We start from the raw sequence: 72,089 nt of genomic DNA on the forward strand, positions 1-72,089 counted from the left end.
AAGGAAGATTTTATCCGAAACCTATTTCCATCGGGTATTTCTTCAAAGGGTTCATCTTCCTTGGGAATTTCTTCCTCAACGCAATCTTCATCGATGACTACTTTCAACAATTCGTCAAGTTCAAGCTCTACATCAAATTCATTACTTTCACTCATTGGGGTGAAGTTCGAGTTGTCTACATTTAGTAATTCTTGCAATTCTTTTTCAACACAACAATCAACAATGTCTACCTTATAACATTCGTCATCGGAGGAGATAGGTTGTTTCATAGCTTTATCTATGTTTAAGGTAACTCTATCTTCCTCTACACCTAGACTAAGTTTTTTATCTTTAACACGCACAATTGCGTCGGTGGTATTTAGAAAAGTTCGCCCTAGAATTAGGGGAACCTTGCTATCTTCTTCCATTTCAAGGACAACGAAATCGGCAGGGAAGATTAAATGATTAACTTTAACCGGTAGGTTTTCGGCAATACCAATAGGATAGTTAAAAGTTCTATCGGCTAGGCGTATACACATCCTAATTGGTTTTAGATCACCTAGGTTTAGTTTTAAGTATAAGGAGTGTGGCATAAGATTGATACTTGCGCCTAAGTCAGCTAATGCATTGTACATTACTGAATCTCCCATCAGACACGGAATAATGAAACTACCAGGATCTCCAAGTTTCGGTGGCATCTTTTTCTTTTGCAAAATTGCTGAGCATTCCTCATTGAGGAATGTGGTTGAAACTTCTTCATATTTACCTTTATCGGCTATGAGATCCTTGATAAACCTTCCATAATTTGGCATACCCACAAGAACATCTACAAGTGGTACGTTGATACAAATTTGCTTAATCATTTCGGCAAATTTGTTGTACTGTGCTTGTAATTTATCTTTCTTCAAACGTTGTGGATATGGAATTGGATGTTTGTATTCTTTTAATGGCGGTTGAGTTTTAGGTGCACTTGTGGTTGGCACTTTACCCTCTTCCACGGAAGAATATTTTCATTTGGAATTGGAATAGAAATAGGAATATGAGGCTTTGGAACATCGAGGTTAACGGTTAACCCACTTCTCGTAGTTATGGAGTTTACTTGCTCATTCCTTGTTTGACTGTTGTTGGGATTCACTTGAGTATTTGAGGGGGAGAGCGTCTGGTGGTCTCTCTGCTAGTAACTGTGAGATCCTTCCAACATCTCTTTCTAAATTCTGTATCGTAGCTTGTTGATTTCGAATTTGCTGAGTTTGAAGTTCCGCAGTTTGCTCGTGCTTAACCATAAAATCTCTCAAAAGATCTTCTAAAATGGATTTCTTCTCGGGTTGTGGTTGTATAGGTGCTTGTGGTTGTGGTTGATTGTGTTGGAAATTATTTTGGTAATTTCGTTGAGGTTGATTTCGGTTGTTTAGGTGATTGTAACCCGGTGATGCATTTCTTTGATTTTGATTTGAGAAATTCCGGTTATTTTGGTAAACCGGATTTCCTCCTTAGTAATTATTGTTTGAACCTAAAGGTCCTCCTATTTGGTAGCTGTTAATTGGAGGATATTTCCGGTTCATTACTTCAACCGCCGGAAAATCGTTGAAATTCATTTCACCTTTTCGCAAGTAACCTAAGAAATTTGCTTGCTTTTCCATCGTTGTTTGATCATAATCTCTAGTAAGATGGGGACCTTGGCACAGTTCACACCCTACTCTGATAGCATGCATTTCCTTAGTTACCTTCTCAATTTGCCTTGCTTGATTTGCCAATTGAACTTTTAAAGCAGCGATTTCATCGTTGCTTTCGATACTAGCAACAGTTGTTGATCTAGAGAACTCCATCTCTTGATGCCAATTATGAGAATGTGCTGCTATATAGGCAATGATTGTGTGCGCTTCTTCGGGCATTTTTTTCATGATTGATCCTCCTGCTGCAACATCTATATCCTTTCGAGTAGCCACGTTGACTCCTTTATAGAATATTTAGACCTTTTGAAATGTATTCAACCAGTGTTGAGGACATACCCTAAGCATTTTATTGAATCGGGTCCAAGCTTCATAAAGAGTCTCATTAGGCTTTTGCTTGAAATGATTTATATCACTTTGCAACTTTGCTGCTTTTGAAGCAGGGAAGAATTCTGACAAAAACTTGTCCATCATATCATTCCAATCTTCAATATAACCTTCTGGTAATGAGTCTAGCCAATCTCTTGCATCGTCCTTTAGTGACCATGAAAATATTTTTAAACGTGCGACTTCATCGGAGACATCTTTGATCTTGAATAGCTTGCAAATGCTTACAAATTTACGAAGATGCTCATTAGCATCCTCATTTGGAGCTCCACCGAATTGGCATGTATTAGTCACCATGTGAAGAAATTGACCCTTTATTTCAAAGTCGTCAGTCATCATAGGTTGAATAATTGCGTGGCCTTGACGTGTTCTTGTTGCCTTCATTAATGCATCCATCGTTTGATTTGTAGCAGCCATCTCTTCTTCTTCTTTAATAACTGGTTCTATGATTGGTTGAATAACTGGTTCAGAGTTAGTATCCAATGAAAGTGATTCTAAACCCTCAGCGAGAGACTCTACTTCTTGAGCTCTTAAACGTTCGTGAAATTCCCTTTCGGGTTCAGGATATGAAGGAGTTAAATCAGTGTTGGAAGAACGTAAATTCATGCATTAATTTCTATTATGCAATCACAACACCAAAAGCTTTTCTAAGAATTGAATTCCTTCAAAAGGATCGAATAACATAAAAACAATGATAAAACCCTTTAAACAAACAGATTTTCCTTCTGATTTTCCTCACGTTTCGAATAGCCAAAAGATGCAGCAGAGGGGCAGAATTCGTTTGGTCCCAATATAATTGAGTACTGTTTGGCTCCAATAACCCAGTCCACGTACAAATCTAACTACTACTATGAATCAGAAAAATTATCTATTTATTTAACTGCCAACTCCTCGGCAGCGGCGCCAAAAAGTTGATGTGCTGGATCGTAACCTTTATTTTGAACGGATTTGAGTTGTTTTGTTACACGAATTGATTTATTGTATATATGGTGTTTTAATGAATTCGGATTGATTTCACACATATATAGGCAACTAGTCCTATCCGCGTAGTTTAGTTTTATAGGTAAATCTGATTCGTTCCACAGGGAGATGGAGTGTTTAATGGTTTTTAATAGTCTTTGAAGTTAAACTTAATTAAAAGGGGGTTTTAGATTAGGTATTATATAATATAACAATAATTAAAAATAACTTAATTAAACTAACTTACTTGATAAATAAAATTACAAGATTACAGGATTTATAATCATTAAATTAAAAGTGAACTAAATGAAATTATACTATTTATGATAAAACAGTTGTATTACTGAATGGTAAAACGATAACTTGCAATAAAACTGAATGATTAGGAATTTGTTTTAACCAATAAAATAAAATACAAATTATCTAAATTTAACTAATTAATAAGTTTTAATTAAATTATAAATGGATGAAAGAGAATTATAATAATTATACTAATTATAAATTAAATACTTAAAAGTAATAATAAAAGATTTAATTAAAACTTGGATTTTAACAAAATTCGTAACAGTACAGTTATTATACGTACGCGTTTCGCGTATTGATATACGCGTTCCGCGTATATCTGGAAGATACACGTTTCGTGTGATATTATACGCGATCCACGTATGTTATGTTTGATGTGACAAAACAGTAAGTATTAAACTGAAGCATTTGGATTATATTTTTAATTTTTCTGTATAATAATACGTAAATAAATAATAATAATAATAATAATAATTATTTGCAATATATAAATGGGAGTGTTTACTTAAATGTTTCACCTCTAGATCCATGGATTGTTTTGAATTTAAGTTCTATTAAAATGTTTTAGTATAAAACTTTATATTTTTCTTTCGAATATATAAAGTTTTAACTAGCTGAATTAAATCAAATTTTCATTTGATCTTATTTAGGTAGTTTACTATTTCTCAAGTATTTAAATTGAGACCCAATCTAGTTTTGACTTTCGCCAAAACCCAAATCATAACGGTTTCCCTTTTTATAATTTCACTTTTATATAACTAATGATATTACCCAACCACCGAACTTTATTTATAAATTAGTGTTAATAACTTATTCATAAGTTCGTCTAAATCACTTTTAATGTTGAAGCTTAATTTATATAAATAAAAATAACTTTCGTTATTTGAATCTAATAAATTAAGTGACAAGAGTTAAATATCTAGGTACATAATAATGGTTCTTTTAATTAAGAAATACTTAAGTTTTTTTTTTTTTTTTTTTAACGGCAAGATTGCATCAGTCCGGACCGAAGCCTAGTCATCATTTGCACACACACACACACACACACACGTTCGGGCAGGAAACCCGAACCACGATCACAGGGATTCGAACCTTAAATGATAACAATCCATTTCACTAGGGCTCTACATCTAAGCAAACACTATGAAAACTTAGCTACTCATTATACTAGGGTAAACATAAAAATATAAGTATACAAACATAATAATAACGATAAAAATTGATAACGATAATTTTAATAGAATAAACTTACGAAAATCTTCACTTTCATTAGCTTCGAATGGTAGAAAATTACATTAACAACACCCTTTTCACTCGAACAATAATACCCTTAATCACGAATAGTACACCTTTAATATTGAAACTATCCTAAATATTGAATCTTAAAATTAATTGGAACTGACATAAAATTGATACGGAGTACAAAGATAGTAGTAAAAATAAAATGATGATTCTCTCTGCTCTCTCTCTTTCTTGTAAATTGTCTGTTGTCTTCACAATATACTCCTTATTATAGTAGCAATAGTAGTAGGTGTATCTGTATTATTATTCCTTTTGCTGTAACAGTCTGAAAAAGTATCATTATTAAACATAAAGTCACCGTTCCATTTGCAATTTAGATCTGAATTTGGCCTCAACATTACGTGTTTTGCGTAGTAGTTCACATGTTTCGCGTAAGAGCAACAACATTACGCGTTCCGCGTACAGAAGTACGCGATCCGCGTAAGAGTAAACGGGAGTTTTTTTATTTTTATTTCTATTTTTGTTCTTTGTTGATCCCGTGTTGACGTATATTGACTTGGAACTTTCATTTGGACTCTTTTTCTTCGATCATCTTGAACTTGCATTCGGGTAAATGTTATCTCGATATATTTTAGGTTTAAATCCGTCGTTTATCGTCATTCCTTCAAACTTTAAGCTCGTGTTTACTTTTGTCGTTTTTTCTCGTGAATTATGCATTGAATGTCTTCGTAAACGGTAAAAGCCTATGAAATATAAATGATATTGCGTCAAAATATATGTATGTTTAAAGCAATATCACCCCTCCCCGCTGCCCTCACACTAAGCGAAAGGCGACCTGGGTGGATATCTCAGGTCAGAGATAATATTGAGTACAATGTTGCCGCCCAGCGGAGTCGAACTCCTGACCTCTCGCTAAGAGAGGCAGACTACTACTAGTTGAGCTACAACTCAATGTTAGTACGAGTAGTAATTATTTAGGGGTGTTTGAAAACTCATTCTGAAAATTAATTATGTTTTTTAAATAATTAAAATTAAATAATCTCGTTACTTATTAAAAGTGTTTGAATTTAATTATGTACACTACAAGAAAATTGGTAATTTGTCACACTTTTTATATTACTTCTTGACACTTTTAAGCCAAACTAACTTAAACTTTTGACGTTTTCTATGACGTGGAAAATATTGACGTCAGAAAACTCTAGCATTTACTGACACTTTTGACCATCAAAAAACCAATACACTTCTCACGCTCACAATCGTCAAAAATTAATATCTTTTTCACACTAAGCAGCATAAAAAATATAACACCTTTTTTACAGCTGGAAGCGTCAACAGCCACCAACTTTCAGATAGTTAAATGCGTCAAAAGCTGACATAAAGCGTAAAAGATGTACACATTTATGAAATATCAAGTAACTATATTTTTCAGGCGTAAAAAATCTACACATATAGAGAGCTCCCAACCATGACAAGCTTCCTGACCATGACTAGTTGTCACATCAGCATTTCTTCACTAAGACTAACACAAGACTAAACACTCGCAACCATGACATACTTCCTCGAATAAATTTAGATCCACTATATTATTGAATTAAAGAATTTGCAAGCATTAAAGCTAATAGTACAAGCATATTAAACATACCACTTCGTCCTCCATTGTGCGTGAGAAAGAAAGAAACCATGGCGCAAGCCAGGGCGGAAGCAGGGCGGCCGGGACGGCGGGTTGGTTCCATCGGCGCCCTTCAGGGCGGCAGTCAGGGCAGGTATGTAAATATGTATAAAGACGGGTTCTAATCAGATAAACGATCAAGCCGCGTTGTGTCGTGAAGTAAGTTGAGTAGTTTTTATCAATTTTTATAATTGAAGGGTCAGGTATGTAAATATGTATAAAGTCGGGTTTAATTAGATAAGCAAAATCTGGAGAATTCATTTTTGCTATCTTCAAAGTTTAAACTTCCATACATTTATCTCAAATATTGTGTGAAACCCTAGTGTGAAGCATGAAATGTCCCGTTCTTATTGATTAAAAACGTTCCATATTAATTGATTTCGTTGCGAGGTTTTGACCTCTATATGAGACGTTTTTCAAAGACTGCATTCATTTTAAAACAAACCATAACCTTTATTTCATCAATAAAGGTTTAAAAAGCTTTACGTAGATTATCAAATAATGATAATCTAAAATATCCTGTTTACACACGACCATTACATAATGGTTTACAATACAAATATGTTACAACAAAATAAGTTTCTTGAATGCAGTTTTTACACAATATCATACAAGCATGGACTCCAAATCTCGTCCTTATTTAAGTATGCGACAGCGGAAGCTCTTAATAATCACCTGAGAATAAACATGCTTAAAACGTCAACAAAAATGTTGGTGAGTTATAGGTTTAACCTATATATATATATATCAAATCATAATAATAGACCACAAGATTTCATATTTCAATACACATCCCATACATAGAGATAAAAATCATTCATATGGTGAACACCTGGTAACCGACATTAACAAGATGCGTATATAAGAATATCCCCATCATTCCGGGACACCTTTCGGATATGATATAAATTTCGAAGTACTAAAGCATCCGGTACTTTGGATGTGGTTTGTTAGGCCCAATAGATCTATCTTTAGGATTCGCGTCAATTAGGGTGTCTGTTCCCTAATTCTTAGATTACCAGACTTAATAAAAAGGGGTATATTCGATTTCGATAATTCAACCATAGAATGTAGTTTCACGTACTTGTGTCTATTTTGTAAATCATTTATAAAACCTGCATGTATTCTCATCCCAAAAATATTAGATTTTAAAAGTGGGACTATAACTCACTTTCACAGATTTTTACTTCGTCGGGAAGTAAGACTTGGCCACTGGTTGATTCACAAACCTATAATAATATATACATATATATCAAAGTATGTTCAAAATATATTTACAACACTTTTAATATATTTTGATGTTTTAAGTTTATTAAGTCAGCTGTCCTCGTTAGTAACTTACAACTAGTTGTCCACAGTTAGATGTACAGAAATAAATCGATAAATATTATCTTGAATCAATCCACGACCCAGTGTATACGTATCTCAATATTGATCACAACTCAAACTATATATATTTTGGAATCAACCTCAACCCTGTATAGCTAACTCCAACATTCACATATAGAGTGTCTATGGTTGTTCCGAAATATATATAGATGTGTCGACATGATAGGTCGAAACATTGTATACGTGTCTATGGTATCTCAAGATTACATAATATACAATACAAGTTGATTAAGTTATGGTTGGAATAGATTTGTTACCAATTTTCACGTAGCTAAAATGAGAAAAATTATCCAATCTTGTTTTACCCATAACTTCTTCATTTTAAATCCGTTTTGAGTGAATCAAATTGTTATGGTTTCATATTGAACTCTATTTTATGAATCTAAACAGAAAAAGTATAGGTTTATAGTCAGAAAAATAAGTTACAAGTCGTTTTTGTAAAGGTAGTCATTTCAGTCGAAAGAACGACGTCTAGATGACCATTTTAGAAAACATACTTCCACTTTGAGTTTAACCATAATTTTTGGATATAGTTTCATGTTCATAATAAAAATCATTTTCTCAGAATAATAACTTTTAAATCAAAGTTTATCATAGTTTTTAATTAACTAACCCAAAACAGCCCGCGGTGTTACTACGACGGCGTAAATCCGGTTTTACGGTGTTTTTCGTGTTTCCAGGTTTTAAATCATTAAGTTAGCATATCATATAGATATAGAACATGTGTTTAGTTGATTTTAAAAGTCAAGTTAGAAGGATTAACTTTTGTTTGCGAACAAGTTTAGAATTAACTAAACTATGTTCTAGTGATTACAAGTTTAAACCTTCGAATAAGATAGCTTTATATGTATGAATCGAATGATGTTATGAACATCATTACTACCTTAAGTTCCTTGGATAAACCTACTGGAAAAGAGAAAAATGGATCTAGCTTCAACGGATCCTTGGATGGCTCGAAGTTCTTGAAGCAGAATCATGACACGAAAACAAGTTCAAGTAAGATCATCACTTGAAATAAGATTGTTATAGTTATAGAAATTGAACCAAAGTTTGAATATGATTATTACCTTGTATTAGAATGATAACCTACTGTAAGAAACAAAGATTTCTTGAGGTTGGATGATCACCTTACAAGATTGGAAGTGAGCTAGCAAACTTGAAAGTATTCTTGATTTTATGTAACTAGAACTTGTAGAATATATGAAGAACACTTAGAACTTGAAGATAGAACTTGAGAGAGATCAATTAGATGAAGAAAATTGAAGAATGAAAGTGTTTGTAGGTGTTTTTGGTCGTTTGTGTATGGATTAGATATAAAGGATATGTAATTTTGTTTTCATGTAAATAAGTCATGAATGATTACTCATATTTTTGTAATTTTATGAGATATTTCATGCTAGTTGCCAAATGATGGTTCCCACATGTGTTAGGTAACTCACATGGGCTGCTAAGAGCTGATCATTGGAGTGTATATACCAATAGTACATACATCTAAAAGCTGTGTATTGTACGAGTACGAATACGGGTGCATACGAGTAGAATTGTTGATGAAACTGAACGAGGATGTAATTGTAAGCATTTTTGTTAAGTAGAAGTATTTTGATAAGTGTATTGAAGTCTTTCAAAAGTGTATAAATACATATTAAAACACTACATGTATATACATTTTAACTGAGTCGTTAAGTCATCGTTAGTCGTTACATGTAAGTGTTGTTTTGAAACCTTTAGGTTAACGATCGTGTTAAATGTTGTTAACCCAATGTTTATAATATCAAATGAGATTTTAAATTATTATATTATCATGATATTATCATGTATGAATATCTCTTAATATGATATATATACATTAAATGTCTTTACAACGATAATCGTTACATATATGTCTCGTTTAAAAATCATTAAGTTAGTAGTCTTGTTTTTACATATGTAGTTCATTGTTAATATACTTAATGATATGTTTACTTATCATAGTATCATGTTAACTATATATATATATCCATATATATGTCATCATATAGTTTTTACAAGTTTTAACGTTCGTGAATCACCGGTCAACTTGGGTGGTCAATTGTCTATATGAAACCTATTTCAATTAATCAAGTCTTAACAAGTTTGATTGCTTAACATGTTGGAAACATTTAATCATGTAAACATCAATCTCAATTAATATATATAAACATGGAAAAGTTCGGGTCACTACAGTACCTACCCGTTAAATAAATTTCGTCCCGAAATTTTAAGCTGTTGAAGGTGTTGATGAATCTTCTGGAAATAGATGCGGGTATTTCTTCTTCATCTGATCTTCACGCTCCCAGGTGAACTCGGGTCCTCTACGAGCATTCCATCGAACCTTAACAATTGGTATCTTGTTTTGCTTAAGTCTTTTAACCTCACGATCCATTATTTCGACGGGTTCTTCGATGAATTGGAGTTTTTCATTGATTTGGATTTCATCTAACGGAATAGTGAGATCTTCTTTAGCAAAACATTTCTTCAAATTCGAGACGTGGAAAGTGTTATGTACAGCCGCGAGTTGTTGAGGTAACTCAAGTCGGTAAGCTACTGGTCCGACACGATCAATAATCTTGAATGGTCCAATATACCTTGGATTTAATTTCCCTCGTTTACCAAATCGAACAACGCCTTTCCAAGGTGAAACTTTAAGCATACCATCTCTCCAATTTCAAATTCTATATCTTTTCTTTTAATGTCAGCGTAGCTCTTTTGTCGACTTTGGGCGGTTTTCAACCGTTGTTGAATTTGGATGATCTTCTCGGTAGTTTCTTGTATAATCTCCGGACCCGTAATCTGTCTATCCCCCACCTCACTCCAACAAATCGGAGACCTGCACTTTCTACCATAAAGTGCTTCAAACGGCGCCATCTCAATGCTTGAATGGTAGCTGTTGTTGTAGGAAAATTCTGCTAACGGTAGATGTCGATCCCAACTGTTTCCGAAATCAATAACACATGCTCGTAGCATGTCTTCAAGCGTTTGTATCGTCCTTTCGCTCTGCCCATCAGTTTGTGGATGATAGGCAGTACTCATATCTAGACGAGTTCCTAATGCTTGCTGTAATGTCTGCCAGAATCTTGAAATAAATCTGCCATCCCTATCAGAGATAATAGAGATTGGTATTCCATGTCTGGAGACGACTTCCTTCAAATACAGTCGTGCTAACTTCTCCATCTTGTCATCTTCTCTTATTGGCAGGAAGTGTGCTGATTTGGTGAGACGATCAACTATTACCCAAATAGTATCAAAACCACTTGCACTCTTTGGCAATTTAGTGATGAAATCCATGGTAATGTTTTCCCATTTCCATTCCGGGATTTCGGGTTGTTGAAGTAGACCTGATGGTTTCTGATGCTCAGCTTTGACCTTAGAACATGTCAAACATTCTCCAACGTATTTAGCAACATCGGCTTTCATACCCGGCCACCAAAAATGTTTCTTGAGATCCTTGTACATCTTCCCCGTTCCAGGATGTATTGAGTATCTGGTTTTATGAGCTTCTCTAAGTACCATTTCTCTCATATCTCCAAATTTTGGTACCCAAATCCTTTCAGCCCTATACCGGGTTCCGTCTTCCCGAATATTAAGATGCTTCTCCGATCCTTTGGGTATTTCATCCTTTAAATTTCCCTTTTTTAAAACTCCTTGTTGCGCCTCCTTTATTTGAGTAGTAAGGTTATTATGAATCATTATATTCATAGATTTTACTCGAATGGGTTCTCTGTCCTTCCTGCTCAAGGCATCGGCTACCACATTTGCCTTCCCCGGGTGGTAACGAATCTCAAAGTCGTAATCATTCAATAATTCAATCCACCTACGCTGCCTCATATTCAGTTGTTTCTGATTAAATATGTGTTGAAGACTTTTGTGGTCGGTATATATAATACTTTTGACCCCATATAAGTAGTGCCTCCAAGTCTTTAATGCAAAAACAACCGCGCCTAATTCCAAATCATGCGTCGTATAATTTTGTTCGTGAATCTTCAATTGTCTAGACGCATAAGCAATCACCTTCGTTCGTTGCATTAATACACAACCGAGACCTTGCTTTGATGCGTCACAATAAATCACAAAATCATCATTCCCTTCAGGCAATGACAAAATAGGTGCCGTAGTTAGCTTTTTCTTCAATAACTGAAACGCTTTCTCTTGTTCATCATTCCATTCAAATTTCTTCCCTTTATGCGTTAATGCAGTCAAGGGTTTTGCTATTCTGGAAAAGTCTTGGATGAACCTTCTGTAGTAACCAGCTAGTCCTAAAAACTGGCGTATGTGTTTCGGAGTTTTCGGGGTTTCCCACTTTTCAACAGTTTCTATCTTTGCCGGATCCACCTTAATACCTTCTTTGTTCACTATGTGACCGAGGAATTGAACTTCTTCCAACCAAAATGCACACTTTGAAAACTTAGCGTACAATTCTTCCTTCCTCAATACTTCTAACACCTTTCTCAAATGTTCACCGTGTTCTTGGTCATTCTTTGAGTAAATAAGTATGTCATCAATGAAAATAATGACAAACTTATCAAGGTATGGTCCACACACTCGGTTCATAAGGTCCATGAACACAGCTGGTGCATTAGTTAAACCAAACGGCATGACCATAAACTCGTAATGACCGTAACGTGTTCTGAAAGCAGTCTTTGGAATATCATCTTCTTTCACCCGCATTTGATGATACCCGGAACGTAAGTCAATCTTTGAATAAACAGACGAGCCTTGTAGTTGATCAAATAAGTCGTCGATTCTCGGTAGTGGGTACCGGTTCTTGATGGTAAGTTTGTTCAACTCTCGGTAGTCGATACACAACCTGAATGTACCATCTTTCTTCTTGACAAACAAAACAGGAGCTCCCCACGGTGATGTGCTTGGTCGAATGAAACCACGCTCTAAAAGTTCTTGTAATTGGCTTTGCAGTTCTTTCATCTCGCTGGGTGCGAGTCTGTAAGGAGCACGAGCTATTGGTGCAGCTCCTGGTACAAGATCTATTTGAAATTCAACGGATCGATGTGGGGGTAATCCCGGTAATTCTTTCGGAAATACATCGGGAAATTCTTTTGCAATGGGAACATCATTGATGCTCTTTTCTTCAGTTTGTACTTTCTCGACGTGTGCTAGAACAGCATAGCAACCTTTTCTTATTAGTTTTTGTGCCATCAAATTACTAATAAGATGTAGCTTCGTGTTGCCCTTTTCTCCGTACACCATTAAGGGTTTTCCTTTTTCTCGTATAATGCGAATTGCATTTTTGTAACAAACGATCTCTGCTTTCACTTCTTTCAACCAGTCCATACCGATTATCACATCAAAACTCCCTAACTCTACTGGTATCAAATCAATCTTAAATGTTTCGCTAACCAGTTTAATTTCTCGATTCCGACATATATTATCTGCTGAAATTAATTTACCATTTGCTAATTCGAGTAAAAATTTACTATCCAAAGGCGTCAATGGACAACTTAATTTTGCACAAAAATCTCTACTCATATAGCTTCTATCTGCACCCGAATCAAATAAAACGTAAGCAGATTTATTGTCAATAAGAAACGTACCCGTAACAAGCTCTGGGTCTTCCTGTGCCTCTACCGCATTAATATTGAAAACTCTTCCGCGGCCTTGTCCATTCGTGTTCTCCTGGTTCGGGCAATTTCTAATAATGTGGCCCGGTTTTCCACATTTATAACAAACTACATTGGCATAACTTGCTCCGACACTACTTGCTCCGCCATTACTCGTTCCGACACCATTTGTTCCTTTCGTTCTATTAACCCCTGGTCCATAGATCTCACACTTCGCCGCGCTATGACTATTTCTTTTACACTTGTTGCAAAATTTGGTGCAGAACCCCGAGTGATACTTTTCACACCTTTGGCATAGCTGCTTCTGATTGTTGTTGTTGTTGCGGTTATTATTGTTGTTGGGATGATTGTTGTAGTTGCTGTTGTTGTTGTTGTTGTTGTTGTTGTTGTTGTTGTTGTTGTTGTTGTTGGGCCATTTGTTGTAGTTGCGATTGATGTTGCGATTGTTGGGATAATTGTTGCGATTATTTTTGTAATTGCTGTTGTTGTTGTATTGGTGATTCTTATCACCGTTTTCCTCCCACTTTCTTTTGACTTGCTTCACATTGGCCTCTTCAGCAGTCTGTTCTTTAATTCTTTCTTCAATCTGGTTCACTAGTTTGTGAGCCATTCTACATGCCTGTTGTATGGAGGCAGGCTCGTGTGAACTTATATCTTCTTGAATTCTTTTCGGTAATCCTTTCACAAACGCGTCGATCTTCTCTTCCTCATCTTCGAATGCTCCCGGACACAATAGGCACAATTCTGTGAATCGTCTTTCGTACGTGGTAATATCAAATCCTTGGGTTCGTAACCCTCTAAGTTCTGTCTTGAGCTTATTGACCTCGGTTCTGGGACGGTACTTCTCGTTCATCAAGTGCTTGAATGCTGACCACGGTAGTGCGTACGCATCGTCTTGTCCCACTTGCTCTAGATAGGTATTCCACCATGTTAACGCAGAACCTGTGAAGGTATGCGTAGCGTACTTCACTTTGTCCTCTTCAGTACACTTACTTATGGCAAACACCGATTCGACCTTCTCGGTCCACCGTTTCAATCCGATCGGTCCTTCGGTTCCATCAAATTCCAAAGGTTTGCAGGCAGTGAATTCTTTGTAGGTGCATCCTACACGATTTCCTGTACTGCTAGATCCAAGGTTATTGTTGGTATGTAGCGCAGCCTGTACTGCGGCTATGTTTGAAGCTAGAAAAGTACGGAATTCCTCTTCATTCATATTCACGGTGTGTCGAGTAGTCGGTGCCATTTCCTTTAAAATAGTCAAATGGAACAAGTTAATCATACAGAATATTAAGAGTAGTTAATAGTATTTCGTAGCATAATATGAACTCATTTATAAAAGCTTTTTCTTCATATTAGCGTTTTATAAGTTTAAATTCGGGTAGTACCTACCCGTTAAGTTCATACTTAGTAGCTAATATACAATTCAACTACTACAATTCTATATGAAAAACTGATTATAATAATATTTCGCGTTCAAACTTTTACACAATATTTTACAAACTTACAATACCGCTTATTTTACATATAGCATGAAATATAGCACACAATAAATTTGATACAAGATGGTTGTGAAGATAATTCTAGCTAGTACACAAGTCGTTCAGCAAAGACAATAAAGACACGTAATTCATACGTCCAGAAACAAGTCATGCATTCTGGTTTTACTAGGATTACTTCCCATCCTTGGTCTTGTGGAACATAACCGTTATGGCCGTTGATAAGACAGCGTGTTGTAATGTCGTCAAAGGGACGAGGGTTACGTAATGTCCAACAGTCCCGTAACAATCTAAAAACCTCATTTCTTACCCCAATTACCGACTCTGTCACTTGTGGAAACGTTTTGTTTAATAGTTGTAGCCCGATGTTCTTGTTCTCACTTTGGTGAGAAGCGAACATTACTAATCCGTAAGCATAACATGCTTCTTTATGTTGCATGTTAGCCGCTTTTTCTAAATCACGAAGTCCAATATTCGGATATATTGAGTCAAAATAATTTCTTAACCCATTGCGTAAAATAGCATTTGGGTTCCCCGCAATATATGCGTCAAAGTAAACACATCGTAACTTATGGATTTCCCAATGTGATATCCCCCATCTTTCGAACGAAAGCCTTTTATAAACCAAGGCATTCTTGGAACGTTCTTCGAATGTCTTACAAACTGATCTCGCCTTAAATAGTTGTGCCGAAGAATTCTGACCGACTCTAGACAAGATTTCATCAATCATGTCTCCGGGTAGGTCTTTTAAAATATTGGGTTGTCTATCCATTTTGTGTTTTTATACTGTAAAATAGACAAGAGTTAGATTCATAAAAAAAATACTTATTAATACAAGCAATTTTTACATATATCATAAAGCATAAGCACACTATATTACATATATTACACCACACGAATACAACTATCTTATTCCGACTCGCTTGTTTCTTCTTCTTCGGTTTTGGTTCGTTTTGCCAAGTTTCTAGGGATATATGATGTTCCCCTAATACGAGCCGTCGTTTTCCACATTGGTTTAGAAAAACCTGGTGGTTTAGAGGTTCCCGGGTCATTGTTACAACTTAAGGACTTCGGGGGTTGACGATACATATAAAGTTCATCGGGGTTGGAATTAGATTTCTCTATTTTTATGCCCTTTCCCTTATTATTTTCTTTTGCCTTTTTAAATTCAGTTGGGGTAATTTCTGTAACATCATCGGAATTCTCGTCGGAATCCGATTCATCGGAGAATTGGTAATCCTCCCAATATTTTGCTTCCTTGGCGGAAACACCATTGACCATAATTAACCTTGGTCGGTTGGTTGAGGATTTTCTTTTACTTAACCGTTTTATTATTTCCCCCACCGGTTCTATTTCTTCATCCGGTTCCGATTCTTCTTCCGGTTCCGATTCTTCTTCCGGTTCCGACTCTTCTTCCGGTTCCTCTTCGGGAACTTGTGAATCAGTCCACGAATCATTCCAATTTACATTTGACTCTTCATTATTATTAGGTGAGTCAATGGGACTTGTTCTAGAGGTAGACATCTATCACATAATATCAAACGCGTTAAGAGATTAATATATCACATAATATTCACATGTTAAAATTATATAGTTTCCAACAAAATTTGTTAAGCAATCATTTTTCAAGTAAACACGGTCGAAGTCCAGACTCACTAATGCATCCTAACAAACTCGATAATACACACTAATGCAAAATTCTGGTTCTCTAAGACCAACGCTCTGATACCAACTGAAATGTCCCGTTCTTATTGATTAAAAACGTTCCATATTAATTGATTTCGTTGCGAGGTTTTGACCTCTATATGAGACATTTTTCAAAGACTGCATTCATTTTAAAACAAACCATAACCTTTATTTCATCAATAAAGGTTTAAAAAGCTTTACGTAGATTATCAAATAATGATAATCTAAAATATCCTGTTTACACACGACCATTACATAATGGTTTACAATACAAATATGTTACAACAAAATAAGTTTCTTGAATGCAGTTTTTACACAATATCATACAAGCATGGACTCCAAATCTCGTCCTTATTTAAGTATGCGACAGCGGAAGCTCTTAATAATCACCTGAGAATAAACATGCTTAAAACGTCAACAAAAATGTTGGTGAGTTATAGGTTTAACCTATATATATCAAATCATAATAATAGACCACAAGATTTCATATTTCAATACACATCCCATACATAGAGATAAAAATTATTCATATGGTGAACACCTGGTAACCGACATTAACAAGATGCATATATAAGAATATCCCCATCATTCCGGGACACCCTTCGGATATGATATAAATTTCGAAGTACTAAAGCATCCGGTACTTTGGATGTGGTTTGTTAGGCCCAATAGATCTATCTTTAGGATTCGCGTCAATTAGGGTGTCTGTTCCCTAATTCTTAGATTACCAGACTTAATAAAAAGGGGCATATTCGATTTCGATAATTCAACCATAGAATGTAGTTTCACGTACTTGTGTCTATTTTATAAATCATTTATAAAACCTGCATGTATTCTCATCCCAAAAATATTAGATTTTAAAAGTGGGACTATAACTCACTTTCACAGATTTTTACTTCGTCGGGAAGTAAGACTTGGCCACTGGTTGATTCACAAACCTATAACAATATATACATATATATCAAAGTATGTTCAAAATATATTTACAACACTTTTAATATATTTTGATGTTTTAAGTTTATTAAGTCAGCTGTCCTCGTTAGTAACTTACAACTAGTTGTCCACAGTTAGATGTACAGAAATAAATCGATAAATATTATCTTGAATCAATCCACGACCCAGTGTATACGTATCTCAGTATTGATCACAACTCAAACTATATATATTTTGGAAGCAACCTCAACCCTGTATAGCTAACTCCAACATTCACATATAGAGTGTCTATGGTTGTTCCGAAATATATATAGATGTGTCGACATGATAGGTCGAAACATTGTATACGTGTCTATGGTATCTCAAGATTACATAATATACAATACAAGTTGATTAAGTTATGGTTGGAATAGATTTGTTACCAATTTTCACGTAGCTAAAATGAGAAAAATTATCCAATCTTGTTTTACCCATAACTTCTTCATTTTAAATCCGTTTTGAGTGAATCAAATTGCTATGGTTTCATATTGAACTCTATTTTATGAATCTAAACAGAAAAAGTATAGGTTTATAGTCAGAAAAATAAGTTACAAGTCGTTTTTATAAAGGTAGTCATTTCAGTCGAAAGAACGACGTCTAGATGACCATTTTAGAAAACATACTTCCACTTTGAGTTTAACCATAATTTTTGGATATAGTTTTATGTTCATAATAAAAATCATTTTCTCAGAATAACAACTTTTAAATCAAAGTTTATCATAGTTTTTAATTAACTAACCCAAAACAGCCCGCGGTGTTACTACGACGGCGTAAATCCGGTTTTACGGTGTTTTTCGTGTTTCCAGGTTTTAAATCATTAAGTTAGCATATCATATAGATATAGAACATGTGTTTATTTGATTTTAAAAGTCAAGTTAGAAGGATTAACTTTTGTTTGCGAACAAGTTTAGAATTAACTAAACTATGTTCTAGTGATTACAAGTTTAAACCTTCGAATAAGATAGCTTTATATGTATGAATCGAATGATGTTATGAACATAATTACTACCTTAAGTTCCTTGGATAAACCTACTGGAAAATAGAAAAATGGATCTAGCTTCAACGGATCCTTGGATGGCTCGAAGTTCTTGAAGCAGAATCATGACACGAAAACAAATTCAAGTAAGATCATCACTTGAAATAAGATTGTTATAGTTATAGAAATTGAACTAAAGTTTGAATATGATTATTACCTTGTATTAGAATGATAACCTACTATAAGAAACAAAGATTTCTTGAGGTTGGATGATCACCTTACAAGATTGGAAGTGAGCTAGCAAACTTGAAAGTATTCTTGATTTTATGTAACTAGAACTTGTAGAATATATGAAGAACACTTAGAACTTGAAGATAGAACTTGAGAGAGATCAATTAGATGAAGAAAATTGAAGAATGAAAGTGTTTGTAGGTGTTTTTGGTCGTTGGTGTATGGATTAGATATAAAGGATATGTAATTTTGTTTTCATGTAAATAAGTCATGAATGATTACTCATATTTTTGTAATTTTATGAGATATTTCATGCTAGTTGCCAAATGATGGTTCCCACATGTGTTAGGTGACTCACATGGGCTACTAAGAGCTGATCATTGGAGTGTATATACCAATAGTACATACATCTAAAAGCTGTGTATTGTACGAGTACGAATACGGGTGCATACGAGTAGAATTGTTGATGAAACTGAACGAGGATGTAATTGTAAGCATTTTTGTTAAGTAGAAGTATTTTGATAAGTGTATTGAAGTCTTTCAAAAGTGTATAAATACATATTAAAACACTACATGTATATACATTTTAACTGAGTCGTTAAGTCATCGTTAGTCGTTACATGTAAGTGTTGTTTTGAAACCTTTAGGTTAACGATCGTGTTAAATGTTGTTAACCCAATGTTTATAATATCAAATGAGATTTTAAATTATTATATTATCATGATATTATCATGTATGAATATCTCTTAATATGATATATATACATTAAATGTCTTTACAACGATAATCGTTACATATATGTCTCGTTTAAAAATCATTAAGTTAGTAGTCTTGTTTTTACATATGTAGTTCATTGTTAATATACTTAATGATATGTTTACTTATCATAGTATCATGTTAACTATATATATATATCCATATATATGTCATCATATAGTTTTTACAAGTTTTAACGTTCGTGAATCACCGGTCAACTTGGGTGGTCAATTGTCTATATGAAACATATTTCAATTAATCAAGTCTTAAAAAGTTTGATTGCTTAACATGTTGGAAACATTTAATCATGTAAATATCAATCTCAATTAATATATATAAATATGGAAAAGTTCGGGTCACTACAAAGCAAGTGTAATTAAGTGAAATGGGTGTCTAATTCAACACAATTAAGAGTTTAATCTAGTGTTCTCAGGTGTTGAAGTTCACTTGGTTTGGTGTTAAGGTAAAACCCTAATTCGAATTCCATATGTTGATTTATGTTTATTCAATAAAGGGTCAAATTTTGTTATTAATGAAGGGGGTTAATGGTAACTTTTTGAAAATCTTTGTGTCAGGTGTATTTATTTGTTTTTATCTCTCTTATTTTTACTCTTCAAAATTGTGTATCTTGCTAAAATCTCTCATTCAATCATCATCTTCTTTAAAATTCTCTCGATTCAAAATTGTGTATCTAATGGCAAACACGAAGTTCATTCCTTTTGTTCTTGATCCCACCGATAACATGATTAGGGCTAAAGATCAGAGGAGGAAAGGATGTACAGGTTTCAGTTAATAATAGGGTTGCTTGTGGTACTGTGCCTGAGGGTTTTGCTAATGAGGGGTATGAGGATCTGATACTGTTTATGAGGAATCATCCTTTGAAGGATGCTTTCTTCAAGACTGTGATCATGTTTCCAGAGATGTTGGCAGAGTTTTGGTACACTTACATTGGGAACAGAGAAGCTAGGACTATTACTGGTACTTACAGAGATGGTAACAATTCCTTAACACTTACTGAAAATCACTTAAGGGTTGCTTTAAATCTTCCTTTTCAAGATAATTTTGTTAGAACTGTGTCAAAAACTACTGCAAGAACTAGTTTTCCTTTGGTTGGTCAAACCTTAACTGATTCAACTGTTAAAATCAGTATGTTTTCTCCAAGATGGATGTTTTTGTTGTCAAATATCACTAGGAGTCTGAGTTTCAAGTGTGGAAGTTTGACTGAAGTCAATGATTTTGAGGCATATCTGTTTCATGCTATGGTCACAGGGAGGAATATAGATTTTGCACGTTTATATTTCAATAAACTCTTGGTGCTCACTGAAAAACCTCAAAGGGATCATAATGTTCCATTTATCAGAGTTTTAAGTCTTATGTTTGAACAAGCTATGACTCCTGTTTTGTATGATGGGCTTAGAGTATTTGGTGTGTATGAGTATACATATATGCCAGAATGTAGTGTCAGAATGTTTCACAGGCACATTGTGGATGATCAAGAAGTTGCTCTTACTCCTGCTATGATGCATTGGGTCAATCTTGGCCATGCAGACCAACCTGCAGATTCTGAGCAATCAGAGTCTGAAGGGGTATCTTCATCAGGTTCTGAGCAATTAGAGTCTGAAGAGGGTCACAACAATGGTCAACATCACTCTTTAGAATCTGAGCAATCAGATTCTACCCCCACACATTCTCCACCCCATGATGTTACATATATAGAGCAGGCTGAGGACATGAATGAGGAAATCTCACCTCAGTCTAACCCATCCTCACCCACTGCTACTGAGTAAATTTCCTACTCAACCACTTTATGAACTCACCAGTTCATACAGAGAATACCACCATATCTAAAACCTTAGATGATACAGCACCTGTAGATTACCCTCTAAAATTCACTAGGTAAGGTGCTTCTAGTACTACTCCATCATCTCTGCTAGAGGTTGGTGAGATCAGTGCTTTGACCCAACCTAAACCTGATAGGATAGTGAACTTGAATACCCACATTACAGTCACTGAAGGAACCCACTCAGTTGACTTACATGAAGAAGTCCCAATCCTGGACTCCAATAACCAAATCCAAAACCCAGCTGAAATGACCAAGCCTACTTTTACCATAGACTTAAGTCTGTCACTACCCACCCAAAATGTCCCATCCTTACACATTCTTGCACAGGCTGCCAATGTTACACTCATGTCACAGGGTGTAATACAGGCCTCAAATTCTTCTATGTCCAAAGATCACCTTTCTTTTCAACAGGAAGGCTATGAGGACATACCAACCCTACCCACATCTATTGGCACTACTTCTCAGACTGAGGCACAAGTCACCATGGTTGGCTTGCATCAGGCTTTGACCAGGTTGACTAAGGAGTTTGATGACAAGCTTTCTGTTGTGCAGTCTAAATTTAATAATCTTAACTTTAATAATAATTTTATTTCTAAAACTGAGTTGATGGAGGTGAGGAGGTTGGTTGGGGATATGCAGGGGTTGACTGGTTCAAGTGGTTCAGGGTCTGTAACAAAGATTAATCAAAGGTTGACAGAACTGGAGAAAAGAATGGATGGTGTTGATGAAATAAAAGAATGTTTTACTGGGTTTGCATCTGATATTTCTTCCCTCAAGGCTGAACATGCTGAAATTTGGAAGTTCCTATCTACTCTTCCTTTGGATGATGTCAAAAAGGGGGGAGAAAAGAAAAAGATCAGATGATGCAGGTATTGAGGGGGAGCAATCCAAGAAGACTCACATTGAGGGGGAGCAATCCAAGCAGACTCAAATTGAGGGGGAGGATATCACTGATAAGGGTGCTGGTGATAAACAGGGTAATTCTAGTGGTGTTTTGTTTGCTGCTACACAAAGAACAGATGGTGATCTTAGGGCTCAAATGAACAAAAGGTTCAGATTCAGATGATATGATGGTGACATTGTGAAAGTTGAGGTTGAAAGGTCTGAGTTTGAACGTGTGATTATCTTGCTAACAATGACTCATATGACAGACAGGAGATTGAGGGTGAAAATAAATCAAATAGTTCGTTTGGGTTTTTGTGAATGGAGATGCATAGCTTTTTGTATTAAGGAGTGGGCAGGGGATCAGGTTATTTTGAATGAAGTTTTAAAAAGGGTGTTTATGTTGGTTCACTTAGTGTTTGAAGAGGGGTTCATAAGCTCTAAAGATTATGAGGTGTTTTGCGGAGCTTTTAATCTGGAGATGTAATGATTAAGACCACTGAAAATCAAAGGATGTTAATCAGGTGTGATCGGTTTGAAGGGGCTGGTATTGAAATGTTGATTAGTTTACTGTCCAGATGTGAAACACAGCAAACAACTCCTTTCAGGATGCAGTTGTTAAAACACTTGCATAGCAAGCTGAGCATGTTGAAGAAAATTTCTCATATGAAGAGCAAGTACAAGCTAATTAAAAGGGAGTATGCAAAGATGTTTGTTTAGGAATACAGGTTGTTTTGACATCATCGGATAGGGGGAGATTGTTGGGAAAAATAGAAATAATAATCTGATGAGTTAAAAGTATTTTGCAGGTTTTAGAGTCTGGAGATTTAGAGTCTGAAGTTGCAGACTCTGGAATTACTGAAGTCAACGTTTGAAGATTTCTTGAAGCCAAAGCAATAGAATATTTCGGAGATATGTTTGCAGATTAAGAAGATTTGTTTTGAAGATTTGGTTTTATCTTCAGAGTTGACTTCCTTATTAATAGCAAATTTGGTTGGTTATTAGTTTATCTTTTCCTTATTTATAGCTAAGTAGTTTTGGAAACCAAATCCCCAGATTTGGTTTTTACCTATATAAATAGGGTCGTATGTTTTCATTTGTAACTTGTACTTTGCACGATCAATATCATCAGTCTTTCTTTCTATTATCGTGTTCTCTCATTTTCTGCACTTTAATTCTTATTTATTATATAAAGTGAGAGTCTGGTGTTCATAGTCCTATTACTGTGAACTAATAATTAGTATCAGAGCAGGATCAACATATCTTGTTGATGATCCGGTCATTTTCGAGCAAAAGATGTCTTATTGAAGATACAAAAGAAAAAATCATTTTTAGATTCGTCATGCTATGCGCAGTCTATGTTAAACGATTATTTAGAATCGTTGGCTGTTGGATCGTCATGATTTTTGGATATGAGGTTAACGGCATATAGATCTATCTCGTGTAAAATTTTTAGCTTGATCTGATAATTATATTAAAAGATATGTATTTTTAGTTCTGCTGTAATTATGAGTCTGGAAACTCAGACTCAAGACTCTGATTGAGATATGAGTCTGAATTTCGGACTTAACAGTTTGACTCAAATGCAGACTCAAGATCAGACTCAAGCACATATTATAAAGATCAGATTCAGACTTCAGTTTCGCGTGAACTTATACTTAGTAGAAGTCAGACTTACACGAGGTCAGACTCAAAATACTTCAGACTCTAGGACTCCAGACTCAAATCAGGTCAGACCCATTTGAGTTCATCTCTTTTGAACTCAGATTTTGAAGTGGTTATTCCTCAATAAGAATACCGGATGTTAGCTCAACATAATCAACATTTATGAAGATGAAGATTCAACAAATATGTTCAACATTTATACGCAAGTGGTTAAGCGGTGGTGAACGCGGTTTTTCATGCATATTTTCAAATGCAGTTTTGTCATGATTATGTTCATGTTAGTTGATGATTTGTCTTCGGGATACATAAGTGCTGATGAGATGTTGAGGCTATGTGTACAACAATGATAAATAAAGAGGAGGAGAATCAAGATTAAAGAAAGATCAGTTTATCAAGAGTTATGAAGATCATACAAGATGGTTAAAGCTTTGAAGACAAAGATTAGATTTATTTTTAGTCTATATTTACATCTTGTAACCGATTGTTTTATCCTAATCAATTAGGGGGAGATTGTTAGGAAAAGATTTCCTATTGTTAGAAAAATATTTCCTATTTATTAGAATTGATTGGATAAAATCGGTAGTTTGTATAAATCCCTTAATTAGTGGGATTTGCATTTATCTAGGGGATTTAGTTTCTTAATTCTTATCCCCAAGACTCTATTATAGAGTCTTGGGGATAAGAATTAGGAAACTAAATCCCCTAGATAAATGCAAATCCCACTAATTAAGGGATTTATACAAACTACCGATTTTTTCCAATCAATTCTAATAAATAGGAAATATTTTCCTAACAATAGGAAATCTTTTCCTAACAATTTCTAAATTTATGTCAGGGTTTGAGGTGGTTAGGGTCAATAAACCATTTTCCTTTGAATTTGGGGTTTATTGAACCTAGTAATTTGGGTATAAGGCTCGAGTTTGAAATTTGGGTTGGTTGATGAATTTTGATTATAAATTGATTTAATTAGTGTCACTTGCTTTATGTACTTGCATGTTTAGGTGATTAAGATGTTCATAAGAACATATGTATTGGTCAAAACTTGGGTGTTGACTTTAATTGAGTCAAACTAGGGTTTGGGTCAAGATTAGTAAGTTAACATATGTATTACAATTGCTAATGATGTTAAGTGTTATTTTGGGATATAGTCACTATCTACTTGGTGATTATGAGACAAACCCTAATATTCAATTGTAGAGTGAAGAGTGTTGGTAGAACTTGTGTCAAATGCAATTGAGTTAAATTTCACTTGTGTGAATCAGTGGTAAACGTTAGTTTATTGGAATCAATTTCTTATAGGCTAATTATTTGGGTGCGTGGAACTTGCAATTAATTCGTGTGCAAGAACAAGGTGAGTTTAGGAGTATTACATATGAATATATGTGATATGTATGTATGTAAATTCCTTAAGGTCAAGTCCGGAGGTGGTTCTTGACCTAAAGGTGTGATTATCTGTTACCTTAAAGTCAAGTTTGGAGGTGGTTCTTGACTTAAAGGTGTGTTTATAGTCAAATCCGGAGGTGGGTTTTAATTAGAGGATTGGACAAGTTTTAAAAATGGAATTTGTCCAACTTGTGTTGTGGTCAATTCGTAGGTAGGAATTTGATCACGAGACGATATTAAGCGTGCTTAATGGTGTAGGTGTTCGTATGATATATATGTATATGTTGGCTTGAATGATGTGTGTGTTTTGGTGTTGGTACGTGCTTATGTATGTATTACTTATATATGTATTACTATTAAACACACTAAGCGTAAGCTTACCTCTTTGCTTATTTACATTTTTATAGATTCGGGTGCTAGTAAGGGAAAAACTAAGTACGGCGATTAGCTTGTGCGTTGATGCTTGTGAGGTGTGGAGGACTATGCTTTTGGGAAGGGGTTATAATGGGTAGTTAATCCCGGTGTCGAGCTCGTACCCATAGTGCTTTTAGATGTTATAGTGATGGGTCAAAACTTTCATGTGTGTAAAACGGAGCGTTAAAGACTAGAGGTGGTTGACATTGTTGGTGTCTTTTGAATATGTGTATATATATGTATATATGATGTATTATGTTTAAGCAGGTTTGGGATGTAAATAGGTCTTTGGGTAGCAAAGACTTTGTGTTTTAAAACTAGTCAAATGATTTTAAAAAAGCAGGTTCGAAGCAGTTAGCAGTGTATTGGCACCGCACAGATATCATGCGCGCCGCGCAGCACAAGGAGTTTCAAAGTCAGTAGACTTCTTTTAAACTGGATTGGTTTTCAGTTATGTTGCGTGCCGGCGCATCATTTCTGGGCGCCGCACAATATAAAGTAAATATGAGACAGTTTAAATAAAAAGGTGTCGTTCTTCGAGTAATGAGCCATGATTCGTTTCAACCCTTGACAATGAACAACCGCTATCTACAATCGAGCCTAAATAACAACTAAACGAGCCCGAACAATGCCACCAACGAAAGACACCTAAACCAACAAACACGACCAAGAAAAGACCCTTACAAAGCATATAAAACTACAAGACCAAACGCAACGTCAAACCACCAAACTACAAGAACAAACCCAACAACTAAACGAGCCCGAACATAACCACCTTGGTGTCGGATTTAAAATTTAACCAAATTATTTAATTAGTAGTGTCATACAAATCAGAAAATTAGGCTTCAGAACCTCAACTTGCTGTACAATTTACTTAAAAGTTACAGTTCATTTTCTCCAGCCAGTTGAATCTCCATTAGTGATGCAGGGGATTTATACTAGTAGACTATATAAAATCTTATTCATGCATTATTGGATTTCGACTTAAATTTCTCTAATCAAACACGACGCTGAATTGGTAATATGTTACAGATTTGGAACTTAATCCGTAAGCATACGAGAATATATGGATACATATATAATCAAAGTTTAGTAAAGACGCCTGCAAATGGTCATGCCATCACCCAAAGGAACGACAGAGGTTTCAATACGAGGGTCAGCTGCAAGTGTTTTGTTAAATTGGATAACGGTGCCCCTCCACTCTCTAACATAATCATCAACAACCTTATCCTCAGGCTGCGCAACTGATCCAAACCAAAGCGTGTTGTCATATACTACTATCCCATTCACCTTCAACAGTTTCATAATTTTCTCATGATAGTTGATGTAGTTCGCTTTGTCCGCGTCAACAAAAGCATAGTCAAAACTTCCTTCGTTATCACGCTACAAAGAGATAGACATATTGTTAATTAATTACTCCCTATGTAAGATTTACTACCACCTTTTATCCTAAAATTTCTAAACTGACTGATCAAATAATATAGTGCAAATATTTACGGAAGCTTCATGATGTAATTTACGGTATTACTTTACTTGTGCCTACTATTATGAGATTGTGCGGGTACCAATAGTGCAATTGTGCTTTTATCATGTGGCAAATATATGTAAGTAAGAAGGCGATTAAGTGGTTAAAGTTGTATTATATACGCAAATGTTGTGAAGTAGGTAACAAGTAAAACTACAAGGGATGCAAGCTAGTGTAACACAATCTTAACATGTCTTCGTTTCATCATTTACTTACTAAAAAAGTGGGTGAGTGATCAGTAGTACGTTGGTGGCCGCCCTCACACTTTTTGATGAGGGCATCAATATTAGCGTCTATGTCTTTCACCACTGCACTTTATGATGGTGAGGAAATGAATGAGAACCGTAGTTCTTAAATCGTGCAATTAAATACTTGTACATTTTACATTAATATTTGTACCTGGACTAACTAAATAATGTTAGCCGATATGATTCTTAGCCCATTTATTATGTTGCTTGGGCCTAGCCCTTTTGTATCTCTTAGGTTTTGGCTATATCTACCTTTGTATGATGTACTGCACAATTCAATCAGAATATGAAACACCCACTTTAACAAATAATACAGTGAGTTTAATTAGCTTTTTTAGGAAGAATGTTATGGATATTAGTGTGTAGTTCTCATTTAATTACGGAAGGAAGTGGTCATGTGGTGATTACGAGAGAAATAGATTTTGTAACAATTTTTCTAAAAATAATAATTGAAAACCAAATTGAAAGCTTACATTCTCAAGCAATTTATCAAGAGCTGTTAATGCATCAGACTCGATGAAGTCAATCTTGTGCTCCACCCCGGCTTTTTCAATAACCGGTCGACCAATTTCGTATGCTTTCCGATCCAGATCTATTGCAACGATCTATACCATATTCAATACTTCCAAATTATGTTAAACGTACTACACGCGACAATTAGCTAGCTAGCGTGGTTAACATCAATTAGAAGAATAATTATATGTATCATAACCAAAATTAAAAACCTGTCCGTCATCGGGAATAGTTAGAGCGGTCATGAGCAATGAGTAGCCAGTAAAAACCCCGAGTTCTATTGTTCTTTTAGCTCCAACGAGCTTCAACAAGAGAGAGATCAACTGGCCCGAATCCGGTGTGGTACCCATCACTGCCCTGCAAATCAGAGTTCGAAAGTTTCACACTGCGCGCACGAAGAATGTGAATAAAACTTATTTTTTTAATTTGAAAAACATCAATTAAGTTATATTTATCACAATGGGTGTGCAGCGGTAAGAGCTCTAAGCTGCTTCAAAAGTTCTGGTTCGCGAGGGTACACATTGGTCTCCAGGATGTACTACAACGTTACATGCAAATAATTAAACATGAGAAAGTGTTAAATTAGTTCGTTTTGAAGATTTTGAAAGACCTAGTAGATTGAGTAATTATGAACAAACCTTGTATAATTCATGAGTTTGCAGTAAGCCTTTGGGTTCAGTCTGCTTTGGTGGTTCCATTAATGGCAACGTGTTTTAGGGATTACTTATGAAACGAAAATCATCTATTTATAAGGTTCATTCAATTCAACATCGTATGTTTAACATGCCAATTTTGACGCTATTTTTCTTTTTTCCTCTATCAATCTTAAATTTAAAAGGACATCTTATATAGGGCAGGTAGGGGCCAAAATAAAAGGACTTATGATGAGTATGAATTCGTTGCAGAAAAAAAAAAAGTTGGTTTAAGATTGACCTAAAAAAACCTTTTGTTGATTGCATTTATTTTGAAATAATAAACCATTCATAAAGCAAGTAGACAGCACCCCATGTATAGCCCGCCAAGTTCTACCGTATTGAAATGATAGCTCTTCAAAATAAATTTCTAGACCTTTAATTAGACAATAATTAATTAATAGGGAAATTAGATTAGATAAATACCTTTTTCCATGCTTCTATATAACGATTTGCCCTTGTAGAATTTTCTTTTACAAATCTGTCCCATGGCTTAGCACATTTCAAATGCTTGTGATTACCGAAAAATTCTGATCGCGATTGGGTCATGCTTTTGTTGGGAACTAATTTACCGGTTTTGACCATCATGACCTAGCGATTGGAATATTTCGATCGTCGCAAATCGCACACCTAGAAATCTTTGCCAGCAGTGTGCAATGTCATTGCGATCACGATTTACTAGTCACGGCCCAGTCGAAAAGCATAAATATGCGAGTTGCGATGATCGGAAAATCTGGAAATTCAGGTCACTACCATGCCATAACCGTAAATTGTAATCCCGCTCTTGTTAATAGCCAGTCATCATCATAGTTACATGTGTGATCTAGTTAACTCTCTAGTTGAGCAAGTTTGCTTACGTGATGAATGTATTTAACATTTTCGCAATATTATTCAGAGATTATCTATTTCTCATCAATGTATATTATCCGGTTTTGATAAAATTTTAATGAATAATGTTTTGCATGTTTTTCTATTACGAGTAATTTTTTTGAATAAAACAATTCAACTTTTATACCTAATGACTAGTGTGACCGCAAGCATCTATAAACATCAGTATCAATTATCACTAAAAACATGAGTCCTATAATGGTTAATCGTTCTTGGTATTTTCAATCTTCAAATGAAGAGCTAAAAATTGATGAAATTTACGATAAACTTCATCACTTATTTAGCATTGCGCTTAGTCATGTTGGAGAGTAGATATCAGGGGCTTCTAGTAGCTTATAAAACTAATACACAGATTATGGAATTATGTGTTTCAAATATGCGGATTATTGATCCAACTGCCAAATGTTCTCTCAGCTTCAAAACTTCGCCCCCAAAAAAAGAATGTCAGCATTATAGAAATTCGCAAACATGATCATGCCAAGAACAACAGAGAAAAGTCATACATTTTTCTCTTCCGAAAAAGCTTTTATGATTACAAACTCAGACATAATAACCAGTAAATGTGAAACCCCTTCCTACAATCTCACCAGCACAATACCACGCAAAGCATTCGAGCCCAAACAAAGCTGCAATACCTACCTGTTCAACATGCAAATCTTTCTTATTTTTCCATAATCCTTTCACATGATCAACTTCCTTCCAGAATGCTTCATTGCGGCCAGGAATACTGCAGAAAACCATTGATAATAATTAATTTCCCAATACCCATGGCTACAGAACGAGTAGAATCAGCACAATGTTTAACTTTGTAGTCTAGTGGTTCGAGAAATGGTTTCGTCAAATGTGTAATAACTTGATTTAGGTCAAAACATATCAGGCTGGCACAGCAAATGTTTTGAACTCACACTGACAGTCTTCATAAAAGAAGATTTGGAAAGTTATTCGGGACTTGAAGATTATAGAATGTCCTACAATACTCTCATGTTGCATGGTTAATTTGACAAATATCTTTTGCAATCATATATAATATACCAATTATCTTGTAATAAAACAAGAAATAGATCAAAAAGAGGCTAACGGAGTGGTGGCTAGTTAGTTAACTACTTAACTCAACCCTATGGAACCCACCTAAAAGGAACAAGTTAGCCACTTTTACCCCTATAAGTCTATAACCCGTTTAGATAGACCAAAGCTAAGCGACACGCTAAACTTTCAAGCATATGGATCATACCAAATTCCATAAAACCAGTTTGTAAGAGTAATGCATAGTCAGGAAAAGATAAACAAGCTTACTAGCGAACAAACAAAATATATTAAACAACACAAGAGTTGAAGATAGTTAACCTGGCAAGACGAGTGTAGAACAACTGTTTAGACAACTCACTGCATTTCTCAACAGTGGCTGGCTCCTGAATATACTGTTTGTTCTGCTCCAATAATTGCTTGTAATATGTGCTTCCATGCTTGGACACCAACTGTGAAGCTAGGGTTGCCTTTGATTGCAATTGCTTTAGTTGTGCCGCCATTCTATCTGCAATTGAAGCTTATCAGTAACTTAAGGATCCTAACACATCACAAAGGTATAATATAATACTAATAATATAAACAATCAACACGAGAATGGTTGATTATTGGAATTGAAACTTTTATTTCACTTATGACTGAGTTATTTCAGGTAACATCTCATATTTATCTGATTAAAATCGGTAAATTAATTTTTTTCAAAAATATGGGTGAAACTAGTAAATCTATTGATGAAATACAAAACCATGTTCAACATCAACAGAAGCTTACTATTGAAAACATATAAGCTACTATTATTTATAGCTTATATGTTCCGATATAAGCTCCATTCGTTTAAGACACCAAACGATTATCCTTGTTGAGCCTTACAAAGTTACAAATATGAAAACATTGATGTGATAACTAATCTGAGTCGAAGCATCAGACATTTTTGTTCATAACATGATTTACCACAATTCACAAATTTACTTTAAAGATAACAAAACCCTAAAAGAAGCCGCCAATGTACCCAATTAAAAAAAAAAAAAACAGATATAATAACGTTTAATTCATCAAAAAATCATTGCAGTACATATAATGAACAAGTAATATACCAAAAGAAAAAGATATAAGCAAACTAGATAAAACCCTAAATTGTAAAGGGGTTATAGATATATATATATAAATGAAAGATTAAGTAAAGGAATAGAGATTGTTACCTTAAAATTATGATGCGATGAGATTTAACGTATAGCTTCTCTCACCGATCGGAATTTGTTCAATAGAGAGAGAAAGCTTTGGAGTTAGATGAGATTACCCTCTCGTGTGTGTGCGAGCACGCTTTTGGTTAAAAAGTTGAAGAATGTGCTCAGTAGCAAATTTTATTAATATTTTTTTTCCTGAAAAAATTAGAATTAAATTTATGATTTTTCTAAGGACAATTTAATCTATTCTATCTATCTATCTATCTATCTATAATATTAAAATCCTACAATTATAATGTTATTATTAGGCTAATTTCTTTATTAAAATAATTCAAAAAAAAAAACTAAACATGATGGTGATGTCATAAATCTAAATAATTTTGAATTAAAATTAAATCTTATTAATTAATTATTATTATTAATTATTAAATCTTATTAATAATTATTTTAATTATTAAAATTAAATAATTTTGAGTTATTTTAATTAATTATTTTGAATTGAGTACGAGAACGTATAAAAGTTAGACGGAAGGAAAATCAATTCTAAATTTATATTTTAATTTACACTTTTAAAATAAAATGTCAACCTATCTCTTCTGATTAATGTGAATTGTTTAATATATTCATTTCAGGTGTTTTATGACATAGTTCAGCTGACAAGTTTCTTAGTCGGACTATGTAGTTCCACGGGTCATTAAACTAAATAACTTTAGCATTTACGTTCACTTAATACCTAAAATATATCATTAAATTTTTTCGTTTAAACAAACTCGTGGTTCCACGAGTCATTTCACTAGTAGTTTCTATTAAAATCTTATAATGATGATGTCATTATTAGGTTAATTCCTTTGTTAAAAAAATTTAAAAAATAAAAGAAAAAAATCTAAACATATTGGGTGATGCCATTAATCTAAATAAATTTTAATTAAAATTAAATCTTATTAATTAATTATTATCACTAAATCTTATTAATAATTATTTTAATTATTAAAATTAAATAATTTTGAATTATTTTAATTAATTATTTTGAATTGAGTACGAGAAGTTATAAAAGTTAGGCAGAAGAAAACCAATTCTAAATTTATATTTTAATTTATACTTTTAAAAAAAAATGACAACTAATATTATCTCTTATGATTGGATGTGAATTGTTTAATATGCATTTTAGGTGTTTGATGAAATGTTCAGCTGACGAGTTTCTTAGTCGGACTCTGTGGTTCTACGGGTCATTAAACTAAATGACTTTAACACTTACGTTCACTTAATACCTAAAACATATCATTAAACTGTTTCGTTTAAACAAACATGTGGGTTCACGGGTCATTTCACTAGTTGTCATTAAAGTGCCAAAAAGACTTGCACCTTTGATTTAAGCGATGACAATTGAATTTTACAATACATCTTTTTATACACCATAGTGAAAATTCTAAGAGTTACCGCTAAAAAATCTTAAAAGTTAAAGTGTAGCATTCGTTCTAACTTTGAAAGTATTATTTCAACTCTTTAATCAACTAAATTAACATCACTTAATTAATCCTGTAAAAAAGAAGTTAAACTACCAACCATAAGTGAAAATAGTTACTGGATACAAATAACACACACACACACACACACACACACATATATATATATATATATATTCCAATCCAATAGATTCAAATAATCATACTTACATATTGTTTCAATGAAGTATATAATATAACTAGTTAAAAGACCCGTGGAATCACGGGTTTGTTGAAAGAAAATTGTTGAATAATATATTATAACTGACAAATATTGTTAAACCAACATGTAAATGTTATATAAAAAAACGAATGTCAATTACTATGAGCACGTTGGTTGACAAACCATGATAATGAGCATTACATTCTGAATAATTATGGATGTTAATTAATACAATAAAAAACACCATGATAAAGCTTATCATGAATTATATATGCTAACATAAAGCCATGGAAAACTTGAGATTAAACGATGAGCTTGTGGGTTGCACAAAACTCTACAATGAAGAAAACAAACAATTTGCCAGCGACAAAAACAATTCTTCAACATTGTACACTTAAGATAACCCAATTTTGAGTACACGCTATTATCATAACAGTATCATTCAAACCTGCAAATTTATACATGTGTTATCATTCCTTAATAACACAATAATTTCATAAGCTCTATTAAATAGACAAATAAATATCATTGAAAGAAAAAAATTTCAACCAAGAGTAAAAAGAAAGGTGGCAGTTAAGGATAGATGGAGTGCATCACAAACTTGGTACGAGCAAGTCTATCGACTTCTATGCTGATTTTGGAAACGAATTTAGTTGCTCTATCCATTTCTCATTACAATATACCTTTCTTCTTGGCTAATCGGATCTTCAACCATCACCGTATCCGCGGTTTCACCCCGACAACTTCAAGATATGTTTTTGAACTCCTTTGTTACCTTTATGCATTAGTTTTTAATGTTCACGGTGTAGTCATTTTGGTCCTGACCATATCTTCAATACCCATAAAAAATATTGTCCATGTTCTACAAATAAGAAATAAGCAAAGCTATTTTTACAAATCAGGATGACTTACCAAGTTAGCAATTGATTATACTTTAAGCAAACCTTAACAAATTTGACCCGTTTTCTCAAACGCGTCGACTTTTTCAAGTATATATTCTTTAAATTATGAAAGTACATCTAAAATAAAACATTCCCTTATAAGCCGTATACTTACACTCAGAACGAAACACCTAAATCTAACATGATGTTCACTTCGGTGAAAAAGGAAAAAGGGAGTCATAGTTACCAAAAAAATTGTACTTACAAATACTAAACACAGATACTACATAGATACTAAACACATCTCTTCACAAATACCACAATTGAAGACTATAAAAATCATCTTGCAATGCTACACAACGGAACACCTATCATAATGGAATTAACAGTTGAACTCATCCAATATGAACATTTCAATTCAATTTTTAATATTAAAAGAATGTCATAAGATATTCCTAATCAAAATCACAAACCATACTTTCAATAACTCTGGTGTTGTCTTAAAACCAAAAACAACACAGTTCCAAAATCTATTTCAATTCCATCTTTCATATGCCTCATCCCCCATCTACTTCTCAACTAATACAATAAAAATGTAATACCAGTCGATAATTACATAGTTACTAATAGACTTCTAATACACCATCTACAAATCATTCCACACACTAATAGACTTCTAATACACCATACATTAATCAGTAACATCAATTAAATTTATACATAATAATTGTAACGACCCGACAAAATCGTCATTGACGGCGTCGTTAACTTAGGTCCCGTTACGTGGTCATAGTCCCTATATGAGACGCGTTTGACCAAAATTATGTCGCATTCGTTTGAAACGTACAAGATTTACAAAGTTTAGTTTACCAAACGGTTCGACAACAAGTTTAAGTTTACAAAAGTAGTAAAGTATAAATGAAATAACTTGCGACATAATTAGTTTAAAATCACGGTTGCTATAAATAGCGTAAGTATGTATGTATGCTTGACTCCAATCAAGTAATCAGAGTGTATGCATATTGCATGTATGCTTGACTCCAAACAAGTAATCACAGTGTATGTATGTATGCTTGACCCCAAGCAAGTATGAGTGTACGCGGAAGCATGTATCAAATAGCCATTCATGAACCTGAGAAACATATAGAAAACTGTCAATGAAAAACGTTGGTGAAATCATAGGTGTATTTGTAAACGTTGTTTTTGAACCACAAGATTTTGTATTTTCATAACGTTGATTATCCAAATCGCTTGCATTCCAAAAGTATGTTCGCGAGCACCCAATTATCAAGACTTAACTTTCCTTCCATAGAACCCCATCACAATAGTGTTAGAACATACACTGTTTCTCGAAAATATATTTCATCCGCACAACGGTAGCGAACCGTCCGAATGAGGGTTTGTCAAACCCGTATGGCCACACAATATAAGTTCTCGCTTACACCCTGCAAGTGTAACTAATGATAATCGAATTGAGGATTTTTGTTCTAACTCGCTGTGGAATGTTTGTTTCCGTACTTGTGTTCAAAGTATAAAAGTATGTAGTATAAAACTGTATATGTTTCTCATCTCATGATTTAAAATTATAAAAGTTGTTGAAAGATGGGACTATGATCTCACCTCGAGTGCACGAGTATAAATGTACTTCACAAAGTAAACGTGTGCATGAAAGTTGCTTAGTCTTGACTTAAACAAGTAAATTGTATCAATTAACCGGTTACGACACAAGGTCGGGCGAAATGTGTCCAATTAGTCCTATGGCTCGTTACGACTCGATTATATAGCATGTGAATCACGTTGTCAAGTTTCATGCAAGAATCAAGTATAAAAGAAGATTATAACGATTGCATAAGTATTTTGTTAAGTTTGACTAAAAGTCAACCTTGGTCAAAGTCAACGAAAAAGTCAACACATTCGGGTTGGGTCTCGGACTATTTTTCTGAGCTAATAAATCATATATAAGCATGTTAGAACAAGTTACATGTTAATCGGAGGTGCGTAGCATAGTTAGAATTTTTCATGTAAACGCAAAGTTGATCAGTCCCCAGACAAGGCAAATGCCGCGCCGCGGCTATGGGGGTCGCGTCGCGCCAATGGGCGTGGCCTGGTGCCTGGGCTGTTTCAATTGTTCAAGCCTCAACCAACTTCATTTAAGCACAAATAACGAACCGAAAACACTTACGACACGTATCTTATACCGTTGAAAAGGTATTTTAACGACGAATACAATTAAATACTTTTCATCAAGCAAAAACATCATTTGCAATAACCGAATTCTCGTCAAGTGATCATTAAAGGTTCATTATCAAAGTTTCAACTTCACAAAACGCATAAGATGATTCGGGAAACCAATTTACACATACGATATGCCGTTTCGAAGGTAATTAAACATACAATACAAATAAACACTTACTAACAACGTTTCATGGCATTCAAAGCATCAAAAGTTCATTTTAAAAACTATCAAACCCTAACCAAGAATTACAAAATCAATAATCATGTTAGTGATATTTTCCAAGTCAACCTACACATCAAATTGAAGCTAATGATGCTAGTAACACATTTAATACATGAACTTTAACATTTAAACAATATTTAATCAACTAAAATCAAAGATTAAGCACACCCATTACAAGTTCATGCTAGTTTATGCAAAACAACAAGATCGAGCAAATAAATCACGTATTCATGCTAGATTCGAGCCATAGACACTAACTAACACCATTTCAAGTCTAATAAACGAATTTGAGAAATCTAGAGTTTTTAGAAATCTTACCCCAAGTGGTGAAATTGGTACCAAATTGAAGAGGATGATGCAAGAATCACAAAAGTACAATTTGTTTTGATGTTTGCTTGCTTGAATTGGAATAGATGATGAATCTTTGAAGTTGGGTGAAAGGGTGTTCTTGGTGACTAGAAAGAAAAAGATGGAGGTAGGAGAAGATGAAATGAATGAGTGGTGGAAGGTGGGTTGACTAGTTGACCTAGTCAACTAGTTTGTCCACTTGGCAACTTCGGTCCCTCGAGTTTAAAGCGGGTGCGTGACTTAACCAAACGAATATTTTAAAAACGCTAGAGTAAACGAGAGATGTTAAATCAAATAACGGAAATATTAAGAACGTTAGTTAACGAAAGATACGAATTTAGATAACGAAATATATTATCTAAAAAAAAAGACGGGGTTAAAAATAAATTTAACGGAAAAACGCGGGATGTTACAATAATAATAATCTATATCAATACTGAACAGGTTATTGTAAAAAATGACATTTACCTTAACCCTCCTCAAATCATGTAATCATGTAGATGTAGATGATGAACTATTTGTTGAACATATTCTAATCTCCGTCTACTCTGAAGCGTGTCTTATATCTCAGTTTCTATATGGAAGAAAAATGGATACAAATAAAATTTAAATCCAAAACATTTATATGTGAGAATAATGAACCAAAGAAAAATCTATAAGTTTGAGCTATATAGATACATATTCATATATAGATACAAACTTAAACCACGCATATTGTGACGACCCGGGAATTTCCGACCAAATTTAAACTTAATCTTTATATGATTTTCGATATGATAAGCAAAATATGTAATGTTGAGTTTAGAAAATTTTGAAACGATGTTCATATATTCAATTGACCTTCGACTGCTCTCAACGATTCACGAACAATTAATTGTAAATAAATATGTGTGCATGTATATATATATATATATATATATATATATATATATATATATATATATATATATATATATATATATATATATATATATATATAATAATTTGAAATATAATTTGAAGTATTATATGTTGTTGTTATTAAAAATTAATAAAATAAAAATAAGATATTATAATACTTATTATTTAAAATATATCTCTAAATATAAATAAAGTTTATTAAAAAAAATAATAAATAAATATTAAATGATTGTAATACTCGTTTGATGTTTTGTTTGATATTAAGCAAGTTAAATTCAAACTTATGTAATTTTAAAATAAACGGTGATACGAAAATGAGTTCTATAAATTTTAGGCTTATTAAAAATGTATTTAGGAACTATTTGTTAAGTTTTAATACTTTTTATATTTTATCCAGAAATGAGAGGGACGGTTGATGTAATTTTTATTTAACAAATTAAGGATCGAATTTTATACCATAATGACCAAAATAAATAAATAAGGTTAATTTAAAAATATGGGATTTTTCTGAACACTTTTATCCGCCACTGATTTCGCACGATACACAGTCCGTGAAAACTGTCGGTAAGTAGAATCCAATTAATAGGCTGCTAACTGTTTAAATGTTGATTTATATTGCATATTACTGTATACCTTTTCGTTGCATCTTTAACTTATGTAAATATGTATATGTAGTATATGCTTTAAACCATTACCCTACCATATGAGTTCTCTGCCTCAATCAAAAACAAACACACAAACACCATCTTTTTACTATTATTACTTCTCTGTATTCCATCACTAACCTAACACCACAAGCCATCAAAACACCACTTACGTTTTATGTTTCAATTATAAACGTGAAACACCACGATGCAAACCTTGAACCACCACCATTTGGTTTCCCGTTTTCTGTTTCGTCTACACCAATGTGACCACAATGAACTACACCCTACACTTTCCATCACCACCATGATCTACCGGCAACCTCCATCTTCAACCCACCTGCACCACCGTAAACCACCCCATTCACCATCTAACCACCTTACACCCACCACCATTGACAACTGGTGACTAACCCACACGACCCAAAGACGGCTACAGTTCAAACCACCATCGCCAAGTAACCATCTCACCATAAACTACAACCACTTAGAGCACCACCACTACATACAATCGTAAGTATCCATCTTCTTCTTCGTTGTTACTGTCGCTACTGCAACTGTTATTCCGTCTGTTATATTTAATTCTGTTTTGATTCGTAAACACACCCATAATCACCATACTCAAATCACCTTATGTTGATGCTTCTTGATCGACCCAACCGACTGCTCTTTGCAGCTACAACCCATCACCTTCACTCACCATCATCAAACCCACTTAAGAAAATTACTATAAATTGTTACAACCACTAATCTGAGCCATATTGTTACTGCTACTGCAGTACGTTTCTATTTTTCTGTTTTAACAACGATGCTACAGTACCAGTTCAATAACAATAATGATTGTAATGATTGATGATGTTTATTGATGAGGGTTACGGTTAATAATAGATAATGATGTTATATATATATTTTTTTTATTTCTGTCGGGTCACAATCTAGAACTCAACCAACACCACCCAGTCGATTTCTTTTTATTCCTTTTCCTGTTTCCGATTCCAGCTTGGGCCATACTATTTCATTGGACTCCTTTCATGGGCCGGTATCATTGGGCTGTTATTGGGTGAAATCACAGTTATTATTTTTGCTAACCACCAACCACTGCTCGAACCAAAAATCTACAAACTAACCTTCCAACATCCACCCACTTCCTGTTATGATTTAATGATGATATCTAATGACGAGGTGAAGGGATAAACAATGATCATGGCGTATTATGATGATAGTGTTGTTATGATGATTGAATGATATTGTACGATGAAGAAGGACCACGATGATCATGGGGATGATTACGATATCGAATTGAAGATGATGTTAGATAATTAAGGACGTATCGTGATCATGAGGGTAATGATTTACGAATGTTGATGATGATGAATAGTATAGATTTTGAATTTAAAAAGATGTAGAAGAAATGGGAAACAGGAAATCACGGTTTAAAAAAAATGGTATCCATTATAATCAGACTAGCGGGAACAGTGTAATGGTTAAGGGGTCTTTCGAGTGAGCAAGAGGTCACGGGTTCGAGTCCCGGCTCTAGCAGTTTATTCTTTTTAAGCCTTTAAAGGTAGTTTTTATATTTATTATTATTATTATTATTATTATTATTATTATTATTATTATTATTATTATTATTATTATTATTATTTTGATTATCATTTATATTATTATTAATGTTATTACTATGATTATTATTATTGTTATTGATATTATTGTTATTATTAGTATTATAACACTTATTATTATTATTATTATTATTATTATTATTATTATTATTATTATTATTATTATTATTATTATTATTATTATTATTATTATTATCATAGTTATAAGTATTAAAACCATTATTATTATTATTATTAACATTACTAATGTATTTATTATTATAAATTTTGTCATGCAAGTATTAGTTATCATTATTATTATTATGATTATAGTTATAATTAAATATATTGTTATTATTATTAGTAACATAAGTATTATTATAAATAATATCATTATTATTATTATTAATATAATCGTTAGTATTATTATTATTAAACTTATTAAACTTATTATCATTATTATCATTCTTATAAAATTATTATTTTATTGTCACTAAAACTATCAATATTATCATAAATAGATACTTTTATATAAAAATACATTACACTATACTTTTATTATTAAAAAGATATTAGTTAAGCTATATCAATTAATATATAAATATATACTAAACCTTAATATATAGTTTTTATTATTAATGATAAGTAATAGTTATATAAAACATATAAACTAAATATATTAAATTTATCTAAATAACATATAGTATAACAAATATATTATTAATAACAAAAATATGTATATAATTGATCGATTACGATTACGAGTATTAATATATATACAAATGATATAGGTTCGTGAATCCGAGGACAACCTTGCACTTATCCAGTGCCGTCATATGTATTTTTACTACAAAATACAGTATTCTGAGTTTCATTACTCCCTTTTTAAATGCTTTTGCAATATATATTTTTAGGACTGAGAATACATGCGCTTTTATAAATGTTTTATGAAATAGACACAAGTAATTGAAACTACATTATATGGGTGAATGATCGAAGCCGAATATGCCCCTTTTGCTTGGTAGCCTAAGAATTAGTAAACCGATCTACTAATTGACGCGAATCCTAAAGATAGATCTATTGGGCCTAACGAACCCCATTCAAAGTACTGGATGCTTTAGTACTTCGAATTCGTTTTTATCATGTCTGAAGGATTTCCCGAAATGATAGGGATATTCTTATATGCATCTTGTTAATGTCGGTTACCAGGTGGTCACCATATGAATGATTTTTGTCTTTATGTATGGGACGTATATTTATGAGAAATGGAAATGAAATTCTTGTGGTCTATTAAAATGATGAAAATGAATGATTATGATAAACTAATGAACTCACCAACCTTTTGGTTGACACTTTAAAGCATGTTTATTCTCAGGTACGAAAGAAATCTTCCGCTGTGCATTTGCTCAATTTAAAGATATTACTTGGAGTCATTCATGGCATATAGAAGTCAGTACCTCGCAATGGAACCAAATGTTGGAGATTTCATCCAGGTGGATTGGGACGGGTCTCTACAGGTGGTATCAGAGCGGTGGTCTTAGCGAACCAGGTCTTGCATTAGTGTGTCTAACTAGTAGTTGTTAGGATGCATTAATGAGTCTGGACTTCGACCGTGTCTGCATGTCAAAAGTTTTGCTTATCATTTCTAGTCGAAAATCATCTGCTTATCATCCTTAGGAAATTACCTGCTTATCATTCTTAGTCTAGACACATCTTACTGTATTGATTGCATGAATAGTGTATAGACAAATTCATATCTTAGCGTATCTGCTAATTCATATCTTAGCGTATCCTTCACAGTAGACTCTGTCTGACATCTTCCGAAAATTTATCCATAATTTAAGGGACCCGGTAATATATATATATATATATATATATATATATATATATATATATATATATATATATATATATATCTATATATATATATATATCTAAGTATGTTATGCATTGAGAATACTATCCTACTATCACTTGCTATCACTAATCTTTTCATACCGGTAATCTTTTCTGTAATCGCATAAGATGGCCTCTACGAATCGACCAAGTTCCTCTGACTCCGAAGACAGCGTGACGGGAGCACACCAACCAATCAACTTCCGTGATTACTGGAGAAAATGGGGATGGGTTCGCGACATACTCACCCTATGGAGAAGGGAAGAAGGTACCCCATATCATGAACCGAATTTACCACCTAACCTTGGAGTACTCGACCCGCTCACCGGCAAACCTGTTCGCAACACCGTTTATACCCTTTTGCAAGAATTTTTCATCTTGAGGCTACCATTAACGGAACTAGAAAAGATATCCAACCTCTACCTCACACTGATAACCAACCAGGGTTAGTAGAAGAAGTTAAAGAACTCCGAGCTCGAGTGTTAACTTTAGAGAGCACGGTACAGAATTTGCAAGCACCAGCAGTATCACCAACACCAGTAACATCAGCAGCCTCAGCAACAACAGCACTAGTACCACCAACAATAACATCCGCAACACAAGCCTCAACTCTACATGCCTCAAACTCCCAGTCTGTACCTCCAGCATAACCATCGTACCACATGATGTCCTACATCGACTATCTTCGTTCTACATGACGTTCTACATCATCTATCTTCGTTCGATATGACGATTGTGTAATCTCTAATGTTTTAGAGATTATATATTCTTGTTTTAACGAAAAATCAAATGAGATTAATATCATATTAACTCATTAAATCCATGATTACATCTGAAAAAAATATATATATGTATATATATTTCTATAAAGATTGTAATTAAAAATTCTTTCGTACAAACTGTTAACGATGAAAATATTTTAACGGGTAGGTAATACCCGAGAAATATTTAGATTTCACATTAATATGTTACAATGTACATTCTTCGAATCTGATTCAACATTCATTTACTATCCTACTCTCATCTACAGATATATGAATCCGTTCACCACAGAATAACCATTTTCATTCAATTTCATATTTGGATTTTGACTTATCAGAATCCAACAAGTGGCATAATGAAGAAAACATTGGATAAAAATAAAATTTGTTAGAAACAAACAAATTAACCATGAGAAAATTTTGTTAAGAATCCACGCTAATAAAATCCTAGCTAACTGTTCCTAGCTAGCTGTTAATTCCTTATTACTTTTTATTATCGCAATTTATTTATCGCAGTTTATTTATCGCAATTTATATTCTCACAATTTTAATTATCGTCATTTAATTTCTGTTATTTATTTTACGCACTTTATTTATCGTCATTTAAATACTGTTATTTACGCATTTTAAATATCGGGACACGTATACAATGTTTTGACATATCATATCGACGCATCTATATATATTATTTGGAATAACCATAGACACTCTATATGCAGTAATGATCGAGTTAGCTATACAGGGTTGAGGTTGATTCTATAATTATATATATACTTTGAGTTGTGATCGAGTCTGAGACATGTACACGGGTCACGATACGTATTAATTAATTCGAATATTATATATTAAACTATATATGAATTATTGGACTGTTAACTGTGGACTATTGACTGTGGACTAATAACATTGGACAATTAAAATGAATTAAAATATTGATTATAACATATGAAACTAAACAATTCTTTAACTTGCCACTTGATCTCATCTTAAACCTCATTTGTATCTTGACGAATACAATCCGCGTTTAAACCTTTCACGATTATTGAAAACACCTCAATCGAGAGGATGAACCAACCGCACTTCATCTACGGAAGAAGAGATTGATGCATATAGTTATGCACCTGAAAACACTCGGAACCTAAGTAAATGTTGATGTTAAAGCAGAGGGGTATATAAAATAGTTATTATTTTACTAGGAAAATACTATTAAATACGATACAATTTTACACAAGATATTTATTTATTTATAGAATGGATATACTTAAACCTTGCTACAACACTTATAGGCAGTGTACCTAATCGTACAGTAGTGTAGTTTTTAGTAAGTCCGGTTCGTTCCACAGGGAAATCTTTAAACAAAGCTCAACGCTATATTTACTTTTATAAAAATACAAATATATATATATAAATAATATTATTATTATAAAGGGGGGTTTTTACCGTTTAATGACCGGTTTGTCGATTTTAAAACTTTAGTCGCAGTTAAAACCTAATGTAAAATATAAAATAAATACAAGACTTAAATTAAAGCGTAAAGTAAATAACGATAATGAAATTGCGAATAAAAATGCGATAAAATAAAATTGCGATAATTAAAAGGTACGATAATTAAAAGTGCGATTAAATAAAATAAAGGAAATTAAATATGAAATAAAAGAATTATGCTTATTTAAACTTCCGTAATCATGATGTTTGACGTGTTGATTTTAGTTTTATGCCCATGGGTTAATTGTCCTTTGTCCTGGATTATTCAATATGTCCGTCTGGTTTTTGTCCATAACAGTCCATCAGTCATAAATATAAACTGCAAGTGTCCTTGTCAAATTATTATTATACCCGAAGATAAATATTCCAACTAATTGGGGATTCGAATTGTAACAAGGTTTTAATACTTTGTTTAATGAATACACCAGGTTATCGACTGCGTGTAAACCAAGGTTTTACTACTTTGTTAACAATTACACCAATTACCCTTGAATGTAATTTCACCCCTGTTTTAATTATTCTAGTGGCTATTAATCCATTCCCGTGTCCGGTTAAATGAACGATTATTCGTACTTATAAATACCCCGCCCATCGTGTCCGATCGAGTGTATATGGTAATTTATAGGGACGCCCAATTGTAAATCTTTATATTAACATTAACAAACTTTCATTTAGTTAAACAAATATAAAGCCCATTAATAGCCCATAGTCTAGTTTCCACAAGTGTCGTTCTTTTATCCAAACCCCAATTATGGTACAAAGCCCAATTACCCAATTTTAGTAATTAGCCCAACATCATGATTACTTCGTTTTAAACAAGCATAATAATAACTTAGCTACGAGACATTAATATAAAAAGGTTGAACATAACTTACAATGATTAAAAATAGCGTAGCGTTACACGGACAGAATTTCGACTTACACCCTTACAACATTCGCTAACATACCCTTATTATTAGAATTATAATTAAAATTAAAATATAAATTATAAATATAAATATATTACTTCGTATGAAGAGAAGAAAAAAATGATGTTGTTTTTGATCAGAATTCGGGTTGATTTATAGCCAGAATTGATTTTTGGGGCTCCGCGACTCGCGGCAAAAAGCCCTTCAAACTCCGCGAGTCGCGGAGAGGTATTTTCATGCTGCCGACGGTTTTAATAATATATATATATAATATATATATAATTAATATAATTAATTATATATTATATTATATTTATATACATAGTTAACTTGTAATTTTTAGTCCGTTGCGTCGAGCGTTAAGAGTTGACTCTGGTCCCGGTTCCGGATTTTCGAACGTCCTCGCGTACAATTTAATATCTTGTACTTTGCGTTTTGAATCTTGTACTCTTGTGATTTCGAGATGTTTCTTATCAATAATTGGAACCTTTTTGATTGTCTTTTGTTCTTTTGAGCTTTTTGGTCGTTTGCGTCTTCAAATCGTCGAATCTGTCTTTTGTCTTCACCTTTTATTATTTAAACGAATATCACTTGTAAATAGAACAATTGCAACTAAAAGCTTGTCTTTCTTGAGGAATAATGCTATGAAATATATGTTCGTTTTTAGCATTATCAAATATTCCCACACTTGAGCGTTGCTTGTCCTCAAGCAATATCGTCTTGAAATACTAGAATCACTTTTTTATTCTTCACACTTTGTACATCAGTGATTTCTATACGGCGGTATAAACAATGGTAGTAACGATATGGTTTACAGTCCCACATGACTATAAAATTTTAGATCCATTAAGGAAATTGGATCTTTATGAAAACATTTGATCTTTTGAAAATTAAATCTAGTTTTTACCCTAGATAAGTTTTCCGGAATAACCCTTTACCGGTGTTTGCAAAATATTTTTGTGGGTTTGGTGGGTTTCAGATTTGAAAATTTTAGCTCAAAACTTGCGGTTTTGTGTCACCCACTTGCTAACCTTGTATTTGGAAAGCAACACGTCCAGTTTACTTGTTCCGTATATTACCTTTCGGCAAACTACCGTCCGGTTGTAAAGGAAAGCGTTGAACAAGCAACTGTTTAAGGCAATGTCCCGTGACATGCTTTTGATTATGGTCTATAACGTGTCGGACGCAATTACTATCCTTGGTAGGAGCAATAGTAAAGCTCACCCTTATAATTTGTCGGTCTGGCACAAAGTCCTGTCTTTGACCATGTTATGCAACCACCGTTCTTACGGTTGACACCCGATTTAGTTCAGGTGACCTAATGAATTCCAGGTGAATTCCTAGGATTTTACGTTCAATGGTAATGAACGCATTGAAAAATAGGGTTTTCAGAAAACAAATCGGTTTGTATTTTTGATCAAAATATTTTCTCGTTTAAGCTCGAGTTTAGATATCATTGAATTCCATGAGTTTGTAATTCTCAATCTTTAAGGTCAATCTCAAGGATTGAGTAATATCAGGCTTAAAAGCTGATTTTTAATCTTTAAGGAGATTATCCTTTCTGGGGATCTGATTCATTAGTCTTATCCAGCTAATTTGCACGGTGCCTCCCCATTGTACGAGATAAATCCTTCTCATGGTTAGGATAAATCTGACCACTTGGCGACCCTGTTTAATGCTGAGGTCCGTGGATTTCCTGCTGATTTTAGTGATGACTTTTCTAGATTTTTCGTCAACCTACAGCTGGTCTGAACGACAACTTCATGACCTAAATCAAGAAGCGCGTGTCTTTTTCGGAAGACTTTACTTCCTTTTAATGATGGAATTGATTCATCGTGTAGATCCATCTCTTCTTTTCTTTCATTGGGTAAAACAGTTTAGTTTAGTTCAAAGCAAAAGTATTTTCAGTTATTTGTTACAAATATATGTGGCATATGTTTAAAATAACTTGGTAAATTTTCCCACACTTGGCTTTTTATTTTTCTTTTTATTGTCCTCTATTCCATTTTAAATGAATTTTAACATTTTAGTTTGTTTCTCAATTTATGTCCTTTCCTAGGTAACAATAATTTCGGTGTTAAAACCTAGTTTTATCGTTCATAAATGTGTATAAACATGATTTTAATTCATTTAATTGAAAATTTTGAAAAATTTTACTAGAATTGGGTAGTCAGTATATAAGACTAGGGCTGTTCTTTTTTATCAGAGAGCACTAGATTCTAATACAACTACTGCTTTACTAGTATTTTTAATGGTAACCAAGTGTTTAATATAAAAATTTTAAAATCCGAAAGAATTTAATCCCTTCCCACACTTAAGATCTTGCAATGCCCTCATTTGCAAGAAATCAGTAACAATTTAAATTATTGAGGGTGATTTGTGTGAAAATGATTAAATTTTTACCAAAGTTTCCAAATATATTGGCGTTTGTTTGCTGAATGATAAATGGTGCACGTCATTTGTTCATTCCGTCTTGTTGTTATTTCACATATATTTTGCATCATTGTCGTCAAAATTACTTGCTTTTGCTAAACTTAATGCCAGTCTTTGAAAATGCGTTGTTTTACCCTGTTGTGTACATAAGATAAACTGCAAACATATATACATATTTTTGAAGTTTGGTTTATTACCCCACATTCAAAAATTATTAAAATCTAAGAATAAAAGTTAGATAATTATAAAAATGATTACAATATTAACAAAAGTATTAAACATATTAATAAATACAAATTACAAAATAAAAATAAAAATAAATAAACTAAGGATGATATTGGTACCAATAGGGGTTCCACGCATAACCATAAGTGCTATAGAATGCCTCGGCAGGGTCATACGTAGGATATGGTGGCTGCATCTCTATCGACCAAGGAGGGAAGACGGGCTTCGGTGTAGGAATATAGTTTCTACCTATGTGTTGGCAATGCGCTATGATCTGGTTCTGATGAACTTGCCAATCTTCAAATGCTCTCTGTCTAGCATTTTCGTATTCCTGAGAAGCTATAAACCTTTGCATTTCTTGCATCTGGTTCCCCCCTCCTACATTACCTTGTTCCTGGTTTCTCTCTACCTGTGGATGTCTACCATTGTATCGTACTGCGGCGTTATTTCGCCGCTTCAACACTTTCGCACCATGGTATACATTTAAACCTATAGTGTCGCGGGGTTCCGGCTCTTCTACTAATAATCCCCCCCGACTTATATCCACACCGAGATATTCACCAATCAAAGTAATAAAAATACCACCCCCTATTATGCTATGTGGACGCATCCCTCGAACCATAGCTGATAAATAATAACCCACACAATATGGTATACTTACAGCGCTGTGTGGGTCTCGAATACACATATGGTAAAACAAATCTTGTTCATTTACCTTTTCTTTGTTTTTACCCCTTTGTGTAATCGAGTTAGCTAAAAACCTATGTATTACTCTTAATTCGGCTCTATCTATATCCAAATAAGAGTAGTTTCCCCCTTTAAAACGGTGATGGCTTGTCATTTGACTCCACACACCGTGTGTATCAAAATTTTCATCTATTTTCCTACCGTTTAGTATCAATCCTCTACAATCGGCAGATGCTAATTCCTCAGGCGTATATATACGTAAAGCCTGAGCCATGTCCAGTAAAGACATGTGGCGCATCGAACCGCCTAACAAAAATCTAATAAAAGAACGATCGGTTAAACTGGCTACCCGATCATTCAACTCTATACTACATAACAACTCTTCACACCATACTTTATATACAGGTCTGCGTATGGTGAATAAACATATCCAGTCATTAAAAGAAGAATTACCATACCTCTGTACCAGTAATTCCCTAATTGGCCCGGCCAATTCTACAGCTTCCAAGGGTCCCCATTCTATGACCCTCGGTACCTCAACAACCTTAGAGTGAAGAGTATGCAAACCCCGTTGATATTTTGGATAATCTATCCAAAGTCTGTCAAATCGCAGGTTCGGGTGCAACTGTTCCAAGTGCATATCTGAAAAGGTCATGACTGGATGAGGTACATCCTGCTTGTAGTAGTTATCTACCTCCTGTTGTTCCAAGTTCTCAGCAGGAGCATGGCGGGCTTGGGATGAAGATTCACCCCTTTCAGTCTGCAAAACACATCAAACACAAATTTTGTGCATCCAAATATGCATTAGTGTCAGCAAAATCATCAATCAAAATAATTACAATGACATTATCAATTTATATCAAACTTAAGCTTATTTTCACATTTTTATCAAATCTACACTTTTTCAAATAAGCATATACGAAAATTTTCGCCAAGTTCATAAGCATTCAACTCAAATAACATGTCAAAATAATCATTACTAGCAAATAAACAAGTCTCAAATGGCATTATCTTTCAAAAATCAAGTTCATGAATTTTGGACTTGAAAAAGTCCACTTTAATTCTCAAAATCATGTTTAGGCTCAAAGTTTGGATCATTTAACTACCTAGACATGTTACACTACTCAATTTAGCAACAATTCATGACAAAAATCGGCCATAACCTGTTTATATCAAAAAGCCCCAAATTTGCTCAAGAACACAAACCCTAGATTCTAAAGATTTTGAAGTTTTTGGCTTCAAATCATGTTAACAAGCATCAATCTAGGTTATACATGCATAATATACTAACAATTTAACACTAATTACACTAAAAATTAACAAAATTCAAATTATGAAAATATGCTCAAGAACACACTAAAATTCGGATTTAAAGGTGATTTGGGGTGTAATTGTACCTGTTTTCTTGAGTAGTTCCTAGATATCATCCTTCTCAACATGATTGTAGTGAAAAATTTGAAGATTAACGGTGAAAAATCGAGTTTTTGGGATGATTTTTGTGGGTTTTTTCGGGTTTTTTCGAAGTGCAGTATGTGTGTGTGTGTTATTCTGTTCGTGCAGCTGGTTATATTTTTTTTCTGTAATTTTGTCCCTCCGCGAGTCGCGGAGGTTTTAACTTAAAACTCCGCGAGTCGCGGAGTTATTTTTTTTTTTTTTTTTTTTTTTTTTTTTATAATCTTTAACTTATAAAACAATTAAGAAATTAATTTTAAAATTTTGTTTCCCTTGTTATTTAGGACGAGGTCGTTTCGGATCGATGTCCTAGTCCGTCCCTCGACAAAATTTTAAAATTTGTCTTTTTGTAGCGATTGTTTTAAAAGCTAAGATTTTTGGGTTTTTTAATGTTTTTGGCATACTTTAAATCAATAAGATTAAAAATAATGATAATAAAAGTTCTCGTCCCTCCCTCGGGTAAAGCAATTTCGGTTCAAAGACCTAGTCTTCAACTTACGACGAATTTTAAAAATCATATTTTTAACTTAATGAGATAAAGTAAATTTTTGTTTTTAAATTCACACAACTTAAATATAAAATTTCAAAATTAAAATTAAAAATTCACACCAAACTCAAAATTTAAAATGCATAAAATTAAAATTTCATATTTTAAAAATTAAAAATTCACACCAAACTTAATTTAAAAATTCATAAATTCATACCAAACTTATATTAATTTTTCAAATATTTACAATTTTAAAAATATTGTTTTTACAAAGTTTACAATATTAATTTAAGATTTAAATATTAATTTTAAAAACATGGTAAAAAATAAAAAAAATCTTTTTGTCTTTTTATCCCACTTTAATCAATCAAATATTATCAAAAATATGCGCCCCTCTTTTCGGTAAAGTAATTTCGGTTCCAAGACCTAATTTAACTCATGACGAATTTTTGAAATATTTTGGTTTGATTGATTAAAGATATTTATACCTTAAGAATAAACGTTAAATTTCGCAGTGATGTAATAAATTTTTGAATGATATCAATAATTTCGGTCGCCAAACCTAATTTTATTTAATACCAATTTAATACTTTTTAGCGAACAAATTAGCGTTTATTATCAAAAGGTTAAAAATAAAAATAAAAATAAAAACTATACAGACATACCTGTGAAATAGATTTCTTAGTTATATGATCTATTATATTCATAAGATAGTCGGTTTAATTGGTCTTCCATGGCTGCATAGGCGTAACCTCGAGCATTCATTGTCTTTTCTTCTAAACATATGAACGGTCCGTCTCTGCATAAAGTAACAAATTCGGTATTTGAATAGGTTTGATTATTTGAACATTTACCTCCATGTGACCATTTTCCGCATTTGTGACATTTTTCTAGGTGTCGTGCTCTTCTTTTCGCTGCGGATTTTGATTTTCCTTTACCAAATTGTAACTTATTATCTTCGCATCTGGATCCTTTTCTAACTCCGTCCATTCTTTCTCTGATTACTGATACTAATTCACTCGGTAGTATGTCATTATTTCTTTTAGTGATCAAAGCGTGTAGCATTAGACCATGGTTTAGTTCACAGGTAGTCTTCATTTCGTAAAAACCTAAAAAAATAAAAATTCAGAATGGGGGGAGAAGACTAGTTCTTTAGGGTCTGCTAGGGAAAGACCATACGTGTTCCATTTTCGAGAACTACACGAAAACAGACAATCTATCTCTAACAGAAATTCATATTATTCTTTAAAGACTTGATTCTCCCCACACTTAGTTAGCTGTGGTGTCGAAATTGTGATTAACTTCGTTGTCGACTTCCATCGGACCATGTATGTAATGTTTAACTCTGTGACCATTAACTTTAAATTCAATCCTATTTGAATTTATTAATTCTATCGTTCCGTATGGGAAAACTCTTTTGACTATGAATGGTCCAGACCATCTTGACTTCAATTTTCCAGGAAATAGCTTGAATCGTGAATTGAAAAGAAGAACTCTGTCTCCTTCTTTGAATTTTTTTGAACTTCTGATTCTTTTATCATGCCATTTCTTCGTTCTTTCTTTATATATTAACGAATTTTCGTATGCTTCATGTCTTAATTCTTCTAATTCGTTTAGTTGACTTAATCGTAGACGTCCGGCTTCATGTAAATCAAGATTACATGTCTTCAAAGCCCAAAATGCTTTGTGTTCAATTTCTACTGGAAGGTGACATGCTTTTCCATACACAAGTCTAAAAGGTGTGGTTCCAATTGGAGTTTTGTAGGCTGTTCTAAAAGCCCAGAGTGCATCCTCCAATTTAATGGACCATTCCTTTGGATTTGATCCTACGGTTTTCTCTAGAATACGTTTTAAAGCTCGGTTTGTATTTTCAACTTGTCCACTTGTTTGTGGATGATATGCGGTGGAGATTTTATGAGTTACTCCATATCTTTTAAGAACTTTCTCAAGTTGATTATTACAGAAATGAGTACCCCGATCACTTATTAAAGCTTTCGGTGTTCCAAACCTTGCAAAAAGACGTTTTAAAAAGTTGACTACAACTCGTGCATCGTTAGTTGGGAGAGCTTGTGCTTCCGCCCATTTAGATACATAATCAATGGCTACGAGTATATATAGATTATTATGAGATTTTGGAAATGGACCCATAAAGTCAATACCCCAAATGTCAAATACTTCACATACTTGGATGACATTTTGTGGCATTTCATCGCGTTGACTTATTCTTCCGGCCCTTTGACATGCATCACAGGATTTGCAAAGAAGGTGTGCGTCTTTGTAAATTGTAGGCCAATAGAATCCAGCTTCATAAACTTTTCTTGCTGTTAGTTGAGGCCCATAATGCCCTCCTGTTGGTCCTGTGTGACAATGGTTTAAAATTTTACTAGCTTCATCTCCAAATACACATCGGCGTATTATTCCATCGGGACAACTTTTAAACAGATGTGGATCTTCCCAGAAATAGTGTTTTATATCACTGAAGAATTTCTTCCGTTTTTGGTACGATAATCCTTTTTCAAGGAATCCACAAACTAAGTAGTTTGCATAGTCTGCAAACCATGGGATTTCTTTATAATCTATCTTCAATAGATATTCATCAGGAAAGTTGTCTTGTATGGCCGATTCATTCAGAACTTCTAATTCGGGATTTTCAAGACGAGAAAGATGATCAGCGGCGAGATTTTCTGCTCCTTTTTTATCTCGGATTTCAATATCAAACTCTTGTAAGAGTAAGATCCAACGGATTAATCTTGGTTTAGCATCTTGTTTTGAAAATAGGTATCTAAGAGCAGAATGGTCGGTATAGACCACCGTTTTTGCTAGAACGAGATATGATCGAAATTTGTCAAAAGCAAAGACAATAGCAAGGAGTTCTTTTTCAGTAGTTGTATAGTTCGTTTGTGCTCCTTGTAATGTCTTACTAGCATAATATATAGGTTGAAATCGTTTTTCAATCCTTTGTCCTAAAACGGCTCCCATTGCAAAATCACTTGCATCGCACATTAGTTCAAATGGTAGATTCCAATTTGGTGTTATCATGATCGGTGCATTAGTGAGTTTTTCTTTAAGAATATTAAAAGATTTGATACATTCATCTGAAAAGATGAATGGCGCATCCTTTTCTAGGAGTTTATTCATAGGAGTGGCAATTTTAGAAAAATCTTTTATAAAACGTCGGTAAAAGCCGGCATGCCCTAGAAAACTCCTAACTCCTCTAACATTGGTGGGATGTGGAAGTTTAGCAATTACATCTACTTTAGCTCTATCCACTTCAATTCCTTCTTTTGAAATTTTATGTCCAAGAACGATGCCTTCTTTAACCATGAAATGGCATTTCTCCCAATTAAGTACTAGATTTGATTTTTCGCATCTAATTAGCATTCGTTCCAGATTAACTAGACATGATTTAAATGTATCACCGAAGACTGAAAAGTCATCCATGAATACTTCCATGCATTCTTCTATCATGTCGTGAAAAATCGCCATCATACACCTTTGAAAGGTTGCAGGGGCGTTACAAAGTCCAAATGGCATGCGTTTGTAAGCAAAAGTACCATAAGGGCACGTGAATGTGGTTTTCTCTTGATCTTCGGGTGCTATTGGAATTTGAAAATATCCGGAAAATCCATCTAGAAAACAATAGTAACTATTTCCGGCTAATCTTTCCAACATTTGATCTATGAAAGGTAAGGGAAAGTGATCTTTTCTGGTGGCGTCATTTAATTTTCTATAATCAATACATACACGCCATCCTGTTACAGTCCTAGTAGGAATAAGCTCATTTTTCTCATTTGTAATGACAGTCATACCACCTTTCTTAGGCACGCATTGAACTGGGCTTACCCATGGACTATCAGAAATTGGATATATCAAACCTGCATCTAGCAGTTTAATAATTTCTTTCTTGACTACATCTTGCATATTAGGATTTAGTCTTCGTTGGCGTTGCACATACGTTTTATGACCTTCTTCCATAAGGATTTTATGTGTGCAATACGAAGGACTTATTCCTTTAATATCATGAATCTTCCATGCAATGGCTGGTTTATGAGCTTTCAACACAGAAATGAGTTGTGATTTCTCATTTTCAGTAAGAGAAGACGATATTATTACAGGTAATTCAGATTCACCATGTAAATAAGCGTATTCCAAATGGTTTGGAAGTGGCTTTAACTCTAATTTTGGAGGTTCTTCTATCGATGATTTATATCGATATCTGTCTTCTTCTTTTAGCATTTGAATTTCTTCTGTTGTTGGTTCATATCCATTAGCTATAAGTGTAGCTAACATTTCAGCTTCATCAATTGGTTCATTACCTTCTCCTAAAGAACATTCTCCTGTTCCTTGTAGTTCTGGAAATTCTTCTAATAATTCTGCATGTGCATCTATAGTTTGAATATAATAACATGTATCATCTGCAGATTGTGGTTGTTGCATTGCTCTATCCACTGAAAAGGTAACACTCTCATCCTCTATACTTAGGGTCAGTTTCTTACCGAACACGTCTATCATTGCTTTAGCCGTGTTTAAAAATGGTCTTCCTAATATGAGAGGAACTTGAGAATCTTCTTCCATGTCCAAAACAACAAAATCTACTGGAAATACTAAAGTACCAACTTTAACTAGCATGTTCTCCATTATCCCTCTAGGATATTTTATTGATCTATCGGCTAGTTGTATGCTTATTCTGGTTGGTTTCAATTCTCCAAGGTCTAGTTTAGCGTATAGTGAATACGGCATTAGATTTATACTAGCACCTAAATCTGCCAATGCTTCTATTGAACTAAGACTACCCAGAAAACATGGAATTGTGAAACTTCCTGGATCAGATAATTTTTCTGGTATCTTATTTAACAGCACTGCTGAACAATTTGCATTCATAGTAACAGCCGAGAGTTCTTCCATTTTCTTTCTATTCGTGATTAGATCTTTCAAGAATTTAGCATACCTTGGCATTCCTGAAATCACATCAATGAAAGGAAGATTTACATTTATCTGTTTAAACATATCCAAGAATTTGGATTGCTCGGCTTCTAGTTTTTTCTTCTTCATTTTACTCGGGTAAGGAAGTGGTGGTTGGTATGGTTTAACATAAGGTTTATCCTTAACTGTGTTATCTTCATTAACCTTTTCAACTACCGGTTCTTTTTCCTTATATTGATCAGGTTGTGGTTCTTGTGGAGTAGGAATAGTTTCATCAGAAGTTACTGGTATTTCAGGTGGTTTAAGTGTTGTACCACTTCTTGTGGTAATAGCTTTAGCTGTTTCATTCCGGGGGTTAGCATTTGTATCACTTGGTAGACTTCCCGGTTTTCTTTCACCTATTAACCTTGCTAGGTTACTTACTTCTTGTTCCAGATTTTGAATAGAAGCTTGTTGATTTCTAAATGCTTGAGCATTTTGTTCATTGGTTTGTTTTTGAGATGTGAAAAACTGCGTTTGAGTTTCAACTAGCTTCGTCATCATATCTTCTAAATTCGGCTTTTTATCATCGGTTTGTTGTGGTGGTTTGTTTTGAAAATTCGGTCTTTGCTGATTGTAAGTATTATTGGATACTTGTTGATTGCTAGGACCTTGTTGGTTGTTGTATGGAATATTTCGGTTATAATTCGGGTTTTGATTGTAAATCGGTCTTGGCGGTTGATAATTATTCTGATAATTATTTCCAGGCCTTTGGTTTATGTATGAAATATTCTCTCTTTGTTCCATTGTTAATTCAATACTTAGACAATCTTTTGTCAAATGTGGTCCTCCACACTGCTCACAACTAATTCGTATAGCATGAATATCTTTAGTCATCTTTTCCATTTGTCTCTCGAAAGCATCTATCTTTGCGGAAATGGAATCTAAGTCATGGCTAGAATCGGCTCTAGCTGCTTTAGATGATCTAATGATGTCTTTTTCTTGGTGCCACTCATGTGAGTGGGAAGCAGTATTATCAATAATTTTGTAAGCATCAGTTTCGGTTTTCTTCATAATAGAACCACCAGCTGCTATATCTATGTCTTTTCTTGTAGTGATGTCGCATCCTTGGTAGAATATTTGTACTATTTGACAGGTGTCTAAACCATGTTGCGGACATCCTCTTAACAACTTTCCATATCTTGTCCACGCCTCATATAGAGTTTCACTTGGCTTCTGTGTGAACGTAACAATTTCTGCTTGAAGTCTTACGGCTTTAGATGCAGGAAAAAATTGTTTAAGAAATTTGTCAATTAAAACGTCCCATGTATCAATCGCCCCTTCAGGTAACGATTCCAACCAATCTTTGGCTTCTCCCTTTAAAGTCCAGGGAAATAACATGAGATATATCTGTTCATCCTCCACTTCTCGTATTTTAAATAGTGTGCAGATCCTATTAAAGGTACGTAGATGTTCATTTGGATCTTCCTTCGGCGCACCACTAAATTGGCATTGATTAGTCACCATGTGTAGAATTTGTCCTTTGATTTCATAATCTGGCGCATTAATGTCTGGATGAGTAATTGCGTGACCTTGGCCAGTGCGTTTAGCTCTCATTCGGTCTTCCATACTTAAAGGTTCCAGATTCTCCATAATTGAATTTGTTGAATCGGTATCACTGAATGATTCTGATTTAATAGTTCGTTCCTCAACAATCTCTGTTTGAATGATTGGTGGTTCCGGAGGAAAGTTTAATGGTTCAGGATCTACGAACCGTTCCTGAATATTTTCTGGATTCTCAATTGTGAGGTTGGGTTCAAAAAATGGATTATCGGAAATTTGAACTGAAGTACTTGGTCGACTGGATGACGATTCTAAAGAAAAATCAACGGCGGTTATATTTGTTAAACGATGTCTTGATCTAGTTACAGGTGGTGAACGTACAAAAGGTGGTGAACGTCTTGCTCGGTGCATTCACTGAATATCCTATTAGTTTTTAAAAGGAAAGAAAAATTATAATAAGTTATCCAATCAATAGACTTTTCTGATTTTGCCCACGTTTCGAATAGCCAAAAGATGCAGCAGAGGGGCAGGATTCGTTTGGTCTCAATATAATTGAGGACTGTTTGGCTCCAATAACCCGGTCCACGTACAAATCCAACTATTACTACGAACCAGAAAATTTTGATGTCTATCAATTTAACCACTTAAAATAAATTTTCGTAATTTTAAGAAATTTAGATAAGAAGTAGAATAAAAATCTAAGTCCTAAAACTAGAATGGCGAGAAATAAGAAAGAAATAGATTGCGCGTCGAAAAATGTCGAAAAAGAAAAATGGTTGAAAAATAAAAGGTGACGGAAAAATAAAAGAAACTTATCAAAACTTAAAAATACTTAACTAATTTAACCTTATTACTACAACTAACTTAAAATTATAATCGCAAATTGAAATTACTAATTGGAATGATAATTGATACATAGTAAAAGGTCTAAAAATATTAAAGCTTACAGGAAAAACTAAATCCCAAATGGAAATAACTTAAAAAGAAACTAAAACTTAAAAAGGCGTCGCAAAATTCTAAAGCACCTAAATCTTAGTCTAAAGAAAAAGCACTTAAGGAATTCTACAGCAAAGCCTAAAAATCTAGGAGTAAAAATAACTATAGCAAAAACTAAGTTTAAAATTAATTATGAGCTAAAAATACAAATATTACGCTACAACGATTAAAAAGGTACAAATTATAAAAATATACAAAAAGTTGTAAAAAGTACAATTTTTAAAAAAAAATATTATTTTTATATTATTATTTTTATAAAAACTACTAATTTTACAATTTTAATAAAACTAATTAAACAAAATACATAAATATAAAGTAAAAAGTAAAAATAAAACTAAAATTAATAATAATAATAATAATTAAGTAATTAATAATAATAATAATAAATTAAAACCCGTGATTAGGGTTTTGTCCGTGTGTCAGAAACCCTCCGCGAGTTGCGGTGAATGAAGAGGAAAATCCCGCGAGTCGCGGGGATTCAGAATTCAGTTGACAGATTGTACTTTTACGCGTTTTTCTTTATTTTTTTTTTTTTTTTTTTTTTTTTGTTTTCTGTTTTTAATTTAAATAAACGATTTTTAATAAAATTTATATTTTTATAAATTAAAATAGAAATAAAGAAACTTATAAAACTTAAATATTTAACAAAATCCTAAAAATACTAATATTTTTGTTTTTCTTTTTATATTTTTGAATATTTAAAACGTAATTTTTACAAAAACGACTTTTAATAAAAGTAAATAAAAATCTTTTTTTTTTTTTTATTATTATTATTAGCGTTGCGCTTCCGGCTTTTAAGATAGTTCCCCGGCAGCGGCGCCAAAAATGCTTGATGTTAAAGCAGAGGGGTATATAAAATAGTTATTATTTTACTAGGAAAATACTATTAAATACGATACAATTTTACACAAGATATTTATTTATTTATAGAATGGATATACTTAAACCTTGCTACAACACTTATAGGCAGTGTACCTAATCGTACAGTAGTGTAGTTTTTAGTAAGTCCGGTTCGTTCCACAGGGAAATCTTTAAACAAAGCTCAACGCTATATTTACTTTTATAAAAATACAAATATATATATATAAATAATATTATTATTATAAAGGGGGGTTTTTACCGTTTAATGACCGGTTTGTCGATTTTAAAACTTTAGTCGCAGTTAAAACCTAATGTAAAATATAAAATAAATACAAGACTTAAATTAAAGCGTAAAGTAAATAACGATAATGAAATTGCGAATAAAAATGCGATAAAATAAAATTGCGATAATTAAAAGGTACGATAATTAAAAGTGCGATTAAATAAAATAAAGGAAATTAAATATGAAATAAAAGAATTATGCTTATTTAAACTTCCGTAATCATGATGTTTGACGTGTTGATTTTAGTTTTATGCCCATGGGTTAATTGTCCTTTGTCCTGGATTATTCAATATGTCCGTCTGGTTTTTGTCCATAACAGTCCATCAGTCATAAATATAAACTGCAAGTGTCCTTGTCAAATTATTATTATACCCGAAGATAAATATTCCAACTAATTGGGGATTCGAATTGTAACAAGGTTTTAATACTTTGTTTAATGAATACACCAGGTTATCGACTGCGTGTAAACCAAGGTTTTACTACTTTGTTAACAATTACACCAATTACCCTTGAATGTAATTTCACCCCTGTTTTAATTATTCTAGTGGCTATTAATCCATTCCCGTGTCCGGTTAAATGAACGATTATTCGTACTTATAAATACCCCGCCCATCGTGTCCGATCGAGTGTATATGGTAATTTATAGGGACGCCCAATTGTAAATCTTTATATTAACATTAACAAACTTTCATTTAGTTAAACAAATATAAAGCCCATTAATAGCCCATAGTCTAGTTTCCACAAGTGTCGTTCTTTTATCCAAACCCCAATTATGGTACAAAGCCCAATTACCCAATTTTAGTAATTAGCCCAACATCATGATTACTTCGTTTTAAACAAGCATAATAATAACTTAGCTACGAGACATTAATATAAAAAGGTTGAACATAACTTACAATGATTAAAAATAGCGTAGCGTTACACGGACAGAATTTCGACTTACACCCTTACAACATTCGCTAACATACCCTTATTATTAGAATTATAATTAAAATTAAAATATAAATTATAAATATAAATATATTACTTCGTATGAAGAGAAGAAAAAAATGATGTTGTTTTTGATCAGAATTCGGGTTGATTTATAGCCAGAATTGATTTTTGGGGCTCCGCGACTCGCGGCAAAAAGCCCTTCAAACTCCGCGAGTCGCGGAGAGGTATTTTCATGCTGCCGACGGTTTTAATAATATATATATATAATATATATATAATTAATATAATTAATTATATATTATATTATATTTATATACATAGTTAACTTGTAATTTTTAGTCCGTTGCGTCGAGCGTTAAGAGTTGACTCTGGTCCCGGTTCCGGATTTTCGAACGTCCTCGCGTACAATTTAATATCTTGTACTTTGCGTTTTGAATCTTGTACTCTTGTGATTTCGAGATGTTTCTTATCAATAATTGGAACCTTTTTGATTGTCTTTTGTTCTTTTGAGCTTTTTGGTCGTTTGCGTCTTCAAATCGTCGAATCTGTCTTTTGTCTTCACCTTTTATTATTTAAACGAATATCACTTGTAAATAGAACAATTGCAACTAAAAGCTTGTCTTTCTTGAGGAATAATGCTATGAAATATATGTTCGTTTTTAGCATTATCAAATGTTTAACACGTATCTGTGCTAGCTCTTTTGACATTGTTATTACCGAAAATAACTTTATAATCCCTCTCCAAATGAGCCAATTTTGTCACAGATCCAGCAAGTCAACTTCGACTTTCATTAGACTTAGCCCTATTATAATCTCGATATATAAGTTTGCCTTTCGTCATCGTATCGAAGAATCTTTTATGTTCCGCCACATTAACAGTAAATTTACCAACAACTTCATTGATCTTTGACTTTCCGAAGAATCGTTATATTTGTTCAATAAAACCTATTCATATACTCATCCACATCTTGTAACGAGAATTGCCATACCAAGTTCCAGGAAATTAGCAATCAGTATTTCGAATCTCGCAGCGTTTCTACATCAACAGTTATATGTATACATATAACATTTATCTCTTAGAATTATGATCTTCCATTCTGAAAAGTACTCAGTCTGCGAATCAATTCTCTGAGTATTAAAAGAACTGATAAGCAGCAAAAACTATAGATGACTTTAACAGTCAAAAGTTTGATGATAATGAAGGATACGTTGGAAAAGCTCAAAAGAAAATTTGATACTGGAAAATGGATTGAGCAAACTATGAAGGAGGATGTGGACAAATCACCAGAATTAAACCTGAACTTAACGAATCCAGACGATTCAGTATCTGATGAAATCTCTAGCGAATATCGTGCTTCTTAATTATTCTAAATCCTTGCGGAAGAACTTTCTTCATTAATCTTCGATCTTAGAAATTCCAAAATATCATCATAAATATCTTCGATATTTCTGAAGATATTTTCATAACTATTCTTATCTGAAATCAATTATCTCTTCGCGATATCAGTGTTACATCTGAAGGGAAACTGTTTTAGTTTCTAAATTCTAAAACCTTCGAGTTTAAAATATGAATGTTTTTGAAGTAATGTTGGGAACTGATGCATGAGTTAGTATAATATAATGACACTTGATCAACGTGATTATATTACAGTAAGTCATGTTGAGTTTCTAACGGGACGTGATGATTCACAGATCATAACGTCATCATGTTCCATGTTACATAACTCTTTCATTCTGCTTAACTTCTGAACATATCAAGAAAATATATTCTTGATAGTTCTATTCTCAGTGATTCTGGTAATTTGACAAATCAAATCGTGCTATTACGTTCTTTCTTATTTAGAACAATAAGTTCATCCGAAACTCCATACTTACGAATTCTGGACCATTACTCGTTTTACTAGAGGTCGAGAAGAGAATAAAAAGGCAAAGAGCTCCAAAAATATAAGAGAAAATATAAAGCCCAACAACAACAACGAAATTATAAACTGTGGATATCAGTGCGTATAGCAATATAAAGACATGGGAGGATTATAAATACAATAATCCCTAGGGCATAGTAGAAATAAACAGATTCTTCTGGTGAGAGTTAGAAAAGAAGAACGATCATTACGATAGTCAGAATAAGAACAAGGATCAGAACTGGATTAAGCATTGTTACAATTTTTAGATGTATGGATTAAGGAAGAAGATACAGGAATGGTGAGAATAATAAAATGGAAGAGGTCAATTTATAAAGAAATTACCTGACAGGACAATTAAGGCAGATCATCGCATTTAATTAAGAAGATCCTAATTCCGTTCAATCCCGAAGAATCAAATCTTATTCAGATTTTAAAGATTTCTTTAATTCCCTTGAATTCCGAAAATCAACCGTGACTACGTTATCGGTTAAGTCAAATCTGCATTTACTCATTTCACTATTTAGTGATAGCTTCATTCGTACGCTTTGAGTAATCAAATCATTTTATCTATATTATTCAATAGTGATAAACTCTATTTAACAACTCAGATTCGTCATGAAAACATATATATTTTTAGCCATGACAACCTCACTCAAATTTCAGGACGAAATTTCTTTAACGGGTAGGTACTGTGACGACCCGGGAATTTCCGACCAAATTTAAACTTAATCTTTATATGATTTAGATACGATAAGCAAAATATGTAATGTTGAGTTTAGAAAATTTTGAAACGATGTTCATATATTCAATTGACCTTCGACTGCTCTCAACGATTCGCGAACAATTAATTGTAAATAGATATGTGTATATGTATATATAAATAATAAATTGAAATATAATTTGAAGTATTATATGTTGTTGTTATTAAAAATTAAAAAAATAAAAATAAGATATTATAATACTTATTATTTAAAATATATCTCTAAATATAAATAAAGTTTATTAAAAAAATAATAAATAAATATTAAATGATTGTAATACTCGTTTGATGTTTTGTTTGATATTAAGCAAGTTAAATTCAAACTTATGTAATTTTAAAATAAACGGTGATACGAAAATGAGTTCTATAAATTTTAGGCTTATTAAAAATGTATTTAGGAACTATTTGTTAAGTTTTAACACTTTTTATATTTTATCCAGAAATGAGAGGGACGGTTGATGTAATTTTTATTTAACAAATTAAGGATCGAATTTTATACCATAATGACCAAAATAAATAAATAAGGTTAATTTAAAAATATGGGATTTTTCTGAACACTTTTATCCGCCACTGATTTCGCACGATACACAGTCCGTGAAAACTGTCAGTAAGTAGAATCCAATTAATAGGCTGCTAACTGTTTAAATGTTGATTTATATTGCATATTACTGTATACCTTTTCGTTGCATCTTTAACTTATGTAAATATGTATATGTAGTATATGCTTTAAACCATTACCCTACCATATGAGTTCTCTGCCTCAATCAAAAACAAACACACAAACACCATCTTTTTACTATTATTACTTATGTGTATTCCATCACTAACCTAACACCACAAGCCATCAAAACACCACTTACGTTTTATGTTTCTATTATAAACGTGAAACACCACGATGCAAACCTTGAACCACCACCAGTTGGTTTCCCGTTTTCTGTTTCGTCTACACCAAAGCGACCACAATGAACTACACCCTACACTTTCCATCACCACCATGATCTACCGGCAACCTCCATCTTCAACCCACCTGCACCACCATAAACCACCCCATTCACCATCTAACCACCTTACACCCACCACCATTGACAACCGGTGACTAACCCACACGACCCAAAGACGGCTACAGTTCAAACCACCATCGCCAAGTAACCATCTCACCATAAACTACAACCACTTAGAGCACCACCACTACATACAATCGTAAGTATCCATTTTCTTCTTCGTTGTTACTCTCGCTACTGCAGCTGTTATTCCGTCTGTTATATTTAATTCTGTTTTGATTCGTAAACACACCCATAATCACCATACTCAAATCACCTTATGTTGATGCTTCTTGATCGACCCAACCGACTGCTCTTTGCAGCTACAACCCATCACCTTCACTCACCATCATCAAACCCACTTAAGAAAATCACTATAAATTGTTACAACCACTAATTTGAGCCATATTGTTACTGCTACTGCAGTACGTTTCTATTTTTCTGTTTTAACAACGATGCTACAGTACCAGTTCAATAACAATAATGATTGTAATGATTGATGATGTATATTGATGAGGGTTACGGTTAATAATAGATAATGATGTTATATATATATTTTTTTTCTTTTCTGTCGGGTCACAATCTAGAACTCAACCAACACCACCCAATCGATTTCTTTTTATTCCTTTTCCTGTTTCTGATTCCAGCTTGGGCCATACTATTTCATTGGACTCCTTTCATGGGCCGGTATCATTGGGCTATTATTGGGTGAAATCACAGTTATTATTTTTGCTAACCACCAACCACTGCTCGAACCAAAAATCTACAAAATAACCTTCCAACATCCACCCACTTCCTGTTATGATTTAATGATGATATCTAATGATGAGGTGAAGGGATAAACGATGATCATGGCGTATTACGATGATAGTGTTGTTATGATGATCGAATGATATTGTACGATGAAGAAGGACCGCGATGATCATGGGGATGATTACAATATCAAATTGAAAATGATGTTAGATAATTAACGACGTATCGTGATCATGAGGGTAATGATTTACGAATGTTGATGATGATGAATAGTATAGATTTTGAATTTAAAAAGATGTAGAAGAAATGGGAAACAGGAAATCACGGTTTAAAAAAAATGGTATCTGATAAGGCTAAAAAGGAACATATATTTCATAGCAAAATCCCCCAAGAAAGATAAGATTTTAGTTGCAATTGTTCCATTTTCAAGTAATATTCGTTTATATTTAATAAGTGCGAAGACAAAAGGCGAAAACGAAGATTTGAAGACAAAAAGGTCCAAAATGCTCAAATGTACAAGATACAATTAAAAAGGTTCAAATTATTGATGAGGAACGTCTAAAAATGACAAAAGTACTAGTTACAAAACGCAAAGTACACGATATAAAATAGTACGAAAGGACGTTCGAAAATCCGGAACCGGGACATGAGTCAACTCTCAACGCTCGACGCAACGGTGTAAAAATTACAAGTCAACTATGCACAAGAATAAAATATAATATTTAAATAATTCATAATAAGAATAATATTAAATAATAAAAAATTGTTAATTGAGCATAGTTAAGGGGTCATAAGTGAAAATTTCAATTCAAAATTCGTCTATAAAAGAAACGAATTCTGATTGATTTTAGAATCCCAATTCTCTCTTTCTATCTTTCTGTAAACATATTTATATATATTATAATTTTAATTTTAATTTTAGATAATAATAATAATGGTATGTTAGCGAATATTGTAAGGATTTAAGTCAGAACTCTGTCCGTGTAACGCTACGCGATTAATTATCACTGTAAGCTATGTTCTTCCTTTTTAATTTAATGTCTCGTAACTAAGTTATTATTATGCTTATTTGAGCCGAAGTAATCGTGATGTTGGGCTAAAATATTAAGACGGGGTTATTGAATTTTGTACCATAATTAAGGTTTGGACAAAAGACCGACACTTGTGGAAATTGGACTATTGACTATTAATAGATGGGGGGTATTGTCTAATTGAGTGACAACTCATTGGAGTCTGTCGAACCTATCTTCAAATTAATTATCCTAATAATTAATAATGATTATGGTTGTCCTATTTAGTGACGTTCATATGGAATCTATTATAATCATTTAATTAATTATTCGGGTTGGGTAATTGATTATTCAAACTGATCAAGTGGGTAAATTAATATTCATATCTAATTAAAACAGGGGTGGATTACATACAGTGATAACTGGTGTAATTGTTGACAGAAGTGATAACTGCGTCACAGTTTAAATCCTTAATTAGTTGGAATATTTGACTTCGGGTATAAGGGTAATTTGACGAGGACACTCGCACTTTATATTTATGACCGATGGACTATTATGGACAAAAACCAGATAGGTATCAAATAAACCATGACAAAGGACAATTAACCCGAGTAACAATTAATTAAAATCAAAACGTCAAACATCATGATTACGAAAGTTTAAATAAGCATAATCCTTTTATTTCATATTCTATCGCAATTTTATTTATTGTTATTTTATTTATCGTCATTTATTTATTTTACTCACTTTAATTATTGTCATTTATCTTTACGCTTAAAAATATAAAATCGACAAACCGGTCATTAAACGGTAAAAATCCCCCTGTTATAATAATATTACTACTTATATATATATATTTATATAAATATAATTTTATAAAAATATAGTACGTAATCACTAGCTCCCTGTGGAACGAACCGGACTTACTAAAAATTACACTACTCTACGATTAGGTACACTGCCTATAGTGTTATAGCAAGGTTTAGGTATATCCCATCCGTAAATTAATAAAACTTGTGTCATATTTTGTAGTATTTCCTAGTAAAAATAATACTATTTCGTACCCTCACGCTACATCATCAAGTTTTTGGCGCCGCTGCCGGGGAGTGTTAAAACGCTATATTTTAATTTATATTTGTAAGAATATATTTATAAAAAAAGTAATTTCGGGGACACTTTTTGTGTCCAATAGGGTATTTAGGATTTAATTTCGTAAATATAAAAAGTTTAGATAATTGTAATTAGTAATTAGTAGTTAGTAATTAAAATAGAAAAAAAAAACTTGAATCTCCACCCAATATGAGCTTGCACACTATTCGAGCTTAATAAAATAAGATTTCCCAGGCATAAGAGCATGTTACAAGGAGCTCTGCATATCGAAGACTAAATTGGAATCTCTGAATGATTTTTTTTATTATTTATTTTATTTAAGGGTTGATTAGTTAATTAGTATAATTAAGTTAGGTTAAGTTATTATGGTGGTGTATTTTTTATTATTATTTATTATACTTATTAATTTAGGTTTTAGTTAATTTTAATTTAGATTTTTCTTTTTAATTTTTTTTAAGTTATTAATCTTAAATTTTTAATTGGATAAATAATTAGTTATAAAAAAAATAAGTAATAATAATATTTTTTTTTTTTTTTTTGAAAATTGAGTTTTAGAATATTTTGATTTTGGTGTCATTGTTGTAAACCGTGTGTGTGCTACGGTTGGATAGCTGATTTGTTGTAGTGGGTGGGACCCTGGTGTGTTGCCTTGTTCGTTCAACAGAAAAAGAAAAGAAATATTGAAGAAAGAAGTATTACTTAGCCAAATAAAGGGGCCCACCTCTTGTGGTTACTTTTGTTCGACAGGTACACAAGAGGAAAAAGAAGACCAATTGTTAGTCAAAGTTGGTGGACTCTCTCTCTCCTTTGTGGTTGTGTGTGACTTTGTGTTTTGTCAGTAGGAAAAGGAGTATTACTTCCAAGAAGTGTCAAAATCGTCTTCCCAAATAAATGCTAGCTCATACTTACAATATTAATTTTATTTATTTGAAACAAATAAAACTTGGCACGTAAAAAAAATTAAAAAATTAAAAAAATATATATTTTCAAGATTTTGTCTATAAAATTAAAAAGTGTTTTTATTTTAAGTTTTATTACCTTTAGATTTTTAAAATTTAGGCGCAACTTTTTAGATTTAATTTTTAGACTTTTGAGTTTCGACGTTTTTCTTTCTTATTTTTATTTTTCAACGTTTTTCGACGCGCAATCTTTTTCTTTCTTATTTCTCGCTATTCTAGTTTTAGGACATAGATTTTTATTCTACTTCTTATCTAAATTTCTTAAAATTACGAAAATTTATTTTAAGTGGTTAAATTGATAGACATCAAAATTTTTTGGTTCGTAGTAATAGTTGGATTTGTACGTGGACCGGGTTATTGGAGCCAAACAGTCCTCAATTATATTGAGACCAAACGAATCCTGCCCCTCTGCTGCATCTTTTAGCTATTCGAAACGTGGGCAAAATCAGAAAAGTCTATTAATTGGACAACTTATATAAGTTTTTCTATTTTTATAACTAATAGGATATTCTGTGAATGCACCGAGCAAAACGTTCACCACCTTTCATACATTCACTACCTGTAACTCGATCAAGACATCTAGCCAATATTATCGCCGTTGATTTTTCTTTAGAATCATCATCTAGACGACCAAGTACTCCAACTCAAATTTCCGATAATCCAATTTTTAAACCCTAAATATAAAGGCTCTCACAACCAAGAACCCGGAGGATATTCAAGGACAATTCCAAGATCCTGAACCACTAATCATTCCTCCTGAACCACAAACTGTTAAATCAGAATCTTCTAGTGATTCGTATTCAACAAATTCAATTATGGAAGTAACGGAACCTCTAAGTATGGAAGATCGAATGAGAGCCACACGCACGGGCCAAGGTCACGCCATTATTCAGCCAGATGTTAGAGCATCAGATTTTGAAATCAAAGGACAAATCCTACACATGATCACCAATCAGTGCCAATTTGGTGGTACAACAAAAGAAGATCCAAACGAACATCTTCGAACTTTTAATCGGATTTGTAATCTCTTTAAAATCCGAGAAGTTGAGGATGAAACTATTTATCTTATGTTGTTCCCATGGACTTTAAAGGGAGAAACCAAAGATTGGTTAGAATCGTTACCTGAAGGGGCGATTGACACATGGGATGTTTTAGTTGAGAAATTTCTTAAAAGATTCTTTCCGGCATCTAAAGCCGTGAGACTTCAAGGAGAAATTGTTACGTTCACACAAAAGTCAAATGAAACTCTATATGAGGCGTGGACAAGATTTGGAAAGTTGTTGAGAGGATGTCCTCAACACGGTTTAGACACTTATCAAATAGTACAAATATTCTACCAAGGTGTCAACGTTGCTACACGAAAAGACATCGACATAACAGCTGGTGGTTCCATTATGAAGAAAACCGCAACTGAAGCTTACAAAATTATTGATAACACAGCCTCCCACTCTCATGAGTGGCACCAAGAGAAAGATATATATCGTTCATCTAAAGCGGCTAGAGCCGATTCTAGCCATAACTTTGATTCCGTTTCCGCAAAAATAGATGCTTTCGAGAGACGAATGGAAAAGATGAATAAAGATATTCACGCAATACGAATCAGTTGTGAGCAATGTGGTGGACCACACTTAATGAAAGACTGTCACATTGAACAAACGATGGAACAACGTGAGAATGTTGTCTACATGAACCAAAGGCTGGAAAATAGTTATCAGAATAATTATCAACCGCCAAGGCCAAACTTCAATCGAAATCAAAACATTCTTTACAATCCAAAAGGACCCGACAATAACTCGTATAACCAACAAGATCCGAATAACCAACCAACTCAAAACAACACTGTCAATCAACAAAGACCTGGCTTGTATAAACCACCACAACAAACCGAAGAGAAAAAGTCAAATCTGGAAGAAGTGGTATTTAAGCTAGTTGAATCTCAAACACAATTTATTGAAACTCAAACTCAAACGAATGAGAGGTTTGATCAGTCATTTAGAACTCAACAAGCTTCTATTTTGAATCTAGAAAAACAAGTAGGTACTCTTGTTAGATTGATGAGTGAAAGGAAACAAGGAAAGCTACCGAGTAATACTGAAGCAAATCCTCGGAATGAGAATGTTAACATGGTGTCAACAAATTCTGAAAAACCAGCTCCAGAAGTTGGGAAGGTTTTAGATGTGAGTAACAATGAAGAAGTTACACCACCACCACCAGAGTATGTAAAGCCAGTGGTGGCACCATATAAACCACCCATCCCGTTTCCAAGAAAAGGAGTTGAGTATGAGCAGGTAATAGGTAATAAAGTTGGTGATACCATTGGAAAGAAGAAGAAGAAGAAGTATAAGAAAGTGCAAGAAACAAAAACCGTAGAAGTAAACCCGGTGAAGACAGTTCCACCAAAACCTCCACCAAGAGTAGGTGATCCGGGTGAATTTATTGTTCCTTGTCTACTTAGTGATTGTGTCATGTATGATGCACTAGCAGATTTAGGTGCAAGTGTGAGTGTTATGCCTCTTTCATTATATAAAAGATTAGGTGTAGGTAAGTTAAGTCCAACGGATATGAGTGTTCGACTCTTTGATCAAACCATTAAGCACCCAGTTGGAATTGCTGACAACCTACCCATTCAAGTAGGCAATTTAACCTTTCTAGTCGAATTCATTGTCATTGACATAGAAGAGGACCCAAACGTTCCTCTAATTTTAGGTCGACCATTCTTTGCGTCCACCGGGGCGTTATTTGATGTAGGAAATGGAAGAATGACACTTAAAAGTGGTGACAAATCGATCACCTTTATGATTCGAAAGTCTAAATCTTCACCAGCCAAAACCGTTGAACCAGTAAAAACAATTGGTAAGAACCATGTGGTTTTACCAACTCCAACGGTAGTGCTTAACAATAATGAAACGCCTAAGTGTGGGGAAAATGAAGTAACACCTAATGATGACATGATAACAAAGAACCCCGTTGTTGATACGAAATTAAATGATCCCGTTATTAATAGTTCAATGAAGAAACTTATTAAACGGATTCGCGATGCTAGAACCAAGGGGAACTTTAAGTTATGTAACCGATTAGTATCCAATCTGTCGCCTAAAGAAAAGGCAAAGCTAGTTGAAATTGTGGATATAACACATGAATCCGACCAATGGCTTAAAGAAAAAGTCACAGATATGCAAGTTGATTATGGACCAAGAGAAATTGACGATGAAGCTAATCACAATTTCGACACCACAGCTACCTAAGTGTGGGGAGATTCAAATGTTCTAAAAGGAAAATGTTGTCGAGAGTTAGTTGTTCTGTTCTTGTGTTGTTCCGAGAATGGAATCCGATTGGTCTTTTCCGCTAGCAGACACTAAAGAACTAGTTTTCTCCCTCCATTCTGAATCTTTTTATTTAGTAGGTTTTATATAAAATTAATATGCTTTTTAAATTTATGTTTTGAATGATTTTAAAAACAAAAATTTACTTTATTTCATTAAGTTTAAAAAATGATTTCTAAAATTCGTCGTGAGTTAAAGACTAGGTCGTTGAGCCGAAATTGCTTTACCCGAGGGCGGGGCGACAAATTTTGTTATCATTTAATTTTATTGATCTAAAGTATGCAAAAAAAAAATATTATATTAATTTTTGAACGTAGGGGTTATATACCAAACTTCAAAAATATGTATATATGTTTGTATTTTATGTTATGTACACAACAGGGTAAAACAGCGCACTTTCAAAGACTGTCATTAAGTTCAACAAAAAGCTACTAATTTTGATGACAAGGCGCAAAATATCAAATGTGATGTAAAATAATATGCTTACAAACTGGGTATTTTTAATCACTTTTCTACACTAATCACCCTCATGAATTTATAATTATAGTCTGATTTCATGCAAATGAGGGCATTGCATGATCTCAAGTGTGGGGAAGGGTTATAAATTCTCTCGGGTTTACACTTAGTTTATTTGCCAAATTTTGTGAAAATTTGAAAACTTTTCAATTAAATGAACTCAAAATCATGTTTATACATATTTATGAACGATGAAAACTAGGTGATAATACCGAAATTATCGTTACCTCGAAAAGGACATAAATTGAGAAACACCCTAAAACGCTTGAATTCATTTAAAATGAAATAGAAGAAAATAAAAAGACAAAGAAAGAAACTAAGTGTGGGAAGAATGTACCAAGTTATTCAATTTAAAACATATATCACATATTTTTGTACAAGATTATTGCAGGTACTTTTGCTTTGGACGATACTAATCAGTTTTACCCGGTTTACTGTAATACATTTGAAAGAAAGATGGATCTACACGATGAATCAATTCCATCATTAAAAGGAAGTAAAGTCTTCCGAAAAAGACACGCGCTTCTTGATTTAGGTCATGAAGTTGTCGTTCAGACCAGCTGTAGGTTGACGAAAAATCTAGAAAAGTCATCTCTAAAATCATCAGGAAATCCACGGACCTCAGCATCAAACAGGGTCGCCAAGTGGTCAGATTTATCCTAACCATGAGAAGGATTTATCTCGTACAATGGGGAGGCACCGTGCAAATTAGCTTGATAAGACTAATGAATCAGATCCCCAGAAAAGGATAATCTCCTTAAAGATTAAAAATCAGCTT

General features: G+C 33.4%; 2 protein-coding genes across 2 annotated transcripts; both read right to left on the reverse strand.

Moving 5' to 3' along the window:
- Positions 1–26,313: 26,313 nt before the first annotated feature.
- LOC139890488 (probable caffeoyl-CoA O-methyltransferase At4g26220) lies at positions 26,314–28,479 on the reverse strand. Its single transcript, XM_071873365.1, has 5 exons — positions 28,419–28,479; positions 28,239–28,318; positions 27,993–28,137; positions 27,741–27,872; positions 26,314–26,877 (listed from the first exon to the last, which is right to left on the reverse strand). Exons 1-5 carry the CDS (start codon positions 28,476–28,478, stop codon positions 26,584–26,586), a joined length of 711 nt encoding a protein of 236 aa, XP_071729466.1. The 5' UTR covers position 28,479; the 3' UTR covers positions 26,314–26,583.
- A 1,155-nt stretch (positions 28,480–29,634) lies between these two features.
- LOC139890489 (uncharacterized) lies at positions 29,635–31,707 on the reverse strand. The gene is made up of 3 exons (XM_071873366.1): positions 31,583–31,707; positions 30,705–30,891; positions 29,635–30,087 (listed from the first exon to the last, which is right to left on the reverse strand). The coding sequence occupies exons 2-3, from the start codon at positions 30,884–30,886 to the stop codon at positions 29,901–29,903; spliced, it is 369 nt and encodes a 122-aa protein (XP_071729467.1). The 5' UTR covers positions 30,887–30,891; positions 31,583–31,707; the 3' UTR covers positions 29,635–29,900.
- Positions 31,708–72,089: the final 40,382 nt, after the last annotated feature.

This window comes from Rutidosis leptorrhynchoides, chromosome 2 (genome assembly GCF_046630445.1).
Source record: "Rutidosis leptorrhynchoides isolate AG116_Rl617_1_P2 chromosome 2, CSIRO_AGI_Rlap_v1, whole genome shotgun sequence".
Classification (NCBI taxonomy): Eukaryota; Viridiplantae; Streptophyta; class Magnoliopsida; order Asterales; family Asteraceae; genus Rutidosis; species Rutidosis leptorrhynchoides.

What these genes read in the sequence shown, in the direction of transcription:
- LOC139890488 (XM_071873365.1), bottom strand. Translation starts at nt 28,478, where the DNA reads ATGGAACCACCAAAGCAGACTGAACCCAAAGGCTTACTGCAAACTCAT. An exon ending in CTTACCGCTGCACACCCATT is followed by an intron (nt 28,138 to 28,238) that starts GTGATAAATATA and finishes TCTGATTTGCAG; the next exon opens with GGCAGTGATGGGTACCACAC. An exon ending in TTGATAAATTGCTTGAGAAT is followed by an intron (nt 26,878 to 27,740) that starts GTAAGCTTTCAA and finishes ATCTCTTTGTAG; the next exon opens with CGTGATAACGAAGGAAGTTT.
- LOC139890489 (XM_071873366.1), bottom strand. Translation starts at nt 30,886, where the DNA reads ATGGCGGCACAACTAAAGCAATTGCAATCAAAGGCAACCCTAGCTTCA. An exon ending in TTCTACACTCGTCTTGCCAG is followed by an intron (nt 30,088 to 30,704) that starts GTTAACTATCTT and finishes GGTTTTCTGCAG; the next exon opens with TATTCCTGGCCGCAATGAAG.